Here is a 72,089-nt window from a genome sequence, read left to right on the forward strand (position 1 = left end):
TATAACTGTAATTTCATTTTTCTGGGTTTTTCTTTATGCTTATAATAAAATTTTTCTAAGATTCAGTAGTCAGCCATTTAAACTTACAATCTTCAAATAACATTTAGGAGAAATATTCATTAATTTATTTTCTGGAATACAAAGTTAGAGTTGTTTAATATGTACATATTAACAAGTTTACAAAAATAGATTATGTGGTTTTAGGATATAATAGAAGAAGTATTTAGACTTACAAGTTGTTTTAATATCTTGGCCAAGAAAATATATAGAAACATTTTAAGAAAATATATCAAATCATTTTATTTGTTTCTACATACCAAATTAATGAGAAGTAGAACACATTTATCAAACTCTCTTGACAATGTGTAATACATTAAATGAATCGTTAAGATTTGGCTGTGAATATACTGTTTTTATAGTGCTCTTTCTTCTGAATAATAATGTAATTGCTATAAATATTGTTAGCCCTTTTCTACATAAGAAAAATACATCTAAAATTTGACTTCTATTTTTCCTTCCTTATTTTCTCTCATATTTAAATGTAATCAACCCTGATTAATTGGTAGAAATAATCTGTGAATTTTTGCATTTCACTGAAAGGTGATCACGGAATGGAAATTTGGGGTCCTATTTACCAAATCAGCCAGAAACACATCTGTGAACAGAGTCTGTTTTAAGCTCTCAATACACATTTTAATGGATGTTTACCCCAAATCCTGCCTTTTAGTTTTTAGGTGGACATTGCACTTTATACCTAGAAAGTTGTGTATTTGCCTCCTTAACTGGAAACACATTCCTGCTCTCACTCCTATGGATTGTGTTGTCTTCAGAACTATTCTGTCTCTTAAATCATTAATTCCTCCTGATATTTCTCTCCAGGCTTGCTTCTCTCTTCTACCCAAACATGGACTATGCAACTCTCTACTCATACTTGGATAAAAAGATTAACATGCCAAAGTTGACCTCAATGTCCCCTTCCAAGCTGACTGCTGCCACACTGATCCCCATTTCAATGAAAGGCATTATCAGGTATTCAGTTTTTCAGTCTCCAAACCTAAAAGTCATCCTTGTGTCTTTATTCTATCATACTTCACATCTATTCCATTTGTTAATTCTGTTAGTTGTACCCTTAAAAAATGTCCATAACCTAACATTCCTTTCTGCTGTCATGCTCACCCAAATTACCACATACTCTTGTTTGACCTTTACCCTACAAACACCTAAGTGGTCTTACCTTTTTCTACTCTTGCCATACAGTTAGCCTCTTCACATAGTAGCTGAGCAAATTGCGTCAATCCCCACATTGGAAAAATTTCCACTGAGTTCATACATTTGGAATAAAATCCAACCTTCTGGAATTGTCCTCAAGGTTCTACATATTTGGCCATCGTTTCTGTTTTATCTCTTACCTTTCTTTTTGCTAACTCTGCTGCAGCTACTCTGGCCTTCCTGCTGTTCTTTGAAATGTTCAAGCTTGGTCCACCCCAAGGAATTTCCATTTACATGTTCTCTCGGCTAGAATGTTATCTTAAAATTAGAGACTTCTTCCTAAATTTCATTCTTTTTTTTTTCTGTTTAAATATTCCCCTTTCTGGCTCATCTCATTTTCCAGCTCCAGTCATTACTTAACCCCTTACACAGACTTTCTTTTCTTGTAGCTCTTACCACTATCTGGAATTATACAATATTTAATTTCTATTGTCTGTCTTTTCTGTGAAGGCACTCAGAACATGTAACTCTAAAATATGCCCTTCTGACATACTATTTTGAGTCAAAGCCACTTGAGAAAATTCGGGTGCAAGATGGGCCCTCTGACCCACCTCTTTCTTCCTGAAAGCAGGAGATAATACTCCTCCCCTATATCACAAGGAAGGAGGACATTCTCACCATCAGAGATGGGGAATGAAGGCTGAGAAATCTGTACAAACCAACTGTGTGAAGTCAAGTCTTACTTCCTATTCAGTTCTCAACAATACATTGCCACTAACCCAAGTCTTTTGTCTAGTCAATTCTTCACCAATTTATTGTTTCTTTATCTAAGATATAAAAGCTTTCTGCTTGAGTCACTTCTTTAAGTATTTGTTCTCCTGTGAAGGTTCCATGTATATGTTAAAATTTACTAAAACTTGTGTGCTTTTCTCCTGTTTCTATTGTGTCAGTTTAATTCTTAGGCTCACCTGGGGACTCAGAGAGGTAGGAGAAGATTTTTCCTCCTTTACTTCTATTAGAATTTAGCTCTAACAGGTAGGGTCTCTGTCTTGTTGACTGTAGTTATGTTCATTGTCTACAAAAGCTTCAATAAATGCTGAATAAATGACAAAGACCATAAATTAAAATTCATATCTTTTAATCATTAGTTGATAATGATCCTTTTACTTATTCTGATTAAAGTACAATTTATTCTTCTACCACTGAGCCACTTAAACACCAGGAAAGCACCTATAGTACACAGCTCTAGTTTCTTCATGGTTTCTCTTTTAATTAACTGTGTTGATCTGTTTTTAGCTCACCCCTTTGCCTTATCTACTAACTAGCTTTCTTACGTGGGAGTGTTAACTTCTTTGAGCATCATCCATGGCAATAATTCTTAAACTAGCATGTATCAAAATCACCTGAGAGCTTATTAAAACAAAAATGGCAAGGCCTGAACTCTCTTCTAGTAGATCCTGGGATGTGCTTAGAAAATTTGTATTCCTAATTAGTCCTCAGGTATTGCTGATTTTGCCAATCTGGGACCACAATTTGAGAATCACATAGCTATAAGAATAGGTGATGGTCTTCTCCTTTTCTTGACATCCTTCCAGATGGACCTGGGAAAACTGGTGTGAAAGTTTTCTATAGAACAGGATAAGGAATGGAGTCTGAGGCTCTGCTACCTTGGGTATACTTGCTAGAAAAATAGGCAGCCATGAGAGGAAATGTCTTGAAGAGTTTTCTGGGCAGTATTCAAAATTAAAGTTTGACAAAATTAGGAAGAAGCGGGTATGATGAAAAAGGTAGAGAAAAGATAAAGATAGAAGAACAGGAAGGAGGAGTAAAAGGAAGTGGGAGGGGATTGAGAAAAATTGGGATCCTGACCTATGCAGAGATTCTGAAAATATAGAGAATACCTGAAATGCCTGAAAGAACTAGCTGAAACTAATTTGGAGAAGTTTGTGTTTACTATATTAAATTCAGATTTAGAATTGTACAGAGGCCTGAGAGAGGCAATAAAGAAACAAAGCAGAGATCCTCCCTCTCCTTCATATTTAGACTTTCATATGGTTGGCAAATTCCTAAAACCAAAATCTGTTATAAGGTGTCTAGGGTTGTCTTAATAAAGTATCATAGATTTGGTGCCTAAAACAACAGAAATTTGTTCTGTCACAGTTCTGTAGGCTAGAAGTACAAAATCAAGGTGTCAGCAAAGCCATACTTTCACTAAAGATTCTAGGGGAGGAACCTTTGCCTTTTCCTAGCTTTGAGTGGTGGCCTGCAGTCCTTGGTGTTTCCTGCCTGCAACAGATTGTTGTCTGTCTCTATGATCACATGGCATCCTCCTTGTGTCATCCATTTTTTTTTTCATGTTGTTTCTGCATCTTAAAATTGGTGTTTTCATGAAAGTTAAGTTTAAAAGCAAAAATATTTGGTAAAATATTTTAAATAGAAGAGGAATTGAGTCTTCCTTTCCTCTTGGTTGGGATTCCCCCAAATACCTCTCTTTGCAAATAATCATTTGTGGACCACTTGTTACTATCCTCATGTCTCACTTGTCATCTTTGTGTTCTTCACCCTTTTGTTAACCTGAAATTTGAGAGCTTCTAATTCTTTATCACAACTCTTCAGTCAAGTATAAAGTCTCAGTGAGCAAAAGTATTAAATTAGTGGATTTTTGTAGGAATGTATAAACTAATTACCTCCCAGGAATTAATAATAACCCAAAACTTATATAGATAGATAGATAACAATTTCTAGGTGTTTGTTATAAGTCTGAATGTCTTATACCTTAGGAAGCTGATTTAATTTTTTATCTTTTTGAAAAAAAATGAAATAATGCTCCCTACTCCAGCTTTACTATTGTAATTCCACTGTGTTTTCTTAATAGCTATATGGAAGGATTAGAAAATCAATTAGTTAATAAATGGAAAGAGCAAATATAATTCTACATCTGAGAGATGTTTTGGTATTCTTTAACCAGCCCTGAGTAGGTGGTTGTCTACTCCACCGCCTACCTTGTTTATCACTTTTATTTCTACCCTCCTTATGTAGTCTAATTCATATAAAATAAGGATATAATTTTTATTTTGCTAAAATATGACTTAATCTTCCAAATTCTGCATATAGATGTGTATATATGTGTGTAAAGAAAGGCATATCTGTCTATGAAAATTCCTGAGTTTAATGAAATTATTTATAATGGGCAAAAAGTCATTTTTAATATTAGACTTTTATCATTATGGCAATAAAATCAGTATAAGGTATTGTGAATGGCTCCTGGTTTCTACCAAATTTTACTGATTTTTTTTTTTTTTTTTTTTTTTTTTTTACTAAATGAAAATGCTTTAAATTTTGCTGAAGCTTTTCTAAGCAGGGCCATTTGAGTGCTACAGCATACCCCTCATATGTCAAAGCTTCTTTATAGCCATATATAGTAATAACAGGTTTATTGGAGAGTCTGAGCTTTATGGAGTACACACTTGAAAAGGATTTATTTTCTCTAATCAATGCCCCCAACTGTGCAATGTCAGTTTTCCTTCCCTGCTGGGTAGCAGATCTCTTAATGATGTCTTGGGCAGATTCCATAACATCTCTCTACTTTATTAAAAAGTCTAGTTTGTAACTGCAATCTCATATCCCCTCCACATCATAAGACAAGCCTGGTTTGGGGCCTAGGAACTTAAAAAGAAGTGTGATCTGCTCTCTCATTTCCTCACTATCACCAGGAGTCAAATGGAAGGTCATAGTATGTTTCTCTGGGGCCTATCCCTAACTTCTGTCAGAGGCTTTGATGTTTTCTAGCTGCTCTGGGAAGAGATATAGAGTAAAGGGACAAGAGTCTTTTTGTTTTATTTGGCTTGAAAGAACAATATTGTTTCTTTTCCTGTCAGCTGCCTTATTCTCCTAGACAATGCTGATAGGCCATCAAAGTCCTGGATGACACACCTCTAACTTAGAAGTCCTGTTGGGAATATCTGCACTGCAAATTTTCCTTATCTTTTATTAGATATATTCATTTAACACTTATATAACTCTTACCCTGTACTATAATATGTTCTGCATGGTTTATAAACATCCATTAATTATCCAAAAACCATTTGAAGTAGGTACTGCTACTATTTCAATAGTGAGTCTGAACCACAGTGAAACTGTGCAAATTGTGCAAGATTACATATCTGGTGATTAACTGACTTTGGATTTGAACCCAGGCAGTCTAACTCCAATACTCTTAACTAATATATTAGGCTGCCTTCATGTAGTTGTCTCTGGCTTGAGACAAATCTTATATAGAACATTGGTAATAATGGTTTGGATCCAAAAGATTTCCAGAGTAAAGATATAATTTTATAGGCTTTGGAGTCATCCATTTATATTTTTTTATTTTTGAATTATGAGAGTAGGTGAGATCTCTGAGGTGGAGGACTCAACTAGGGAAGACAATAGTATTTAACAAAAATGAAGGACACCAGGGAAGAAGATTTTAAGGGAACACAGAAATCAGAAGATTTAATGTCTACACATACAGAGACATGACACCCCCAGACAAACCAATACCAGGTGTCCATTCTAACCTCATTATCTTCCTTTATTTGAGGAAGAGGCTAAACATTTGCACGGGGAGGAGCAGGTTATGTTAGAATGTTGGAAAAAGACATCAGTTTGCATAAACCTCAGTAAAACAAAAGATGTAGAGTTAATAAAATGCACCTGCATAAAACATTGTCATTGCAGGGTGAGTCAGAGGAGACTTTCAGACTCAAGTATTTTCATCAATCATATACCTAGGAATAGTCTTAGAAATTCATTTTTCTTCACATGCTCAATGACATTTTACTGTTCTTTCTGTATTGCCATCCTGAGCAAGTAACTGTCTGTCTGGTCTAAGTCTGCATTGAACTCTGAAATCACTGGAGCCAAAGATGGAAGAGAGTTTCAAGTGGAAATGAACAGCTGCAAAATGTTCAGATATGTCCAGTAGATCAAGAATTGGGAAATTAGATTCCTCCTTAATTAGAAGGTCATTCTGGTTTTGCAAGAGAAAATTAGGGTCTTGCATTTCCCAGCTGCTTTGTATGCCATTGTTAAAATTTGACATTTCAATATTTGATTCATTTTTTGGATTTTTTCTAATGTATGATATGGCATACAGTTCCTAAATATATTTTTGTATTGATGGTTACCAAGTTTTCCCAAAATCTTGCATAGAATGGGCTTCTTTTCTCTAATTTGAGGTCCAAACATTTTCATAAAGTATTATGCATGTATGTGTTTATGTCTGTGTGTGTGTATATATATATACACACACAGTTTATATATACGTGTGTGTATATATAAATATATCTTTATATGTGATGTTTTCTTCTATTCCAGTGGTCTTGTATCCATTATGGAAGCTTTATAGCATATTTTAATAGTAACAGGCTAGTTACCCTCATTGCCCTTCCCATAAAAAATTTCCTTGCCTGTTTGTTTGTTTATTTTCCATATTGACCATTAGAATCTGTTTCATTCAAAACATTTTTTAAATTGACATCCCATTACATTATAAATTTTTTAGTCTTCTTCCTTTATGAATATTTTAAAGTTTCTCATCAAAGACCTTCGTTTTTCTCATTAAGCTTATTTGTATATTTTTCCTCTTATAAATAGGTTATTTTCTTCTATTATAATTTTATATCTTTTCTGCTGGTTGCTGTTGGTGTTGGTGAATTGAATGGCTGATTCTTTATGGATTTTGACCAACAAAATAATCCTTCTATGTGGTTTAAACTATTTTATTTGAAACCTAATCATGTATGTATATTAATATTTTATCCTGGACTCTGTTATTTTCATATACATAAATTTTTTGATCATCCTGGGTTTTACAGATATGTAATCATATCATCTAGAAATAGTAAGCCTTTTGTCCAAATTTTATGTCTTTAGTTTCTTTTTTGTATCAAACTATTTTGGCCAGTAACTTAAGTATTGTTTTAAATACTAATATGATAGAAGATACCTTTATCTTGTCTCACATTTTGCTAGGGAATATTTTTAGTGGTTCTGAGCTGAGATAAATATATTTTGTCAGGTTAAGAAAGTATCTATAAATTCTTATATGTTGAGTATATTTATAATTAATATCTATATTATGACATTTCTCCTTAGTCTTGTTGATATGATAAGTTATATTAATAGCTTATTTAATTTGAACAATCTTTATATTTGGAATAAAAATCTCTTGAAAATGATATATTACTTCTGCAAAGATCTGCCAAATTCTGTTTGCAAATATTTTATGACTGATATCTCATTGTAATTTATAAATGATTTGGATCTGTAGTAGTTTTATACGGTACTTGATAGCTTTGGGTAACTGTGTAATGCTGGCTTTGAAAAAAAATAGTATTTTCTTTTTTAATGTAAGGTCTAGGCGAGGTTACATAGCTTTGAAATGTTCTAGTAGTTAAGGACTTTGTTTTCCATGTAAAAGCACCTAGGCATACCACTTTTTTGGTGAGATTTCATTTTACCAACATTATTTCTTATGCGGGAATTGCCATGTTTAGGGTTTTATTGTAAATGTAGTTTCCATTTTTCTAAATGTTTTTTCATTTGATCCAAGTTTTATTTTTTTAAAAAGACTCAGGGCTCAATCCCAGGACCCTGAGATCATGACCTGACCCCAAGGCAGATCCTTAACGGACTGAGCCCCCTTGGTACCCCTTGATCCAAGTTTTCTTTTTTTTTTTTTTTTTTTTTTCAAGATTTTATTTATTTATTCATGAGAGACCCAGGCAGAGAGAGACGCAGGCTCCATGCAGGGAGCCTGACGTGGGACTCGATCCTGGGACTCCAGGATTACATCCTGGGCGGAGGGCAGCGCTAAACCACTAAACCACCCAGGCTGCCCCCAAGTTGTTTTTTTTTTTTAATAAAGAATTTTTTTTTAAATTTTCTTACTTCTTTTTATTCCATGTTTTAAAATTGTATGTATTCTATATTCTCTCATTCATAACTAGGTTGGCTAGTAGTTTGTTCACAATATGGTTCTTTTAAAACTAGCTTTTAGTTTTTATGTTTTCAGGTGTATAATTTCTTCTTTAATCATTAGTAATTATTCCCTATTTTTCCCCATGGCTTAATTAGTGCTTTGTTTTTTTTTTTAACATTTTCAATTGAACAATTTGTTTTAATTCCTTTTTTTATGGACATAAAATTTATAGCTTTGATTTTTTTAATACAGCTTTAGTTATATTCTATAGGTTTAAATATAGAATGTCCTTATTTAAACATCTTCTAGATTTTATAACATTTTAGTTTGATTTGCTTCTTTACTAGAAAATTGTTTAAGGAAGAATTTATTAATTTTATTTGGTAGGATATTTTGGTTTTCTAATTTTGATATTAAAAATTTCTAGTTTTCAGTTTCTTTAATCAGATGATAATATCTGGACAATATATTTTGAGATTTTGTGGGTTTTGTGGGTTTCTTGTAGTGGATTTTCTGGTCATGTTTGTTATTTTATGAGAATGTAAGGAGTATCTTTTTACATGTAGAGTTAAAGATATTTCAATGAGACCTAGCACATTTGTTGTTTCTTTCCTGTGTTTAGTTTTGATTATTATTTTCATCAGTATTATTTACCCACTGACTTTCTGTGCTAACAAAATGGATTGTTTCTTCACACTAGAGGTCTTCTAATGTTCTTTACTTCTATAGTTTTCTAATACTTGTTATTCTTAGTGTATAAATATTCCAAACTACTATAACTTCAAGTTTTTGACATAAATTCAACTTTTTTCTCTAAATTTATTGAGGAATATCTGACAAATATAACTATATATTTAAGGTACAATGTGATGATATGATACAGGTATATATTATGAAATGATTACCAGGATCAGAGTAATTAACACATCTATTATCTCATATAGTAAACTTTTTTTTTCTGTGATGTGAACACTTAAGATCTTCTCAGCAATGTTCAGGTATACTGTATTAACTGTAGTCACCATGCTGTACTTTAGATCCCAGAATTTATTCCTCCTATATTTGAAAATGTGTACCATTGAACCATGTCTCTCTATTTTTCCCTCCAACCACCATCCTATTCTATGTTTCTATGATCTTGGCTTTTTAATTTTTTTTTTTTTTAGATTTAACATATAAGTGAAATCATACAGTATTTGTCTTTTTCTGTGTGGCTTTTTTCACTTAGCATAATGCCCATGGGGTTGCAAGTGGCAGGATTTCCTTTTTTTTAATGACTGGATAATATTTCATTGTATAAATGCCCTAATATCTTTATCCATTTCTCTGAAGGACATTTAAGTTTGTTTCCATTTCTTGACTATTGTGAATAACGTTGCAATGAACATGGGAATGGAGATATTTCTGAAATAGTTTTTTAATTTCCTTTGAATATGTTCACAGGAGTGGGATTGCTGGATACTAAGATAGTTTTAATTTTTTGAGGAAATTTCATGCTGTTTTTCATAATGGCTGTACCAATTAACATCACCACCAATCACATATAAAGATTCCTTTCATCCATATTCTTGGTTGTCTTCTCTTGACTTTTTAAGAATAGACATCTTAACAGGTTTGTATTGGCATCAAATTGTTTTCATTTGGATTTCCCTGATATTAATGATATTGAGAACCTTTTCATATTCCTGTTGGCCGTCTGTATGTTTCCTTTGGAAAAATATCTATTTGGGTCCTTTGCCCAACTCTTTAATTGTGTTATTTGCTTTCTTGCTATTGAATTATATAAGTTCTTTATGAAATTTGGATTTTAACCACCAAGTCAGATATGACTTGCAAATATTTTTCCTATTCCATATATTGCCTTTTCATTTTATTAATAGTTTCTTTCACTGTGCAGAAGCTCCTGAGTTTGATATACTCACTTATTTTAGCTTTTGTTGCCCTTGCTTTTGTCTTATTCAAAAAATTATTTGTAAGACCAATGTCAAGCATCATTTTTTCTATGATTTCTTTTAAGAATTTTATGGTTTTAAGTCTTATGTTCAAGTTGCCCATCTATCTTGAGTTAATTTTTGCCCGTGCTGTAAGAGTCCAGTTTTATTCTTCTACTTCTGAATAACCAAATTTCCCAACACAATCTATTGAGAGACTATTATTTACCCATTGTGCATTCTCAGTAACCTTGTCAAAAATTAGTTCACTGTATATATGTGTTTATTTCTGTGAGTTTATTTTGTGCCTCTTGTCTATGTGCCTGTTTTTTTTTTTTTTTTTTTTTTTTTAATTTTTCTATTTATTATTTATGATAGTCACACAGAGAGAGAGAGAGAGGCAGAGACACAGGCAGAGGGAGAAGCAGGCTCCATGCACCGGGAGCCCGACGTGGGATTCGATCCCGGATCTCCAGGATCGCGCCCTGGGCCAAAGGCAGGCGCCAAACCGCTGCGCCACCCAGGGATCCCTATGTGCCTGTTTTTATGCCAGTACCATAGTGTTTTGATTTCTATACTTCATAATATAGAAGTGTGATGCCTCCAGCTTTGTTCTTTTTTTCTTAAAATTGCTTTGGTTATTCAGTCTTTTTTTAGTTCCTTATAAATTTTAGGGTAGTTTTTTCCATTTCTGTGAAAACTAAAACTGGAAGTTTGATAGGGATTGCATTAAGTATGTAGATTACTTTGGATAGTATAGATGTCTTCACAGAATTCTTCTAATCCAGAACCACAGTATATCTTTTATTTGTGTCTTCTTTAATTTCATTCAGTGTCTTATAGTCTTCAGTATACAGGTTTTTCATCTCCTTGGTTAATTTATTCCTAAATATTTTATTGGCTTCGATGTAATTGTAAATGAGATAGCTTTTTAATTTCTCTTTTAGGTGGTTGTTAGTGTATAGAAATGCAACTTATTTTTATACGTTGATTTTGAATGCTGTAACTTTACTGAATTCATTTATTCTAACAGTTTTCTGAGGGCATGTTTAATAATTTCTATATATGATATGTCATTTGCACACAAAGATAATTTTATTCTTTCCTTCTGATTTGGATGCTTTTGTTTTGCTTGCCAATTGCTGAAACTATATTTTCAATACTACTTTGAAGTGCTGAGAGAGAGCATCCATGACTTGTTACTGTTCTCAGATTGAAAGTGATGTTAGCTATGGACTTGTTCTATACGGTCTTTATTATATTGAGGTACATTCCTCTCATACTTAATTTGTTGAAAGTTTTTATGATGAAAGATTTTAAATTTTGTTTATTAAAATGACTATGTGAATTTCACTCTTCATTTTGTTATTGTGTATTACAGATGATTTGTGTGTGTTGAACCATCCTTGTATCCCAGAGATATAACTCACTTAGTCATGGTGTCTGACCTTTTTAAGGTGCTCCTGAATTCAATTTACTAGTATTTTGTTAATGATTTTTTTATATCCATATACATCAGAGATACTAGGCCGTAATGTTCTTTTCTTTTAGTGTAATTATCTGTCTTCAGTATTAGTGTAATGTTTTCCTTGTAAATTAGTTTAGAAGTCTCCCTTCCTCTTTTATTTCCTGAAACATTTGAGATGGATTGGTATTAATTCTCCTTATGTTTCAAAAAATTCATCAGTGAAGCCATCTGATTTTCAACTTTTATTTTGGAGAGGGTTTTGATTACTAATTCATCCTCTTTACTTAAAATTGGTCTGTTAAAACAAAACATTTTTTTTTTTATGATTCATTAAATCAGATTGTATGTTTCTAGGAATTTGTGTTTCTTCTAGGTTGTCCCATATGTTGTCATATAATTGTTTTTTATTTATTTATGAGAGTGAGAGAGGGGCAGAAACACAGGCAGAGGGAGAAGCAGGCTCCATTCAGGGAGCCCCATACAGGACTCAGTCCTGGGTCTCCAGGATCAGGTCCTGGGCCAAAGGCGGCGCTAAACTGCTGAGCCACCCAGGTTGCCCCAATATGTTGTCATATAATTGTTGATAGTAGTCTTTTAAAATCTTTGTATTTCCTAATAGCAATGGTTTCTATATCATATTTTTATGATATTGTAATGCCTCCTTTTTCTAGTTTTATTTGTCTTCTCTTTTTCTTGGTAAGTATAGGTAACCATTTGCCAATTTTATCCTTTCAAAATATCAACTCTGTTTAATTGATCTTTTTTATTGCTTTTAATCTCCAATTTATTTCCACTCTAGTCTTTATTTCCTTCCTTCTACTAACTGTGGAGTTAGTTTGTTCCTTTTTTTCTAATTCCTTGAGGTAATTAAGTTACCTGTTTATTGCTATGAACTTTCCTCTAAGAACTACTTTTACTGCATCCCATAAACTTGATTTTTTGTTTTATCATTTTCATTTGTCTTAAGGTTTTTTTCTTTTGCTCTCCTCTTTAATCCGTCTATTGTTCAGTAGCACATTTAATTGCTATGTATTTATTTGTAAGTTTTCCAACTTTCTTCTTATAATTGACTCCTAGTATCATATGTTGAAAAAAATGCTTCTTATGATTTCAGTTTTCTTACATTTGTTAAAACTTGTTTTGTGGCCTAACATATGATCTACACTGGAGAATGTGCCATATGCACTTGAAAAAGAATGTGTATTATTATTTTTTATTAAGTTTTAAATTTTAATTTCAGTAGATAGTGACTCAACAATTCTCTAGATCGTTACTCAATGATCGTGATAAGTGTACTCTTAATTCTTTTCACCTGTTTAACCCATCCCCTGCACACACACACCTCCCCTCTGATATGCTTTATTTTAAAAGAGTACCCTCAGTTAAAGTTACACACAGAAGAATTCCCTGGTTAAATCACATAAAAAGATACAATAAATACTACAAATTTAATAAGACTGAAATCATACTAAGTATACTTTTCTGACTACAATTGTGCAAAACTAAAGATCAACAATAAAACAAATCTGGAAAATCTACAATGTAAATATTAAATATTTAATGCACAAATATCATACAACACACTATTGCATAAGTAGTGGGCCAAATAAGAAATCAAATGGCAAATCAAAATATGTTTCAAAACAAAATAAAAAGAGAATGTTGTTTTTTGGTGGAATGCTCTATAAATGTCTCAGTCCATCCGGTCTAATGTGTGGTCAAGCTTCAATGTTTCCATGTTATTTTCCTGTCTGGATGATCTATCCATTGATTAAATAGAAATATTGAAGTTCCCGGCTATTTTTGTTACTCAAGTCTATTTCTCCACTTACTTTCCATATTAGGTTCTTCTGTGTTGGAGGCGTAAATATTTATAAATATTAAATACTCTTGTTGGATGGACACCTTTATCATTATATAATTTCCTTATTTGTCTCTTATTATAGTACTTGTCTTTATGTCTAATTTGTCTGATATAATTACTCCAGTTTTCCTTTGGTTTCCATTTGCAATGAACACATTTTTCAATTCTTTCACTTTCAGTCTTTGTGTGCTTACATCTGAAGTGAAACTCTTGTAGGCAGGAAATATTTGGTGTTTTTTAATCCTTTCAGCCATCCTATTTTTTTTAATTGGGTATGATAAATACGGACTTACTGCAATTATATTTATTGTTTTCCAGTTGTTTTATAATATCTTTCTTCCTTTTTTTCTTGTATTCTTCTAATTTGTTGATTTTCTTAGTTGGTAAACTTAGATTTTTGTATGTTTTGTGTACTTACTATATATTTTTGCTTTGTGGTTACCATGAGAACTACACAGACCATCTTAGAGTTATAACAGTGTATTTTAAGCTGTTAATAATTTATATTTAAATGCATTCTAACGATAAATTTTTATTCTCCCATTTAGGTTTTATATCAATTTACATTTTGCTTGTGTATCCATTAATAACTTGTGGTTACAGTTACTTTTACTATCTTTGTCTTTAAACCTTTATATTGATTTGTAAGTGATTGACCTATCCCCAGGCTGTCATTAGACCATTCTAAATTAACTATGTATTTGGCTTTATCAGTGAGGTTTATACTTTTATGTTTCCCTGCTACTGATTAGTGCTGATTTCAGTTTCAGAAGTCTCTTTATCATTTCCTGTAATGTTAGTCTAATGGTGATGAACTCCGTTAGCTTCTCCTTATTTGCTTATTTTACCCCTTTATTGTGATTGACAACTTTTTCCAGTAGTTTGGCTTTTTTTTTTTTTCCTTTCAGCACTTTGAGTATATTGTGCCACTCTCTTCTGAACTAAAAACTTCTGCTAAAGAAAATCTGTCAAGTTGTTTTTCTCTTGCTGATTTTAAGATTCTCTGTTTGTGCTCAACATTTGACATTTAATTAAAATGTATCTTGGTCTTTGTATTTATCTTATTTGAAATACTATGGGCTTCCTGGACCTGATACCTGTTTTTCTTCTGCAGGTTAGGAAAGTGTTTAGCAATTATTTCTTCAAATAAGCTTTATGACCCTTTTCCTCTCCTCCTCCTTGGATCCCTATAATGTAATTATTGGTCCATCTGATGTTGTGATCTCCTTTAAGTTCTTTAAGCTATCTTCACTCATTTTCATTCTTTTTTCTTCTTCAATTTTTTTCTTTTTGAATTGGATTATTCCACTGCCCTGTCTTCAAGTTCACTGATCATTTCTACTCTTAAAACCCTCGTTGAATTTCTCAGTTATTATATCCCTCATCTCTGTGATTTCTGTTGGATACTTCCTTGTATTTTCTCTTTGTTGAAATTCTCATTTTGTTTATGCATTGTTCTCCTGATCTTGGTGAGCATTTTTATAACCATTATTTTGAACTATTTTTTTCAGGGAATTATTTACCTTCATTTTCATTTCATCAGTGTTTTGTTGTTGTTGTTTTCATCCTAGGGTTTTATCTAATTTTTTCATTTGGAATATAACTGTTTCTTCATTTTCATTGACTCTCTGTACATTAAACATTCACCTTTCTTGGTCTTAAATTTGTAGCCCTCTATAGATTAACCTTATTGTTGAATTCTGTCCTTGCTCTTGGCTTTCTCTCAAGTCTTTGATTTTCCAAGCAACTTTTTTACTCTTGGTGGTTTCCATAGTTCAGTGTGTGCCAAAATATCTCAATGCAGCAAGGGTGAGCATCTCAGCATCTAAATGCAGGCTGATTGTAATTTAGCAGCAGCTTTTGAAGGATGCAAATATACCTCTTTCAGGGGAAGACTGGGAGATTAGCATTCTTTCTGCTCCATCAGGCTGAGCTCTGGGGGAGGCATGGAGGGAGCCAGTTAAGAACTGTTTCTTGGTTTGCTACTGTCTCACCGAACACAAACATGAGTCCTGTTGGCCACTGGGCACAAAAACTGGATGACAGACATGTGAACAAACTCCTTTCACACATGGAGATACATGCAATCTGAGGTGGGGCAGAGGGAGAGAACAAAATTGGTAAAAGCTGTCCCTCCCAGTTTCTGGGGGAAGACTATAGTCAGTGCCTAGATACGTGTTAAATGAGAAGCCTGTTCCTGAGTCTGAAGCTTTTAAGATTTGCAAATAGGCTTCTTCCATGAAAAATCTTAAGAGTTTCATTGTGCTGTTTCTGTGCTTTACACTAAAATGATAGCCAATTAAGAACGGTTTCTCTATTTGATACACTCCTGTGGGATCCATGAATACATCCCCCCTGGCCACTAGAGCCAGGTGATCAAGCAAGACATCCTCTGGTGGTCCTAGTAAAAGCCAGGATACCACGATGTGCATATGATCCTTTCTAGGAATAATGGCCATCTGGAGAGAGTGGCAGAGTCAAAGTATAAAGTGTGCATGTTGGCCTCCACTCTCTCTGCAAGATGTGTTTTATTTTTTAATGTGTTTTAAATTATAAGCATGTTCCTCAGGTTGCAGCTTTTAAGATCAGCAAAGAGGTTTCCTTCAAGGAAAGAGTGGGTATTTGCTGCCTCTCATTGAACCCTGGGGAAAAGCCAAGATGATTCCTTATGAGCTTTTTAAAAGTCTCTCTCTTCCTTTCCCTCCCCTTCTCACCGCCCACTTCCAGGCCCTCCCCTTCCTTCCTTTCTTTTTTTCCTTTAATTCCAATATAATTAACATAGAGTATTAAATTAGTTCCAGGTGTACAATATAGTTTTTCATCAATTCTATACATTACTCAGCGCTCATTATGATAAATGTACGCTTAATCCACTTCACCTTTATTACCCATTTCTCTAATCACCTCTACTCTGTCACCCATCAGTTTGGTCTCCATATTTGAGAGTCTGGTTTTTGTCTATTTTTTCCCCCTCATTGTTCATTTATTTCCCAAATTTCATATATGAGTGAAATCATATGGTATTTCTCTTCCTCTGATTTATTTCACTTAATGTTATATGCTCTTGATCCATCCATTTTGCTGAAAATGGCAATATTTTTTTTACAACTACATAATATTCCATTATTCCATATATATATAGTGTGTGTGTATATAGCTTTTTATTTTGATGTAGTCACAATTGTTCATTTCTGCTTTTGTTTCCCTTGCTTTGGGGAACCTGTCTAGAGAAATGTTGCTATGGCCATACATACATACATACATACATACATACATATCATTTATTTAGTCACTCATCAGTCAGTGAATATTTGGTCTGCTTCCATAATTTGGCTATTGTAAATAATGCTGCTATAAACTTGGGGGTGCATGTATCCCTTTGGCTTAGTACTTTGGCATTCTTTGGGTAAATACTCAATAGTACAAGTGGTGGATTATAGGATAGTTCCATTAACTTTGAGGAAACGCCATACGGCTTTCCACAGTGTTTGCACCAGTTTGATTCTCACAAAACATGCAAGAGGGTTCCTTTTCCTCCACATCCTCACCAAAACCTGTTGTTTTTTGTGTTTTTTATTTTAGCCATTTTGAAAGGTGTGAGGTGTGATATGCCATTGTGATTCTGATTTGTGATTTTGAGGATTAGTGATGATGAGTATCTTTTCATGTATCTATTGGCCATCTGGATGTCTTTTTTGGATAAATATCTATTCCAGTCTTCTCATTTTTAAATTGGATTGTTTTAGGGGTGTTGAGTTTTGTAAGTTTCTTTATATATTTTGGACATTAACCCTTAATCATATATGTTATTTGCAAACACCTTCTTCTATTCAGTAGGTTGCTTTTTAGACTTGTTTATTGTTTCCTTTGCTATGCAGAAGCTTTTTATTTTGATGTAGTCACAATAGTTCATTTCTGCTTTTGTTTCCCTTGCTTTAGGGAACCTGCCTAGAAAAATGTTGCTATGGCCAAGGTCAGAAAAATTACTGCCTCTGCTACTTATAGGACTGTTATGGTTTCAGGTCTCACATTTAGGATTTATTTTTGTGTATGGTGTAAGTAAGTGGTCTAGTCTCATTCTTTTGCATGAAAATGTCCAGTTTTCCTAACACCATTTGTTGAACAGACTATTTTTTCTCTGTTGGATATTCTTTGCTGTTTTGTTGATGATTAATTAGCCATAGAACTGTGGGTTTATTTATGGATTTTCTATTCTGTTAATCTATTTTTGTGCCAGTGCCTTACTGTTTTGATTACTACAAATTTGTAATATGAATTGAGGTCCAGAATCATGATGCCTCCAGCTTTGCTCTTCTTTTCAAAGATTGGTTTGTCTATTTGAGTTTGTTTTTGTGGTTCTATACAAATTTTAGCATTGTTTGTTCTGGTTCTGTTAAAATTGGTGTTGTTATTGTGATAGGGATTGCATTAAATCTGTAGATTCCTTTGGGTAGTATAGACATTTTGGCAATGTTTGTCCTTCTAATCCATGAGCATGGAATATCTTTCCATTTCTTTCTATTGTCTTCAATTTCTTTCATCAATGCTTTATAATTTTCAGAGTGCAGATCTTTTACCTCCACGGGTAAGTTTATTCTTAGGTATTTTATTATTTTTGGTGCAATTAGAAATGGAGTGGTCTTCTCTTTCTACTGTTTCATTATTAGGATATAGAAATGCAACAGATTTCTATGTATTTTGTATTCTGTGAATGTCCTAAATTCATTTATCAATTCTAGTAGTTTTTTGGTGAGGTCTTTAGGGTCTTTTTTTAATAGATAGTATCACATCATCTGCCGAGAGTGAAAATTTTATTTCTTAGCAACTTGGGAGACTTTTATTCATTTAAATTTTCTTCTTGCTGTGGCTAGAATTCCATACTATGTTAAGTAAAAGTGGTAAGAGTGGACATCCTGGTCTTGTTCCTAACCATAGGAGAAAAGTTCTCAGTATATTTTCATGACTGATATGATGTTAGCTGTGGATTTTTCATATATAACCTCTATTATGTTGAGGAACATTCCCTCTAAACCTTCTTTGTTGAGGGTTTTTATCATGTGTGGATTTGTAGAATATTTTTTCTTCATCTATGAAATAATCATACGGATCTTATCCTTTCTTTTGTTGATGTGGCATATTAATTTGTGAGTATTGAACCACCCTGCACCCCAGGAATAAATTCCACTTAGTTGTGATGAACAATTTTTTAATATATTGTTGGATTTGGTTTGCTTATATTTTGTTGAGTATTTTTGCATCTATGTTCATCAGAGATATTGACTGGTAGTTCTTTTTTGCAGTATGTTTATTTTTGATATCAGAGTAATGCTGGTCTCATAGAATGAATTTGGAAGTTTTTGTTTCTTTTCTATATTTTGGAATGGCTGGAGAATAGGTATTAACTCTTTAAATGTTTGGTAGATTTCACCTGTGAATACATCTAGTCCTGGATTTCTATTTGTTGGGAGTGTTCTGATTACTGATTCAATATCATTACTGATAATTGGTCTGTTCACTTTCTTTAGTTCTTGTTAATTCAGTTTTGGGAAATTACATGTTTCTAGGAATTTATCCATTTCTTCTAGGTTGTCCACTTTTATTAGCATGTGATTTTTACAATATTCTCTTACAACACTCTATTTCTATGGTGTCAGTTATTTCTTCTCTGTCATTTCTGATTTTGATTCCCCCCTTTTTTTTTTGATAGGTCTGACTAAAGTTTCCAATTTTATTGATCTTTTTGAAGAACCACCTTCTTGTTTCACTTATTTGTTCTAAAGTGTTTTTAGCCTAGATTTCATGTATTTCTGCTCTGGTCTTTATTATTTCCTTCCTCCTACTGGTTTTGGGTTTTGTTTGTTCATTTTCTAGCTCCCTTAGGTGTAAAGTTTGATTGTTCATTTGAGATTTTTCTTTCTTTTTGAGGTAAGCCTCTGTTGCTATAAAGTTCCCCCTTAACACAACCTTTCCTGCATCCCAAAGATTTTGGACAATTGCGTTTTAATTTTCATGTGTCTTCATATATTTTTTTTATTTCTTCTTTGAGTCCTTGATTGACCCATTCGTTGTCTACTAGCATGCTATTTTACCTCCATGCAATTGTCTTCTTTTCAGATTTTTTCTTGGGTTGATTTCTAATTTCATATTGCTATTGGGAAAGATACATGATATGACTTCAATCTTTTTGAATTTGATGAGACTTGTTTTGTGGCCTAACATGTGATCCACTTTGGAGATTTTGAAAAGAATGTATATTTTTCCTTTTTAGGATAAATGTTCTGCATAGATCCATCTGGTCCAATATGTCATTCAAAGCTACAGTTTTGTCATTGATTTTCTGGATAATCTATCTATTGATGGAAGTGGGGTGTTAAAGTCTCCTACTCTTACTATATTACTCTCAATTACTTTATGTTTGTTAACAGGTGCTTTATGTATTTGGGTATTCCCATGTTGAGTAATGAATATTTACAATTGCTATATGTTCTTGGTGGATTTTTTACTTTGGGATTATGTAGGGTATGTAGGTCTCTTGTTACAGTCTTTGTTTTAAAGTCTCTTTTGTCTGATACAAGTATCTTTACCCTGGCTTTCTTTTCACTTCCATTTACATGATAAATGCTTTTCTTTTTTTTTTTTTAATTTTTTATTGGTGTTCAATTTACTAACATACAGAATAACCCCCAGTGCCCGTCACCCATTCACTCCCACCCCCCGCCCTCCTCCCCTTCCACCACCCCTAGTTCGTTTCCCAGAGTTAGCAGTCTTTACGTTCTGTCTCCCTTTCTGATATTTCCCACACATTTCTTCTCCCTTCCCTTATATTCCCTTTCACTATTATTTATATTCCCCAAATGAATGAGAACATATAATGTTTGTCCTTCTCCGACTGACTCACTTCACTCAGCATAATACCCTCCAGTTCCATCCACGTTGAAGCAAATGGTGGGTATTTGTCATTTCTAATAGCTGAGGAATATTCCATTGTATACATAAACCACATCTTCTTTATCCATTCATCTTTCGTTGGACACCGAGGCTCCTTCCACAGTTTGGCTATCGTGGCCATTGCTGCTATAAACATCGGGGTGCAGGTGTCCCGGTGTTTCACTGCATCTGTATCTTTGGGGTAAATCCCCAATAGTGCAATTGCTGGGTCGTAGGGCAGGTCTATTTTTAACTCTTTTCCATCCCTTCACTTTTAATCTTCATGTATCGTTAGGTCTGCAATAAGTCTCTTGTACATGGTATATAGGTGGGTCTTACTTTTTAAATCCATTCTGTCACCCTGTCTTTTGATTGGAGTGTTTAGTGTATTTACATTCAAAGTAATTATTGATATATATGTATTTACAGATATTTTCTTATTTTTTATGGTTGTTTTTATACTCCTCTGTTTCTTCTCTTGCTTTTTCTCTCATGGTTTGCTCACTTTCTTTAGGATATACTGAAATTCCTTTCTGTTTATTTTTTTCATATGTATTGTCAGTTTTTGTTTTGTGGTTACCATTATGTTTATATACAGTATTCTTATGCATATAGCAGTCCATGTTAAGTCGGTGGTTGCTTAAGTTTGAACCTACTCTTCACATCTTTGTCATCCATGTTTCAGGTATATGGTGTCATACTCTAGATCTTTTTATTTTATGCATCCCTGGACTGATTTTTATAGATATATTTAATTTTACTACTTTTGTGCTTCCTCCTTTTCTTCCTCCTTTCCACTCAAAGTCTCTTTAACATTCCTTGTACAGCTGGTTTAGTAATCATGAATTCCTTCAACTATCATTTGGGAAAGTCTATCTGTCCTATTCTGTGTGATAGCCTTGTTGGATACTGTTCTTAGCTGTTTTTTTCCCCTTCCCTTTCTGCAGTTTGAGTATATCATGCCACTCACTCTGGCCTGCCAAGTTTCTGCTGAAAAATCATCTGGTAGCTTTACAGGATTCCCCCTGTATGTAACTGTTCTTTTATTTTTCTCTTGCTGCTTTTAAAATTTTCTCTTTATTGCAACTTTTTTGGCATTTTAACTAGTATGTGTATTGTTGTGGACCAGTCTGGGATAATTTTGTGGGGTTCTCTCTCTGCCTCCTGGATGTGGATTTCTGTTTTCTTCCCCAGATTCAGGAAATTTTCAGCTATTTATTCAAATAAATTTTCTGCCTCCTTTCTTCTTTCTACTCTTTCTGGGATCCATATAATGCAAATGTTACCACATATAATGGTGTCACTAAATTCCCAAAGTCTATTTTCATTTTTATCATTTTTTTCTCACTCCTGTTCAACTCAATTGCGTCACCTTGTCTTTCAGAACCTTGATCCTTTCTTCTGCTTTCTCTAGTATATTATTTATTCCATCTAATGTACTTTTAATTTCAGTTATTAACTTCTTCATCTCTCGTTCTTATTTATGTTTTCTATCTCTTTGTCGAGGGTCTCACTGAGGTCTTCCATTTTTTTCTCGAGTATAGTGAGTATCTTTATGACCATTGCTTTTATTTTTTTTTATTTTATTTATTTTATTTATTTTTATTTTTATTTTTTATTTTTTTTATTTTTTTTATTTTTAATGACCATTGCTTTTAAATACTCTAGCAGGCATATTGCTTATCTCTGTTTTATTTAGCTCTCTTGATAGGATTTTGCCATGTTCTTTCATTTGGGGTATATTCTCCTGTCTCCTTGCTTTGTCTAATGCTTTGAGGCTGAGTTACATTTGCCTTCAGTCCAGTCCTATGCAGTGACTCTTTGCCTGTTTTGGGTAGGGTTCAGTCCCTGTGTTGTTAGTAGACCAGAATGGGATCTCATTGGGCTTGAAGTGAGTCAGATGAGGTACTTGCCAGAGATGCAGTTGCACCAAAATGTAGGGCACTTTTCCTGTGTTGTTCCCTGAAAAGCTTTCATTGGTGGGAGAGGCCTCCTATTAGACCAGATATCTGCTTCCAGCCCACTGCTTGGGTCATAGTTGGTTCATGCGTGGTTATCTTTTCCCTTCCCTAGGTCAGGAGTCACTTTAGAGTGCCAGACTCACCCTGTCATGGTTGCTTGAACACTGCCAGACTTGTGGCACTGCTTGGATGGACTCTGGCCAAGGAGTATTTGTAGGGGCACTTCCACAGGAAAAATCAGGGACACCCAGTGTTAGAAAGGTTGTTCAGGTCTGCTTTAGGAGGGGACCTGGAGCTGCTTTAGGAAACTTTTGTAGGGCTGGAGGGGATGAATTTGCAACAGAGTAAGGGGGCAAGATGAGTGGTGCCAGTGAGGCCCACTTTGGAAGGTGACCTGTAACCACTCAAACTAACCCCACTGGATTGGAAGGAACAAATTAGCATAAGTGTGCAGGATTGGGTTCTGCTGTTATCAAACTAAGTAAAGAGTGTTGGCATTGAACTGGTTTTTGCAGGTGTCCGTATATCTTGGCCACTGGACAGGGATGGGAAATAACACTAGCCAGATCCTTTGTTCCTGGAGAAGTCTCTCAGCAATCTCTTCCAGCACATGCTCTGAGATTAGTTAACAAATATCCCTCCTGTATACCTCAGTTATTTTTCAAACTACTGCTTGTATGCTTTACTTCTGAGGGCTGTTTATTATGTTGTCTCTTTAAGGGTGGGGACTCAGTTTCCTCTTGTCCTCTTGGCTCTCCCAGACTAAGCTTGCTAGTTTCTAAAGTTCCAGGTGTTAAGCCCAGCTGAATATAAGAACTCACAAAATTAGGTCTGGTTTTCAAGCCAAACATTATGAGGGTTTGTTTTCCTTGTTGGGTTCCCCATGCCTGGTGTCCTGGTGTGAAGGTCTGTTTCTCTCCACCCTCTGCATCCATGGAATTCCTCCTTCATAAGGACAGTCCCTTAAGTTCCTTTAGCTCCTGACAGCATCTCAGCCCTTCCTACTCCCCTGATCTAGCCTCTTTTGTACATTTAGGGTGTCTGTTCCACCCGTCTTTGGGTAGTTTTCTGGGTTATTTACAGTGATGTGAGTGCTATGTAAATGTATCCATGGGATGAGGTGAGCTTAGGATTCTCCAACTCCACCATCTCCCTAAAAAGTGTTTCTTAGTTCACTGTAATATTATGGTTTCATGGACACAATCCACATCAGCTTTCAGAGTTAGATGTTTTGAGGTTCATCTCTCAAGTGGGAGCCTTAAAAACTGGAGAACCAGATGGTGGGATCCAAATCTTTTATTGCTCAAGAAGAAGTTGGGAGTTATATATTTCCTCCTGAGTATGTGTGTCAGCCTCTTCTAACCATTTCAATATGGGTTTCTCGTATTCATTTGATGTATAGCAGAGGCTCAGCTAGTTTGGATTTCTTTCAGAGGTAATTGTTCCATATGTAGTGACAGATTCAGTGTGTTTGGAGGAGGTGATTTAAGGAGCCTCCAATATTGCCACGTTGAAGTGGAACCCACTTATCTTCCTTCTCATTTTCTCTTCTTTGACTGGATAATATCAAAAGAACTATCTTCAGTTTTGGAGATTCTTTCCTTTGCCTCATAAAGCCTGCTGTTGAAGTTCTGTATTATGTTTTTAATTTCATTTATTGTATTCTTCATATCCAGAATTTTTTAAATGATTTGTTTATTAAACTTCTAATCTTGTTCATGCATTGTTTTCCTGTTTATTGAGTTGTCTTTATTATCTTGAATTTCACTGAATTTCCTTAAAATAATTATTTTGAATTCTTCTTTCAGGCAATTACTGGGTTGCCTTTTTTTTTTTTTTTTTGGTGTTTAGTTACTAAAAATTGTTTTGCTTGGTAGTATCATATTTCCCTGTTTTCATTTCATGTTTCTAATAGTTTTGCATTTATGTCTGTACATTTGAGGATGTGTTACTTCTTGTCTTTTCAGACTGTCTTCAGACCTACCTAAAGGTGGCTGTGAGGGCGCCAGTCATGTGAAGTGCAGCATCTTGATTCCTAGAAGGACAGTTGGTAAGTCTGTGTATTGTTACTTGAGGTAACATCAGCAAGATGTTAAGATCACAGATCTTCTGTGGTCAAGAATGTGAAAGTCCTGTGGGTAGCACTGCTGGCTACTACTATTGAAGGTCCTCAGAAGTGAAGGCTTCTGGTATCTTGTTCTCCATTTTTCCTTTGGGAGAAAGTCTGGCCAATGGAATTACTTTTGGGACCTAAAGATATGGCATCCTTGCACTCACATTAGCAGTAGAAACAGGATCCAATTAGACACACACAGAGAATACCAAAGCTTCTCAGTTTTGGAGCACAGATCCACTACTGCCAGTATCTGAAGTGTGAGAGTGTACAGATCTCCTGTGGAACTAGGTTCTGTCTATGGGGCTCAATGCAGTGACTGAGGCCCTGGGGACAAAAAGAACAGAAATATTAGGTCTGAGATGACAGGGTGCAGCAGTGGCACACCCTGGGGATAGTGAGTTAAAGTCTGAACTCTTGCCCCAGGAGACAGGGCACAGAGAAGGAGCAATGCAGCCTGGTGATGGTGGAAGGAAGCCTTGACTTAGGACCAAGCGTGGGATGTAGAGCAGTGGAAGTTTAGGCTGGTAACAACCTATGAAAGTGAAAATTTGGGATTTGGGGTTGAGTGCAGAATAGCAACATCAGCAGCTGTCATCTCATGGATAGTTACCTGATAGTGGAGTGGAGCACAGTAGCAACTAGGGCACCTGGGAGCAGGTCTCATGTAGCCACAGCTCCATCCAGGGAAGAGACATACCAACAAAGACTCTGTAGCACTGTCAGCTGGGTTCATTGTTGATAAAAACTGTGGGGTTCCTCAGTAGCAAAGGTTTCAAGTGCCCATGGCCCTGAGGCTTGCTGGGGATTCTACTGGTCTCCTTCTCCCCATAAGGTAAAAATCCCTCTGAGAGGATCCTTCTTAGAATTGAGCTGCTCTGGCCTAGGGAATGGATGACACATGTAAAATGTTTCCTATGCTTCTTTATGTGGCCATTTTCAGGTTTGAGATTAAAAAAATTACTGTTGATGCTTTTAGTCCAAAGGTTTTCAGAGCTATTTTCATCAGTTTTTGGTTGGTTGTTTATTGTATTTATGGGGAAGACAAGTGTTGGGACCTCCTAGCCCTCCATCTGCTCAAAATTGACTCTATTTTATAGATTCCTGACCCCTTCTTTGTTTTAAATAGCATTATAATATATTGCACTTATTTTTTTTTAATCTCTGAGCCACTTAGTTTGATAGATATTTTACAGAATTGGATTTTGCTTTTTTAAATCTCCAAAGGGAAATCTTTCTCTCATCTCTCTCCCCTACCTCTCCCCAATTTTAAAGAGTTCAGTTGAGTTCATTTACAGTTTTATTTGTATTAGTTCTGAAATACTTTTACAAATATACATTTTCTCTATTTTAAGATTTTTATGACATAGAAATATTAAATTTTTTTTCAAAGGTTAGAAAAAAGATTGGTAGCCAAGAGAAAGACATTCTTTCCTTTATCTGGTGAGTATTTACTGAATATAAATTATGTGCTCAGTACTCTTTACTGAACAAATGTGGAAAAATCCTTTTGTGGAGGAGCTCACATTTTCTTAGTAGGGCTAATATTAAACCTAGTGAATAAATAAACTATGTAGTTAGCTTGTGGATAATATATGGTATGAAATACAAATAGATTATAGTAAGAGAAAATCTTGAAGATTTTTTGAATGAATGAGTTAGGGTTTCAGTTTTAAATAGGAGGGTCCAGGTAGACTTCATTGAAAAGATGACATTTGCACAAAAATGTGAATGGGATGAGAAGTTAGCTGTATAGCCATTAAGGGAAGGGCATTCCAAGCAGAGGGATTCCAGTATTGCCAATGATTCTTCTGAAGAAGGCAAGTGAAGATGGGTAAAAATATAGATGGAACTTTGAGGTGGAATGTGCATGCCCAGTTTTATTAGAAGAATGGAATATGAACATATCCTTTGAGGATGAGTTGAAGACATATGCAGGTTGGCAAAATATGGGAGAGTCATTGTGGGAAAAGCAAAGAGTACAAACTAGAGAGGAGTAAGAGTTGTGTTCAGGAACCACTAGGCTGACAAGAGAATGGATGTTATTCATTTTCAGTAGAGTCATTCAGGGAAAATAGGCAATTTTCTGTGAAACGCTGTTTGGACTAGATGTGGTTGTTGTTTGTTCATACTATATGCCAGCCTTTTCTAGGCTGCTTTATATATTTCAATACTATTGCAAAAATTATTAATTTTAAGTATGAGGTTTTTTGGACTCAAACAGAATAAACTATACAATGTTAAAATGTAGCCAACATCCAAGCTATCATTAGAAGATGGGATTGCTTTGGAGAAGGAATAAACAACAACAACAAAAATACATACTGGTTAATCTTTAGGTGATGGTTTTATTTTATAAGGTAAAAACTCAAAAGAGCCATTCTGATGAAAAGTGATAATTTATACCCAATAGGCACAAAGGCAAGTGTGCCAACAGGTACTGGACCTGGAAATAGGGGACAGGCAAGGAGCAGAAGCAAGTCATTTCTTTCTCAGTTGTTTTTATCATTAGGGTTTCAGATTTTATAATGGTTAACAATATATACTTTGTGAAATGAAATGTTTAGACATCTTTCAGTCACTTATTTTTGTATTGTAGTATGAAAAAAAAACAGTTGTTACAAAGTGTGTTTATGTGTAATTCCTCCTTTTTCATTCACTCTTTGCTAATATATTATTTTCACTAAGGCACAGCATTAATGTGAAAATCCAAGATACTTTATTTGTGGATTTTTTTAGGGTTGATATTATACTTGCAGATGAAAATGCTTTCAAAATTATTTATTTCAAACATTATCTTTGTGCGTTTTCTCATGCATACAATTTCTCATGTTGTAAATGCCATTACAGATACCTTGCAGTGGCTATAAAGCATTTTGAATGGCATCTTAAAAGTAATACCAAATATAAGTGATATAATTGAATAAAATTTAATATTGTGGGAGTTTAGTATTTTGTAGTGGGAATGTGATAATATTCTAATCATTCACTCTTGTTGAAAGCAATTCTGATTGAGATAACAAATCATGTATCATTTGGTCTGTAATATTAATGACTCATCCTTGAATTTTTATATCATTATCAATAACCACACATACTATTTATGTGGTACAGTGATGTTTCAGTTTTCACAGCTAGGTTTTTAATTTTTTATGTCGATATAGTGGCATATTTTATAGAGATGCTTCAACAACTATCTAGACATATTGTAGGCTGATAAATAGAAATTATCTTAAATTCATTTGCAATGAAATTGAATAGCTGACCCGAGGGCTTAGGTTAAGAGAGGCAAGTGAATGTATTGTACAACATCATTTTTTATTTCTTTTGGGTTTGATTTTTCTCTGTGATTTGTAATGAAATAGATTAATGGGCCCAATTCTATTACTGATTAAATGGATTTGACTGGGACCTTTAACAGAAAAGGCACAATAGCAGTCAGCTTCAGATCAAAAGCTTTAAAATAAAAATGAAGGACTATTTCAGGGAGAAAAAGAACTAGGCAGTAATATAGAGGGAGACTTATTTAAATTCAAATGGATCATTTGATTAAATGCAAGGATCACACTGCTACATGTTGTTAATAAGCTGGCATATACAAACTAGGTACTATTAAATTATGAAAATACTTCATGTGCAGACCAATTTTTTCCATTTTTCAAATATGTTTTGAATAGTTACTATGTACCAAGCATTATTAACTTTTGTTACAAATTGAATTGTGTCCTCCCCATAAAAGTTATGTTGAAGTCCAAACTTAACTTACCCGTGGAGTATGGCCTTATTTGAAAATAGGGTATTTGCAGATAATGCCAAGTTAAGATGAGATCAGTAGGGTAGCCTCTGATTCAAAATGACTGTTGTCCTTGTAAGAAGAGAAAAATTTGAATATGGATTCAAACAAAGGAGAAAATGGCCCATGTAAAGACAGAAAAGACCAGAAGAAAACCATGTGACAACAGAGGCAGAGGTTATAGTAATGCAGCTGTGAATCCAGCAAGTCTAAGGATGGGTGGCCATCACCAGAAGTTAGGAAAGGAAGGAGTTCTCCCTTAAACATTTCAGGGAAAGTATGGCCCTACTGACCCCTTGATTTTGGAATTCTTGTTTTCAGAACTATGAGAAAATAAACTTCTGTACTTTTAAGCCATCCATTTTGTGGTACTTAGGCATAGCAGCCCTAAAAATACAGAATTATGCATTCTAATATTAAAATATAGGCTATATATTTTAATAGGCTCTGGAAAAAGCTAAATGATGTGATCAATTTGTGAAATAAACTGTTACAATGTCTCATTCAGATATAATTATATATACATACAAGCATCACTAAAGTAAGACATTTTACTAGTGACGCAAGACTCAATCACAATAAAGACATTTAAGGAACTTAAAAAGGGAAGACATATACCTCTACCCCCAAAAAAGTCTATAAAATAATTTTTCCAGTCCATGACACTGGTATAGATATGATGCCCTAATAATTTCTGGTGAAGAAGAGACTTCATTTGATTGGAAATACTTCAGGGAAGAGGCATGAGATTAGGATAGTTTGGATTTGATAGTTTGAAATACAAATTTAGAGGGAAGGTCTTGAATAGGTAACCATGTGGACAGAACCACAGAAATGAAAAGCACATGAGAGTGGGATATTCAACACCCATGCTCTTGTCTATGCTAAAATTCTTCAGTAGTGGCAGTTGTGATATTGAAACCGTATATTTCTACTTCTTTCTAATGCACTCAGCCTCTGAAGCAACTGGGAGGGGTTTCTACAAACTTCATCCTCTGGACAGACAAGGTAAGAGTTAAAAGGGAAAAAAACAAGGAGTCAAATACTTCACCTTGAATGTCTGTAAACTTATAAACTTTCACTTTCAAGAAACTCATACTTGAGACAAAAGTGTATTTGTTTTCCTTTCCCTTCTGCAAAGCTTTCATTCAAATATGAAGAGCCAGACCCTGTTAGAATTTAAGCCAAGCATTGGTATTTTAGCATAGGAAACCGAGGTTTAGACTGATTATCATATGGGAAGAGAGATCACAAAGGAATGTAGCTAGACATTAAAAAAATATGGTTCTTTAGGAAGTGCCCATCTCCAGTGTTTTGGATTAAGCCCAAAGATTGGTGGAGATAAAGTAAACCCCTAGAAATGAAAAGACTAATCACTTGGCTTCCCACAGTATAATATAAAAAGTGCCAAGCCTTATGGGAAAACCCACTATCCAAAATGGTAGCTGGGAGATTCTTAGTCAGATGGGTATGAGGTCAACCATACAAAGTCATGAATTCCCAGGGTAGTGTGGGAAGATAACCAATGTTCCTGAGTATCCTGTCCCCACCAAAGGTTCAGAATTGATGAGAGCATCAAAGTACTAGAAAAAGAATGAGAGTTGGGACAAAGAGGATGCACTGTTTAATTCTGACAGTTAAAACCTGATATGGGGACATGCACTGGATCAGTAAAAGCAATGAAAATAGTGAGGGCCAGATGGAGGTGAACTACATTTTGATGCAGACTAGTCAGAAAGTGGCATGAGGAGCAGATGTCCCCCTTCTAATACTGAGATATTATAACTCCACCTTAGGATTTAGATAACTCAGAGAGAAATTAAGGAGAACCATGTCTGTGTATATTTGTGTGTGCCTGATGATGGTATATGTGTGGGACGTAGGATTCTAAGAGTCTTGTTGTAAAACAGAAGTAATTTTTAAGATTTTATTTATATATTCATGAAAGACACATAGAAAGGCAGAGATGTAGGCAGAGGGAGAAGCAAGCTCCAGGCAGGGAGCCTGATGTAGGACTCGATCCTGAGACCGTGGATCACGCCCTGAGCCAGGGGCAGGTGCTCAACCACTGAACCACCCAGGTGTCCCCAGAAGTACTTTATTTACCATGAATTAGTAGAGTTGAGCATTTTTTATCTCCATAGAATTGGGATCTTAAGAACAATAAACGCAGTTACAAACAAAGTTCTATTTTACACACCCAATTTTGTGGACTGTTTTCACTCTATAGTTGATATCTATTGAAAGAAATTGAGACATGGGAGTGCCATAAATGATAATTTACCCTATGTCCTGATGAAGAGTCACATTTATGAAATACTGTGATTAGGCCATTTAATATTAATCTTTTATACTCTTAAAAGATTTTTTACTGAAGCATAGTTGATACACAATGGTGCATTAGTTTCAGGTGTAGAACATCGTGATTCAACAAGTCTATAGGTTGTGCTCACCACAAGTGAGCAGAAGTACCACAAACTGGATGGCTTTACTTTTTATCCTCATGACTTATTCGTTCCATAACTATAAGTCAGCATCTCCCCTCTGGCAACTAAGAGTTTGTCCTCTGTACTAATGGATCCGTTTCTGCTTTTTGTTTTTCAGATCCTACTTGTAAGTAAAATCAATGGTTTTTGTCTTTCTCTGACTTCCATTAGCATGATACCTTCTGTATCAATTCATTTCTCATATGGCAAGATCTCATCTTTTTATGGCTAGTGTTCCATTGTGTGTGTGTGTATACACCACCTTTTCTTATTCATCTATCAATGGACATATGGGTTGTTTTCAGATCTTGGCTATTGTAAATAATGTTCAATAAACATAGAGGTCATATATCTTTTTAAATGAGTGTTCTCATTTTCTTCTTCTTTTTTTTTTTTAATTTATGATAGTCACACGCAGAGAGAGAGAGGCAGAGACACAGGCAGAGGGAGAAGCAGGCTCCATGCACCGGGAGCCCGACGTGGGATTGGATCCCGGGTCTCCAGGATCGCGCCCTGGGCCAAAGGCAGGCGCCAAACCAGTGCGCCACCCAGGGATCCCTGTTCTCATTTTCTTTTACAAATACCCAGTAGTGGAATTACTGAATTGCATAGTATTTCTATTTTTATTTATTTCTATTTTTAATTTTCCACAGTGGCTGTGCCAATTTCCACTCTCACCAATAGTGCACAACTATTCCTTGACTCCACCATCCTCACCCACTTGTTATTTCTTGTCCTTTTGACACTAGCCATTCTGACAGGTATGAGGTGATATCTCATTGTGGTTTTGATTTTGATTTCCCTGATGATTAGTGACACTGAACATCCTCTCATGCATCTGTTGGCCATCTGAAGTCTTCTCTGGAAAAAATGTATATTCAGATCCTCTGCCCATTTTTTAATTGGAATTTTTTCTTAGTACTGAGTTGGATAACTTCTTTCTATATTTTGGATATTAACACTTTGTTGGATATATCATTTGTAAATATCTTTTCCCATTCAGTAGATTGCCTTTTCTGTGTGATCTGGTTTCCTTTGCTGTGCAAAAGCTTCTTAGAGGAGTTCCAATTGTTTATTTTTGCTTTTGTTTCCCTTGCCTCAGGAGATCTGTCCACAAATAAGTTGCTAAGGCCAATGTCTAAGACTACTACCTCTGTTTTTGTTAGGACTTTAATGGTTTCAGGACTCACATTTATGCCTTTAATCCATTTTCAACTTATTTTTTTGTTTGGTATGAGAAAGTAGTCCAGTTTTTTTTTCTTTTGCAGGTAGCTGTCAGGTTTGCCAGCACTATTGAAAAGACTATCTTTTCCTCATTGTATAATTCTTGTCTCCTGCGTTATAGATTAATTGACCATATGAGTCTATTTCTGGGCCCTTTATCATGTTTCATTAATCTATGTGTTTATTTTTATGCTACTACCATACTGATTTTATTACTGTGGCTTTATAGTTTAAGATTTTGTATTTATTTACTCATGAGACACACACACACACAGAGGCAGAGACACAGGGAGAAGCAGGCTCCATGCAGGGAACCTGACATTGGACTCAATGCTGGGACCCCAGGATCCCACTGTGGGCTGAAGGCAGAGCTAAACCACTGAGCCACCTGGGCTGCCCTGTAGTTTATCTTGAAAGGCATTGTGATACCTTCAGGTTTGTTCTTTCTCAAGATTGCTTTGGTCAGCCATAAGGTTTTGATGATTCTGTCAAAATCCTTGAGTTTGACTTAGACATAATGAACCTGCTTAATGTGAATAGTCATGTGATTAGCTCAAACTAAATCTATTAGTACTAATTACAAAGATGGCCAAAATATAACAGTCCCTAAACTATTTCCTATCAGCTCTATCTTTTGAGCTATAGGCCCAGTTATGTGTCCATAGCATGTTTAGAATATTTTCCAAAATAAATCAATCCTTGAGTAAAGTTTAAAATATGATAAAATACTGTAGGTGTTCCTCAGGAGAAAAATAAAAGCTACAATGTTGTATGTTTTCATTACATATAAAATAATTTAAGAGACTGATATTTTGAAAAATGGAATCAGAATAGGTTTTCTCACTTTATACATATACTTATGGTAAAATATGAATATTTTATATTTTACAGCAAAATTATATTGATATCTATGATGTTACTTTAAACTCTTCTGTTTCTGCTTGTTACACAACTCTTATTTTATATGAAGGAAATTCTGAAATGACTTTTGTGCCTTTTTTTAAGAATATGAAACATTTGGTGGGATCCCTGGGTGGCGCAGCGGTTTGGCGCCTGCCTTTGGCCCAGGGCGCGATCCTGGAGACCCGGGATCGAATCCCACGTCGGGCTCCCGGTGCATGGAGCCTGCTTCTCCCTCTGCCTATGTCTCTGCCTCTCTCTCTTTCTCTCTCTGTGACTATCATAAATAAATAAAAATTAAAAAAAAAAAGAATATGAAACATTTGGTGGTAAGAATACAAAACAATTTGAAAAGTACCCATAAGAGATTATAGGTCCAGCTTGCTCTGCTCAGCACATCTAAAACATTGATTTGAATGTTCTTTTTGAAATTTTGTATCTAGTCTTCATAACTTTTTGCTCAAGTTATGCATTAATGAATAATATTTACATAGTCTTAGATCAGATCTATTAGAATAATGAAGTTTGCAAACTCCTACGAAGTTATTTTTTTTAAAACATGCATTTTGCTGCCTTAGGTAAATAACTTTGATTTTCAAGTATTAATACTTAAATAAGTATGTTCAAAAACTGGGAGAAGAGTAATTTAGCAGACATACCTTATGCCTAGAAATGTACTCATATTCAAAACTCTCTATTCCTTGTTTTTAAAAATTGTCTGATCTTTATTCATCAGCTAGAGTGAGGGGCCATAGCAGGCATAGTTCAAGGCAGCAGCGTGAGTCAAATTTCAAAAAATAAGGTCAGTACTAGTGAAGTAACGTTTAATGTCAGATCTCAAAGGTGTGTATAGGACAGTCAATAATACATGAAGCAAAAGATAGGGAGTTGATTAGAAATTTCAAAAGCTCAAAGGAAAAGGGAAAACAGACCATTTTATTTTGAAGCAAGTATCCATGTCCACCAGGTGATAGAAGAAAGAAGAAATACTTAGTAATTTTCAAAAGGCTATATATATAGCCTTCGATTCTATACCAATAAGGGATGATTATTTTTAAGTGTTCATGTTACTATTTTGGATTTTCTTTTGGCTTCTGTTTTCTTAAAAATTTTGATTCTGCATTTTCCTTTGCAAAGTTGTCTAGAAAGAAAGACAAAAGGGTGTAATATACAAAGTGGGAAGTATTCAGTGCATTTCACAGCAGTAAGTTATAGTCTGTTGGCCAGATTATTCTGTGCCCAGCTGTTTGAAACAGAGTCAGAAAGTTAACTCTTGTTCACTAATCCGTTTGTTTTGTTTGGGAAAAGCAAAATCTAAGTTGTTCAATTATAACATTTTTAAGAATCAGATTATTGGAGACAATTAGAAAATACGCTGTGAACTCCTAAACCCACTTCAGATTATATAAAATAAGGACACCAATGTATTTTTTATTCCACTTATTCTTTGTTCAGTAAATCCTCTGCTATTTTTAGCGACCACAGTGTGTCACAAATTATGTATTTGGGGCTATTCATAGTATGTTTATTTAACACCTAAGTATTTCTTGCAAACACAGCTAGAAAATTTAATAGAATCTCTTTTAAAAATGAAAACTGGACTTTTTATTGAAAACATTACTAATTTAAAGGACTAGCTAATGCTTTATGATTATTTATCCTGTTAATAAAAGTAAATTTTTGGTTAAGATATATTCAAATGCCCATAAAATATAATTTATATCTCTTCAAGGAATGTTCATTGCTAGTATTTGCAATAAAGTTAATTTCTTTAGCAAACAGTAAAAAAAAAGGGGGGGGGTATAAGTGCATAACAACACAGAGAGATACTTTTCATTACTTTTGTAACACACAGGAAGATGTTTTTCTCAATGCTCAAACTGCTCCTGGTATCATAGAGGTATCATAGATCCCAAATGCGACATGTTGAAATTTATTCTTTAGTATATCTATTTATTTAATTATTTAGTTTTTATTGAGCAATTATAAGCATTGGAGAAATGATAACATATTGATGCTATAAGAACAAATGACAGAAGGTCTTTGGTTCCAAAGAATTTAGAGTATAGTGGAGTGGGTTATCATGATCCTTGTGTTAATAGCTAATACTATTAAGGGCTTTACATGCATTAGCTTATTCTTTACAACAATTCAAGGTAGTGACCCTTTTACATGTGATCTTCACTGTACAGAGGGTGAAAAGTGAGTCACAGAAACAAAGTGATTAGCTTAAAGGCACACAGCTAATCAATATCAGAGCCAATATTTGGAACCAGGTCATTTAGCTCCAGTGCCTGGGCTTTAACCCACTACATAAGAAAAAATACACAGGATGCTGTCGGAGTGTAGAGAAAATCCTCATCCATCAGATTCAAGAAAATCTTTAGTTTTGATGAAGGAATAGAATTCCCCAAACAGTGGGGACTCTCTGTGTTTATTTAGAAGTGTTCGTTCATGTGGAAAAAAGGAAGGAAATAGAGCTAGGATTTTAGAGCAAGCATCAGGACCCAATAGATCTTGGATAATAATCTGAGAAATCTGAACTTTATAGGGCAGTAAGCAAGGCAACAATATAATAATTACATTTTGGAAAGTTCATCTTGGCAACCATGAGGTAAATGAAGGGGCCAGTTGAAGTAAATCATGAAAAATTGGTAAAAAATGCAAACATAAAAATTGACAGTGGAAGAAAAAGACAAAGAATGTCCATTTTTATTAAATGACATTTAAAATAGTAAACATTTTTGTGTGCTAGGCATTTTACTTGTCACTTTCTATGTGTAACCTCCCTAATTCCCAAGCAGTTCTATGAGAGATTTTATTAGTGATGTTTTATATTGAGGCAATCAGGGCTTAGAGAAGTTAAATCACTTGCTCAAGGTTTACAGCTAGTCGGTGGCAGATTTGGGATTCAACTCCATGGCTTACATTCTTTCTAGTCTACGATGCTGGTTGCCATCAGTCTTTAAGAACAAAACTGCAGATCTCAAGCCAAAGTGGTAGTACAATGGTAAATTAGAAGTTTGAATTTATATTAACACTCAGGCCTCTAATATTGCTGTGAATTTTGCATCATTTCACCAAAATGTGAAAAAAGGAAATTCAAATAATTTTATCAAAAGGATTTCTAATTGCTCCATTCACCTGCTATCTCTTACTCAAACTCTGAGTTGGCATCAGGCATCTCATCTGGTGGTATAAGATCAGCGAACATCTTCCTGTTCTTAAGTCCAAAGAATGCTTTTAATGCTCTTCTTAGCCTGCTTCTCAGTAACATCCATCTGTTTTCCAAGTTCTTGCTTTGACACATTCTCACCATTTGAATTTCTGACAACAGTATCTTTGACTTTTTCTTATCCCACTGTATCTTTGTCAAGCTCATCACGGTGGGCCATTAAATATTAGAATTGGTTAAGCTTAATGACAGCATCTCTTGTATTCTAATCTCATACTTTCTTTCATTTATAGGATTTCAATTGGTACCTATTTAGATATAACATGCACTTACCTAGGTCCCTTCTTTAATATACCTTCTTGACAATCTTAAAAGCACCTCAAATATAGGAATCAGGCAAACAAAATTATATTACTCTTCCATTATACTTTTTATCCCACTGTATCTTTGTCAAGCTCATCACGGTGGGCCATTAAATATTAGAATTGGTTAAGGTTAATGACAGCATCTCTTGTATTCTAATCTCATACTTTCAAATCAGTGGCAGAAAAATATGATAACTATATCTTCCCTCTTATATTTGGGGAAGGATATGTTTTTGTCCAACAGATTTGGAAAAGACCAACTTGGGCAACTGAGGAGGAAAAAGACACACACACAAATGAAGTAATGAAAAGGAGAATTCCAATCCTATTCAATTTCAAATGAAACATTTTAAGTCTGTTGGACTAGATATGTAATTTGTTACAATTATATTTAGACTAGATTTAGTGAAGGGAGGTCTTCCTAAGTAATGGTTCTTTGGTGCCCTACCTTGTGAGTTTGAATTGCCTAGCTAACTTCACAGAAATGTCCTAAACTTGCTTTCCCTCTCTATTAATTTAAATTTTATGTGGTTTCTATAAGAAAAATTGTTTTCCTTTGGCTTGCCAAAAATTTTAGAAACAATAAACTCAACCAGACATCTTCCTCAAAACTCAGACAGAAACCAAATAAACTTTGATTTTTTTTTTTTAGGAGTGTAAAAGAAGATATAAGTATGTGTAACTTCCAGCACCATATAGAAAGATTAAAATATGTTTCAAACTTCAACTCTGTTTTAATAATTTATGTTTTCTAAATAGCATGGTTAATTTTCACAGAACACTTAGTTTGCTTCCCATTTAAAATTACAATATAGGTCATACTCAGATGAGACTCATGGCTCCTATCAGATAAGTACATTTGAATTGTTATCAAATTCCAACAGTTTTAACTTTGCAAGTCTCCTGACTGCTATGCCAACAGGGTTTCCTTCAAACTATGGAGAATGTAACTTGGATTAGGAGGGAACATGCAAGTCTTGGGACACTAAGGTGAAACAGAATACATCTTGCTGGTGATATCTGCTTACTTTTTGAAAATAAAATTGTATGCTAATAGAAATATAGACATGTATAAAATAAAATGAAAGTCACATGCACTTTTAAGATTAAACATCAATTTGAAAATATTTGGTACTTGTAGGTCCTGGGTTTACCTTTTTACTCTCCTTTGAGGTCTCAATGTTTTGATGGAAAAGTTTAAGAAACCACCAATAGGCAATATCCCAGGTGTCCTTAACATTTAGCACATAATTTGTTTAAATATTTTTAATAGAACACAAAAAGTATAAATATGGCTGTGGTAATTCACACACACTTTCTGAATTCATGACTCCTTCCTGATTCAACTACAAGGCATCTCTTCTTGTTAATGCACAGATCCACATTCTAATGTTTTAACACTTATTTAAATTCAACTTGCCAACATGCAGTATTAACACCCAATGCTCATTACACTGTAAAAGAGCAATCTGGCACAGTAAAGAACATAGGTTGAGATCAGAGAGATCTGACTCCAAATCTTCATTCCATTACTTCACATCCTGGATAGTTACTTAACTTCTAGGCCTCTTCCTTTGTCCATTAAATGCAGACAGACTTACTATATTTTATACTGTGATAAGAGAGACAGAATATGTACATTGTAAAGGAAATAGCTGTTGCTACACATGAGATGGGCCATCATCCTAAATATGTGTGTTCTCTCTTCTGAGTGAACTAAAATTCTATTGATAATAATTGTACCTTATTTATAAATTGTGTTCAACACAATCTTTGAATTAGTCTCTGGTTATGCCATTTCCTTTGTTCCGTCTTAAAGATTTGACTTGATATGATCTTCATGAAAAGAAAAGCCATGCCTTAATTGTTTTTTTTATTTTATTATTTTTTTAATTTATTTTTTATTGGTGTTCAATTTACTAACATACAGAATAACCCCCAGTGCCCGTCACCCATTCACTCCCACCCCCCGCCCTCCTCCCCTTCCACCACCCCTAGTTCGTTTCCCAGAGTTAGCAGTCTTTACGTTCTGTCTCCCTTTCTGATATTTCCCACACATTTCTTCTCCCTTCCCTTATATTCCCTTTCACTTTTATATTCCCCAAAGGAATGAGAACATATAATGTTTGTCCTTCTCCGACTGACTTACTTCACTCAGCATAATACCCTCCAGTTCCATCCACGTTGAAGCAAATGGTGGGTATTTGTCATTTCTAATAGCTGAGTAATATTCCATTGTATACATAAACCACATCTTCTTTATCCATTCCTCTTTCGTTGGACACCAGGGCTCCTTCCACAGTTTGGCTATCGTGGCCATTGCTGCTATAAACATCGGGGTACAGGTGTCCCGGCGTTTCATTGCATTTGTATCTTTGGGGTAAATCCCCAACAGTGCAATTGCTGGGTCGTAGGGCAGGTCTATTTTTAACTCTTTGAGGAACCTCCACACAGTTTTCCAGAGTGGCTGCACCAGTTCACATTCCCACCAACAGTGTAAGAGGGTTCCCTTTTCTCCGCATCCTCTCCAACATTTGTTGTTTCCTGCCTTGTTAATTTGCCCCATTCTCGCTGGTGTGAGGTGGTATCTCATTGTGGTTTTGATTTGTATTTCCCTGATGGCAAGTGATGCAGAGCGTTTTCTCATATGCATGTTGGCCATGTCTATGTCTTCCTCTGTGAGATTTCTGTTCATGTCTTTTGCCCATTTCATGATTGGATTGTTTGTTTCTTTGGTGTTGAGTTTAATAAGTTCTTTATAGATCTTGGAAACTAGCCCTTTATCTGATAGGTCATTTGCAAATATCTTCTGCCATTCTGTAGGTTGTCTTTGAGTTTTGTTGACTGTATCCTTTGCTGTGCAAAAGCTTCTTATCTTGATGAAGTCCCAATAGTTCATTTTTGCTTTTGTTTCTTTTGCCTTCGTGGATGTATCTTGCAAGAAGTTACTATGGCCGAGTTCAAAAAGGGTGTTGCCTGTGTTCTTCTCTAGGATTTTGATGGAATCTTGTCTCACATTTAGATCTTTCATCCATTTTGAGTTTATCTTTGTGTATGGTGAAAGAGAGTGGTCTAGTTTCATTCTTCTGCATGTGGATGTCCAATTTTCCCAGCACCATTTATTGAAGAGACTGTCTTTCTTCCAATGGATAGTCTTTCCTCCTTTATCGAATATTAGTTGACCATAAAGTTCAGGGTCCACTTCTGGATTCTCTATTCTGTTCCACTGATCTATGTGTCTGTTTTTGTGCCAGTACCACACTGTCTTGATGAGCACAGCTTTGTAGTACAACCTGAAATCTGGCATTGTGATGCCCCCAGCTATGGTTTTCTTTTTTAAAATTCCCCTGGCTATTCGGGGTCTTTTCTAATTCCACACAAATCTTAAAATAATTTGTTCTAACTCTCTGAAGAAAGTCCATGGTATTTTGATAGGGATTGCATTAAACGTGTATACTGCCCTGGGTAACATTGACATTTTCACAATGTTAATTCTGCCAATCCATGAGCATGGAATATTTTTCCATCTCTTTGTGTCTTCCTCAATTTCTTTCAGAAGTGTTCTATAGTTTTGAGGGTATAGATCCTTTACATCTTTGGTGAGGTTTATTCCTAGGTATCTTATGCTTTTGGGTGCAATTGTAAATGGGATTGACTCCTTAATTTCTCTTTCTTCATTCTCATTGTTAGTGTATAGAAATGCCACTGATTTCTGGGCATTGATTTTGTATCCTGCCACGCTACCGAATTGCTGTATGAGTTCTAGCAATCTTGGGGTGGAGACTTTTGGGTTTTCTATGTAGAGTATCATGTCATCGGCGAAGAGGGAGAATTTGACTTCTTCTTTGCCAATTTGAATGCCTTTAATGTCTTTTTCTTGTCTGATTGCTGAGGCTAGGACTTCCAGTACTATGTTGAACAGCAGTGGTGAGAGTGGACATCCCTGTCTTGTTCCTGATCTTAGGGGAAAGGCTCCCAGTGCTTCCCCATTGAGAATGATATTTGCTGTGGGCTTTTCATAGATGGCTTTTAAGATGTTGAGGAATGTTCCCTCTATCCCTACACTCTGAAGAGTTTTGATCAGAAATGGATGCTGTATTTTGTCAAATGCTTTCTCTGCATCTAATGAGAGGATCATATGGTTCTTGGTTTTTCTCTTGCTGATATGATGAATCACATTGATTGTTTTATGGGTGTTGAACCAGCCTTGTGTCCCAGGGATAAATCCTACTTGGTCAGTGAATAATTTTCTTAATGTACTGTTGGATCCTATTGGCCAGTATCTTGTTGAGAATTTTTGCATCCATGTTCATCAGGGATATTGGTCTGTAATTCTCCTTTTTGGTGGGGTCTTTGTCTGGTTTTGGAATTAAGGTGATGCTGGCCTCATAGAACGAATTTGGAAGTACTCCATCTCTTTCTGTCTTTCCAAACAGCTTTAGGAGAATAGGTATGGTTTCTTCTTTAAATGTTTGATAGAATTCCCCTGGGAAGCCATCTGGCCCTGGACTCTTGTGTCTTGGGAGGTTTTTGATGACTGCTTCAATTTCCTCCCTGGTTATTGGCCTGTTAAGGTTTTCTATTTCTTCCTGTTCCAGTTTTGGTAGTTTGTGGCTTTCCAGGAATGCGTCCATTTCTCCTAGATTGCCTAATTTATTGGCGTATAGCTGTTCATAATATGTTTTTAAAATCGTTTGTATTTCTTTGGTGTTGGTAGTGATCTCTTCTTTCTCATTCATGATTTTGTTAATTTGAGTCTTCTCTCTCTTCTTTTTAATAAGGCTGGCTAATGGTTTATCTATCTTATTAATTCTTTCAAAGAACCAACTCCTGGTTCTGTTGATCTGTTCCACACTTCTTCTGGTCTCGATTTCGTTGAGTTCTGCTCGAATCTTTATTAACTCTCTTCTTCTCTTGGGTGTAGGATCTATTTGCTGTTTTTTCTCTAGCTCCTTTATGTGTAAGGTTAGCTTTTGTATTTGAGTTCTTTCCAGTTTTTGAATGGATACTTGTATTGCGATGTATTTCCCCCTTAGGACTGCTTTTGCTGCATCCCAAAGATTTTGGATGGTTGTATCTTCATTCTCATTAGTTTCCATGAATCTTTTTAATTCTTCCTTAATTTCCTGGTTGACCCTTTCATCTTTTAGCAGGATGGTCCTTAACCTCCACGTGTTTGAGGTCCTTCCAAACTTCTTGTTGTGATTTAGTTCTAATTTCAAGGCATTATGGTCTGAGACTATGCAGGGGACGATCCCAATCTTTTGGTGTCGGTTCAGACCCGATTTGTGACCCAACATGTGGTCTATTCTGGAGAAAGTTCCATGTGCACTTGAGAAGAATGTGTATTCAGTTGAGTTTGGATGTAAAGTTTTGTAGATATCTGTGAAATCCATCTGGTCCATGGATCTTGTTTCTTTGGAGATGTTGTGCTTAGAAGACCTATCGAGGGTAGAAAGAGCTAGATTGAAGTCACCAAGTATAAGTGTATTATTATCTAAGTATTTCTTCACTTTGGTTAATAATTGATTTATATATTTGGCAGTTCCCACATTCGGGGCATATATATTGAGTATTGTTAAGTCCTCTTGTTGAATAGATCCTTTAAGTATGATATAGTGTCCCTCTTCATCTCTCACTACAGTCTTTGGGGTAAATTTTAGTTTATCTGATATAAGGATGGCTACCCCTGCTTTCTTTTGAGGACCATTCGAATGGTAAATGGTTCTCCAACCTTTTATTTTCAGGCTGTAGGTGTCCTTCTGTCTAAAATGAGTCTCTTGTAGACAGCAAATAGATGGGTCCTGCTTTTTTATCCAGTCTGAAACCCTGCGCCTTTTGATGGGGTCATTAAGCCCGTTCACATTCAGAGTTACTATTGAGAGATATGAATTTAGTGTCATCATGATAACTATTCAGTCCTTGTTTTTGTGGAATGTTCCACTGAACTTCTTCTTAAAGGGGAATTTTAAGAGTCCCCCTTAAAATTTCTTGCAGAGCTGGTTTGGAGGTCACATATTCTTTTAGTTGCTGCCTGTCTTGGAAGCTCTTTATCTCTCCTTCCATTTTGAATGAGAGCCTTGCTGGATAAAGTATTCTTGGTTGCATGTTCTTCTCATTGAGGACCCTGAATATATCCTGCCAGCCCTTTCTGGCCTGCCAGGTCTCTGTGGAGAGGTCTGCTGTTACCCTAATACTCCTCCCCATAAAAGTCAGGGATTTCTTGTCTCTTGCTGCTTTAAGGATCTTCTGTTTATCTTTGGAATTTGCAAGCTTCACTATTAAATGTCGAGGTGTTGAACGGTTTTTATTGATTTTAGGGGGGGCTCTCTCGATTTCCTGGATCTGAATGCCTGTTTCCCTTCCCAGATTAGGAAAGTTTTCAGCTAGAATTTGTTCAAATACATATTCTGGCCCTCTGTCCCTTTCGGCGCCCTCGGGAACACCAATTAAACGTAGGTTTTTCTTCCTCAGGCTGTCGTTTATTTCCCTTAATCTATCTTCATGGTCTTTTAATTGTTTGTCTCTTTTTTCCTCAGTTTCCCTCTTTGCTATCAACTTGTCTTCTATGTCACTCACTCGTTCTTCCACCTCGTTTTCCCTCGTCGTTAGGACTTCTAGTTTGGATTGCATCTCATTCAATTGATTTTTAATTTCTGCCTGATTAGCTCTAAATTCTGCAGTCATGAAGTCTCTTGAGTCCTTTATGCTTTTTTCTAGAGCCACCAGTAGCTGTATAATAGTGCTTCTGAATTGGCTTTCTGACATTGAATTGTAATCCAGATTTTGTAACTGTGTGGGAGAGAGGACTGTTTCTGATTCTTTCTTTTGAGGTGAGGTTTTCCTTCTAGTCATTTTGCTCAGTGCAGAGTGGCCAAAAGCAAGTTGTATTGGGAAAAGGAGAAAAAGAGAGGAGAGAAAGAAGGAAAGAAAAGAGAAAGAGAAAAAAAAAGGAAGAAAAAAAAAACGGAAAAAAAAAAGGAAGAAAGAAAAAGAAAGGAGAAAAAAGGGGGTTGGGGGAAGGAAACAAATCAAAAAGAAAAAAAAAAAAAAAAAAAAGGAACCACGGGGGAGTAGCTTCTGATTCTGTGTACTTTAAGTCCCTTGGCTTCCCCTGGAAGTTGTCAGTCAGTCTAGCTGGTCTTCTGGAGGAGGGGCCTGCTGTGCTGATTTTCAGGTGTTAGCAGTTGGGGGAGCTGCTGTGCCCCTGCCTGGTGCAGGGCTCAGTGGGGGTTGTTTACCCCGTGAGGCCGCAGGAGGAACAGCCCCAGTGGCGGGGCCAGCTCTGGAAACCTGGATTCAGCCCCGGGAGGAACTCCAGAGCTCTCTGTCTGCAGGGCCTGGAGGCTCCGGGGCGGGGCCGCTGATCTGCTCAGGTGGGGCAGGAGCGTCCTCGCTGTCCTGGGCCCTCCCGGCCTCTGCCTGTCCCGGGGGAGGCCGGATCCTGGGCTGTGTCCCGGCGCCCTGTGCTCCCGGTCTGCGCTGTTGGATTCGCGCTCCCGACCCGCAGCCCCCTCCGCGGAGCCGCCCCCGAGCCCCCCCGAGCTGCTCCCCCCCCGCAGCCCCCTCCGCGGAGCCGCCCCCGAGCCCCCCCGAGCTGCTCCCCCCCGCAGCCCCCTCCACGGAGCCGCCCCCGAGCCCCCCCGAGCTGCTCCCCGCCGCGGAGCCGCCCCCGAGCCCCCCGAGCTGCTCCCGCCCCGCAGCCCCCTCCGCGGAGCCGCCCCCGAGCCCCCCCGAGCTGCTCCCGCCCCGCAGCCCCCTCCGCGGAGCCCCCCGAGCCCCCCCGAGCTGCTCCCCCCCGCAGCCCCCTCCGCGGAGCCGCCCCCGAGCCCCCCGAGCTGCTCCGGGTCCCGCCGGGCGCTGCAGCCCTTAGGGAGCTCGGCGCACTCTCCCGGGGCGCAGGTCCTGGTAGTGTCCCCGGGAGCCCGAGGGCATCCCCGTCCTCCTGGGTCCTGCTCCACCTCCCTGCGAGCCCCTTTCCCCCGGGAAGGTCGGTGCAGCTCCTGCTCCTCCGGGACGGGGCTCTCCTGTCCTGGGGACACTCGCCCCGGCCTCAGCCCGGCTCCTCGCGGGGCCCCTCCCCCTTGGAGGCCTTTGTTTCTTTACTTCTTTTTCCCCGTCTTCCTACCTTGATAGATGCGCGAACTCTTCTCACTGTAGCATTCCAGCTGGTCTCTCTTTAATTCTCAGGCCGAATTCATAGATTTTCAGGATAATTTGAAGGTTTTCTAGGTCATTTGGTGGAGACAGGTGATTTGGGGACCCTACTCTTCCGCCATCCTGCCCCTCCCCCCTTAATTGTTTTTCTGTAGCATTCTGCTAGGGCCATCCTGAGTATCTGACCAATACTTGTTGAATCTCCCTTTTAAACAGCCCCATGTCCAATTTTCCCTTTTGGGTTAGTGAGCGTTTTGTAGCAAATCAGTAACCAAAATGGGGAAATTAAAGGTGGAGCTATTTGAAGAAAGATTCAACAAGTATTCATTGAATAATCCAGGATGACTAAAATAGTATGCTAGGTGCAAAAACACATAAAGACAACCAAAGGATAAATTATTCCTCATTCTCATCTTATTCAAAATCCAATCCCACTTCAAGCTGTAATTGGTTTCTCACATCTTTTCCAGTTCCATTTGCTCTCGCCTTCCTCTAGCTGCTTACTCCCCAAGAATCACATTTGGTAATTATTTTTATTTTACCTCCATACGCTTTTCCCATTACATGGTTTTGCATTTCACTCACATATCAATCTTTAGTAGCCTTCTGGAGCAAGACTTTATCTTCAGTTCTCTATTTTACTCATCACTTCTGAGTTTCTCTGGATATATATCTGCTCTACAGAGCCAACATTTCCTGTGGCTATTTTAAGATTGATGAGACTTGCACAAAGAGCCAGTCAACCCATAGAAGGCTCAAGTTCTCTGTATTCTTCAACAAATTTGTCATAAAGAAGAAAATATGTTGAATTTTATCATAGTTCCCTCAGTTGGTTCTGAAAAAGGGTATTTGTTATCCCCAACATGTGGTGCATTCAGTACAACATTTTTGAAAGAGAAGAGATAAAATGTGGAGATAAAATAACACCTGGAAATAAATGCTTTCTTTAGAACTACAGATAGTAAATTTATAAGAATGGATAGTTTGGATATTTTACATTTATGCTTTTTTTTCTACTTTCTAGATTTAGAGTTTGTTACAAAAGAATTTTTTTTTTTAAGGATAAATGAACAGCTAGATTGAGAAATACATAGGACAAGGCCTAGATAGCTCCTGAACACAAGAGTTTCTGTCCCTGTAGAATTTGGGTATGCCACCCTCCTGTCACATGAATAGGTTTTGTGGTAAAATACAATGAACACAAAATTTACCATCTTAACCTTTTAAAATGCATAGTTCAGTGGTATTAAATATATTTTCATTATGCAACCATAACCACCATTCATCTTGTAAAACTGAAACACTATACCATGAAGCAATAACTCTCCATTATCCTCTCCCACCAGGCTCTGGCAAGTAGCATTGTGCTTTGTCTTTAAATAGCTATATAAGTGGAATAAGAGAGCGTTTGCCTTTTAGTGACTTATTTCACTAAGCATAGTGTCCTTAAGGTTCATTCATGTTGTAGCATATTGCAAAATTTCCTTTTAAAGCTACATAATATTCTAAGTATATGCCAAGTTTTGCTTATCCATTCATCTGTCAATGGAAACTTGGGTTGCTTACATGTTTTAGCAGTTATGAATAATACTGCTGTGAACATGGCTGTGCAGTATCTCTGAGATCCTTTCAATTCTTTTGACCCAGAAGTGGAATTGATAGTTTATGATAATTCTATTATTAACTGTTTTTGAGGAACTACCATAGTGTTTTCCACAGTGGCTGTACTATTTTTCATTTCCATCAACAGTGCATGAGGTTCCCATTCTTCTACATCTTCAACACGTTTTTTTCTTTTTAATGTTAGTAGTTATCCTAATAGGTGTAACTCATTGTATTTTGCTGTTTTTAAGTGTTTCTCTGGTTTTATTGAGAAATTATTGATATATATTACAAGTTGAAGGCCTATAGAATGGTTTGATTTATAGATGTTGTGAAACAGTTACCACAATAGGCTCAGTTAACATCTGTCATCCCATACAAATTTTTAAAAATGTGGTTTAGATTTGCATTTCTTGAACGATTAGTGATATTGAGCATCTTAGAGGCTTATTGTTAATTTATATAACTTCTGTACAGAGATATGTCCAAGTCCTTTACATATTTTTGAAACGATTTTGTTGTTGAGTTTTAGGAGATCCCTACATATTCTACACATTAATCTCTTATCAGTATATGAATTGCAAACATTTTCTCCCATTCTGTGAGTTGCTTTTTTACTCTTCGCAATTTTGTGGTTTTTATGCAAATTTAAAATTTTTTTCATGAAGTTCAATTTGTCTGTGTTATATTCAAGAAATCATTGACAAATCCAATATTGTAAGGCTTTCTTTTTTTATTGTAAGGCTTTCATACTTGTTCTTCCTAGAGTTGTATGGTTGTTGGATAGTTTCTTAAATTTATGCCCTTGATCAATTTTGAGCTAATTCTTACATGGTATTACATAGGGTCCAACTTTATTCTTTTGCTATCCAATTTTTCCCAGCACCATTTGTTGGAAAGACGGTCATTTCTCCACTGAATAGTTTGAGTACTCTTGTAAAACATTATTTGACCATATATGTGAGAATTCATTTCTGGCCTCTCTTCTATCCCATTGCTCTATATACCTGTCTTTATGCCAATACCAGACTGTTTTGACTACTGTAGCATAGGGTTTGAAATAAGGAAGTGAGTCATCTGTTTTTTTCTTCTTTATCAAGATTATTTGACAATTTGAGTTCTCTTAAGATTTCTTATAGAATAACCAATCCTAAAATTCGTTATCTCTAAGAAATGTCATTGGGATGGCATATGTTTTGATTTATTTATATCTTATTCTTTCAGCAATGTTTTGTAATTATCATTTCCTAAGTCTTTGACTTCAAGATAGTTTCTATTTTCTTTTTGATATTGTTTTTATAATTTCATTTTTAGACTGTTCATATCTAGAAACGTTACTGATTTTTGCATTTTGACTTTGTAGCCTACTAGTCTTCTAAATTCATTTATTCTGATATTTAATTTTTAGGGCTTTCTACATATAAGATCATATAACTTGCAGGGATAAATTTATCTCTTCCTTTCCAATTTGAATGTCTTTTTTTTTTCTTGCCTAAATGCCCTAGCTAGAATTTCCAGCACTATGTTGAATAGAAGTGGTGAAAGTGGGCATTCTCACTTTATTCCTAATTTAATGGTGAAAGGAAAGTTTTTCTTCTAAGTATGGTGTTCACTGTGAGTTTTTCAGATGATTTTTATTATGTTGAGATAGTTTCCTTCTGTTCCTATTTATTGGGTATTTTTGTCATGAAAGGTATTGGATTGTCACTTTTTTTTTTTTTTTTTTTTTTTGCAGTAATACCTTTATTCCGCTGATGTAGCATATTATATGGTCAACTTTTGTATGTTAAAATATACTTGTATTCCAGGAATAAATCCCAATTATCGTGTTTAATATGCTGCAGAATTCTCCTTGCTGGTATCTTTGTTGAATCTTTTTGTATCTATGTTTATAAGGATATTGGTCTGTTGTGGGGTTTTTTGTTTTGTTTTGTTTTGTTTTTTTTGGTATCTTTGTCTGGCTTTGGCATTAGGGTAATTTTGGCCTCATAGATTAAGTTAGGAAGTGTTCATTTTGTTTTTTGGAAAAGTTTGGGAAGGATTGGTATCAGTTCTTTTTTTAAATGTTTGGTAGGGGGTACCTGGATAGTTAAGTGTGTGCCTTCAGTTCAGGTCATGATACCTGGGTCCTGGGATCAAGCTCTGTGTCAAGTTCCCTGCCCCGTGGGGAGTCTGCTTCTCTCTCTGCCTCTCTCTGTGTCTCTCATGAATAAATAAAATCTTAAAAAAATAAATAAATAAAATTAAAAAAAAAGAAAACATCATTGGTAGAATTCACTAGTGAAGCCATCAGATTCAGGGCTTTTCTTATTGGGGAGATTTTTGATTACTGATTCAATGTCCTTGCTAGTTATATGTTTATTCAGATATTCTATTTCTTTATGATTTAATCTTAACAGGATCTGTGTTTTATTGGCATATATTCATAATACTCAATCACTTTTATTTATTATGATTTTAATAATTTGAGTATTACATCTAGCTAAAGTGTTAATTTTGTTCATCTTTTCAAAGAAGTAATTTTTGGCTTCCCTGATTTTCTACATTTTTTCTACTCTTATCTCTGCTCTAATCTTTATTTCCTTCCATCTGCTAGTTTTTATTTTCTTTTGTTCTTTATCTAGTCTTTAAGTCATATGGTGAGGTTGTTAATTTGAGATATAGATATAAATTTCTCCATTAGCACTGCATTTGCTGTGTTTTTGTCTATATTTTCTAATTTCTCCTGTGAGAACTTTCTTGATCCATTGGCTTTTTAAAAAAATATTTAATTTCCACTATTTTGTGAATTTTCTAGTTCTCCTTCTGTTTTTTAAATTTCTAATTTCATCCCATTGTGATCAGAGAAGATATTTTGTATGATATATATACTTTTTAATATATCATGACAATCTGTGGCCTAATGTAGGGTCAATCCTGGAAAATGTTCTAGGCACAGTTGACAAAAATATGTATTCTGTTGTTGGATTGTTCTCAAAAAACACAATAAACCAAATAGATCTAACAGATTTTTAAAGTTCTTTCTTGCCTTTATCTGCTGTCTGGTTCTATTCATTATTTTGAGGGGGATATTTAAGTCTCCGATAACTCTTGTAGAACTGCTTATTTCTCCCTTCAATTCTGTCACTTTTTGTTTCATATACTTTAATGATCTTTCATTAGGTATGTAAATGTTTATAATTGTTACATCTTCTTGCTCTAGTGGAACTTTATAATAATATATAATATCTTTATCCTTGTAACCATTTTTTATTTAAAGTCTATTTCATGGCATCTTTTTCCTATCTTTTCACTTTTAACCTGTTTGTGTCAGCATATTGTTAGATCATGTTTTTTTTTTAATCCATTCTGCCAATCTCTGTCTTCTGATTGGACAGTTTAATCCATTTGCATTTAAAGAAATTACTGATTAAAAAAGAACTACTGTTGTATTGATTTTTTTGTATTAAAATGTTTAAATTCCTTTCTCATTTTTAATGTATGTATTTATAGCTATTTCCTTTGTGATTACCATGGAGATTACAATTAACATCCTAAAGTCATAACATTCAAATTTGAATTTGTATTAGTTTAACTTCCATAACATAAAAACTGCCCCTTTTACTTACAGATTTGTTTCCACTCTTGGTTGTTATTATCACAAAATTACATTTTTATACACTGTGTGCCCTGAATCAAACAATTTTCCTTTAAATGCTTAAGACTCTTAAATTATGTAAACATTAAGATTTGGAGTTACTAGATTTACATTAATATTTTCTTTAAATGTATTAATCTCAAATCATGTAGAAAAAAAGGTTATTACAAAGCTTGTTATAATACTGGCATTTATAATTTCCCATATATTCACACTTTATTGAAATCTTTATTTCCCTATACAACATTAAAGTCATTAACTAGTATCCTTTTACTTTACCTTTTAGGATTCCTTTGAACATTTCTGGCAGGGCAGGTCTGTGGTCACAGAAATGCCTGTCTTGTTTATCTGGGAATGCCTTCATTCTGCCCTTCTTTGTAAAGGACAGTTTTCCTGGATATAAAATTCTTGGTCGATCATTTCTTTAAGCGTTTTGTGTATACTGGCCCATTGTCTTGTGGATTCCACAGTTACTTATGAGAAATCTTTTTATCTCATTGAACACCCCTTTCTTTAAGCGTTTTTGTGTATACTGGCCCATTGTCTTGTGGACTCCACAGTTACTGATGAGAAATCTTTTTATCTCATTGAACACCCCTTGTGTAATTTTCTTTGGTCATTTCAAAAGACAGAATATTTTGAAAGTTTGATTATAATGTGTCTCAATGTGGGTCTCCTTGAGTTCATCTTATAGAAGTTCTTTGAGCTTCTTGGATGCTTATATTCATGTGCTTCATCACATTTTTGGAGTTTTCAGCTATTACTTATTCAAATATTCTCTCTGCCCCTCTCTTTGTCCGAGACCCTCAGGATGCACATGTGGTGTGCTTTGTGTTGTTTCATAGGTTTCTTATATTTTGTTCACCTTTCCTTTTTTCTTTGTTCCTCAGACTCAAAAATTTCCTTTATTCTATATCCAAGTTTGTTGATTCTTTACCTACTCAAATCTAGTTTTGAGTCATGCTAGTAAAAGTTTCATTCCTGTCATTTCACTTTTCACATCCAGATTTCTTTGTTCATTCATGGTTTTCTTGACCGTATCTTACTTTAGTTCTTTGAGCATCTTTAATACTGTTGTTTTAAAGACTTCGTGAAAAAGTAGTGGCAGATATGCTAGGAAGACAATTTTGTTGATTTTTTTCCATTTTATTCATCAATACATTTGTATATCTTTGTGTGCATTGTGATCTTATTTTATCATTTATTTCTCCCTCCTCTAGGGCCTTTGAATATAGTCATGTGGTAATACCAAATACCAGATTTTGCTTTTCTAGGGTGTTTTTGTTGGTTATACCTGTGCAATGGATCCAGGGACATAGAAATATAACATCTTAAAAAAAAGAAAAAAGAAATATAACATCTTTTCATGTTTTCTCTGAGCCTTTCTTAGGGTATACACAGTTACTTTCTAATTTTCCCTGTATATGAAGTTGTTTTTGAATGTTCTGTTCTTAACTGTCTGCCTCTTCAAAGTGGAAAAAAGCATAAAGTGATGACAGGAGAAAATCCCCTGGAAGTTGCTTCTGCCAGTGGAGGGTCTTGCAACTATGAGGAGTGGCATCTCCTCACAGAGGGACACACAATCATTAATCAGAGCAGAGATCACCAATCTTCAGAGGATGGGTACTTTTGCCCACACTGGCTCCTAAATGCTGTGTACAAGCTGCTCAGCTGCCCACCACATAGCTGAATAACTGATTCTGTGCTAAGAGATTAAATTGACCAAAATTAATCACAAGTTACCATCCAAGTCTTCCTTTGGAATTAGCAAGCTTTTGACAGATTTCAGAGTTCCAAAATTGTTATATAAAACACATTCTGCAAGCAAAGTATTGTTAAGGTTGGGAGACAGATTACTGGTGCTACAAATTCTGCCAACGTTTGGTATCAGGCTAATCCTGGCCGCATAAAGGGAGTTTGGAAGTGATCCCTCCTCTTCTACTTTTTGAAGACATACGGATATCTAACAAGTACATGAAGCCATGTTCAATAATACTGATTGATTAGGGAAATGCAAATCAAAACTATAGTGAGATGGGATCCCTGCATGGCTCAGTGGTTTGGTGCCTGCCTTCAACCCAGACATGATCCTGGAGTCCTGGGATCGAATCCCACATTGGGCTCCCTGCATGGAGCCTGTGTTTCTGCCTCCTTTTCTCTGTGTATGTCTCTCATAAATAAAATCTTAAAAAAAAAAAAAAAAAACACAGTGAGAGATCACCAGTCTGAATGGCTAGTATCAAAAAGACAAGAAATAACAAGTATTGGCAAGGATGTGGAGAAAAGGAAATACTTACACACTGTTGGTGGAAATGTAAATTGTTACAGTCATAATGGAAACAGTTGGAGGTTCCATAAAAAATTTAAAAATAGAACTAGATGATCTAGTAATTTCACTTCTTAGTGTTTTCATTTTCTTCAGATAGACACCAACTCAACAAGATATATGCAAATCCAGGTTTATTGCAGTATTATCTCCAAGCCAAGATATGGAAGCAATGATGGATGAATGTTTAAAGAAAATATGTTATAGTTACATATACACATGTATATGTACACACGTACACAAAATGGACTACATTCAGCCATGGAAAAGAAGGAAATCTTAATCATTTGTGACCATAAGGATGGACCTTGAGGGCATTAGGCTAAGTGAAATACTTAAAAGAAAGATCACTCATATGTGGAATCTAACAAACAAAAGCTCATAGGTACAGAAAACAGAATTTTGGTATTGGAGGATATAAAAGTCAGAGTGTAGACTTCCAGTTATAAAATGATTGTCATGGGGATATAACATGTAGCATGCTATGTAGTTAATATTAACTTTTAAAAGTTTTAATAAAAACTTTTCAATATTTGAAGGTTGCTAGGAGAATAGATCCTAAAAGTTCTTATCATGAGAAAAAACTTACAACTATGTTGGTAATGGTTGTTAACTGGACTTATTGTAACCATTTGCAATATAAATATCAAATCATTATTGTATACCTGAAATTAATACAATGTTTTATGTCAGTTATATCTTAATTTAAAAAGATAAAGCTGATTATTTTTAAGTTAGTGTTTTTCCATGGATGAGTTCTTGGTATAATACTTTAGCCAGGGGAAAAAAAAAGAACAAAACAAAACTTTAGCCAGGACAGTGTTTCAATGTAAGGGATAATCCTTTCTGACAACAAACTCACAGTATTCCTTTAGTCATTGGGACAATCAAAAAACCTTGCTACAGTTTTTAGGACCACTTCTTTTAACAAAAGAGGATGATTATGAGGACAATAAACAATAAACTTTTGTCCGGCAAATAGTAGAGAATACATATTGGAGGAATTGAAGAATATAAGAAAAAATAGATGAGCTTCATAGGGCACTTCATATTTTAAAGCCAGTGAATCCTATTTAAAAAAATAACAAAAGGTACATGCTTTAAAAATATATACCTAGATGTAATGTCTTTTAAAAAGAATGCTAGAAAGACATAGGCTTTAATGATTACTGGGTTAGAAAAGTCAATGGTAACTCAAGGAGATCCAACAATTAGAAAAAGGAGATCTCATGGGAAGCCTGGAATAACCCAGAGAACCAAGATTTATTTACTCTGTCCAGTCACACATAGAAGATTAACAAGAAAGACAACTAGGAAACCACTGTTTAAAGAATGGGACAACTATAGAATAAGATTATATACTATTTGGACAGTTTAAATACTGAAATAATTACTGAGTAAATTTCATGGTGATTCAGTTATTAAAATGCAGATGTTGCTTGTGCTCTGGGGAAAGTACTTAAATTTATGGAATTAAGAATCTAAGAGAAGTTAAAGGAGTATGATATAAAAACTAAAGGGAAAGAGGCAAGGCAACAACTAGTAGAAATAAATCCCAGCCTAGATATTGGAATAAGGGAATTTCCTCTAGATAGAATAACTCTGCCTAGTAGAGGTAAGGGTTTTTTGAACAGTAAGTGGTAGTTCATGGCCAGACCAGTTGTGACCAGTTCATGGCCAGAAATAAAGAAACTATGGATGATAAAAGAGCCCTTAAACTGAAGTGGCCTATCACCCAGTTTAATGGTATAAAGGGTAGTGACCTTTGTTGTTCTTTTTATTTCTGATCTGTTTACCCAGAGCAGATGGAATTTATCATGGAACTTTAATGCACATCTATAAGACCTGGGGAAATGCTGGAGAGCTGCCCTCACATTTTATATATGATGCACAGTGCTTGCTAATGCTTCAGTAGTTAACTGAAGATAGAACACTGATAACTCAGATTCAGTTTAACTTTCCTCAAAATGAATACTCTCAGCTAATGCATAACTCCTATTTTTTAAATCCTTTACTTTTGCCAATTCTATATGGCTAAATTTGGAGGCATATACTGAAATGCTAAGAATACTGGCATGTTTAAGTTTCTAAATAGGAGCAAGAATACAAATAAGAGAAATCCAAAAGATAAACACTCTTTCCAATGGGCAGAAGTAGAATAAATTTGATGAAATTCAGGAGCCTCAGGAAACTGAAGATAGCCATGAATGATTGGATGTGTCAAAACAGTATTTAGTGGGAGTAAATGACTGAGGTTATTCACATTATAAAGTTATGTATGTTGCCAATAGAATTATCTGTTATAAATGTAAATTACTCCACTCTCAGGAGAAATCTGAAGTTTTAGAACAGATAAACCTTGTTCAAGATAGAGTATGGGGCAGCTCAATGGCTCAGTAGGCTAAGCACCTGACTCTTGATTTTGGCTGAGATCATGATTTCAGTGTCATGAGATTGGGTCCCACATTGGTCTCTATATTCAACAGAGAGCATCTGCTTGAGTTTCTCCCTCTCCCTCAAATAAATCTTTGAGAGAGAGAGAAAGTCCTATGGTTCTGGAATTTTACTAGGACAGGGGTATCTACCTCATACTTAGAGGATGGGGGAACAAATAGAGTCAATGGGACTTTGTTATTGATACTAGAGCTTTTTTCTTTTTTTTTTTTTTTTAAGATTTTATTTATTTATTTATTTATGTATTCATTCATTCATTCATGAGAGAGAGAGGAGCAGAGACACAGGCAGAGGGAGAAACAGGCTCCATGCCAGGACCCTGATGCGGGACTCAATCCTAGGACTCCAGGATCATGCCCTGGGCCAAAGGCAGGCACCACCCAGGGATCCCTGAGTTTTATTTTCCATGGCTAAAGACATCCATACTTTCTAAAACTAAAAAATTTAAGAGGTTGTGAATTCTGGGACTATCCAGCTCAAAGAAGCCAATTTAAATCTGAATGTGAAAAAAAAAATAAATCTGAATGTGGAGCAATTAGGTTTGTGAGATCATCAGCCTAATAAGAGGAGTCTGAATTAAGAATTATCATAGATATAGGCAATTGACAAATTGATAGAAGTTGAATTATATCATACCCATTCTCTTGTGCATCCACAATTATTAAATCTCTGGGAAGTTATGAGAGATTTCAGATGAATACTGTCTGAAAAAAATGCTGAGTCAGGCCCAGTATAACACCCATATAGGTGGAACTCCTAAGAGGTCCTTCAATAAACCACAAACAGTATAGTATATCCTAAGAATTAATAATTAAAGAAGACATACAAAAAAAAAGAATGTTATGCTTTGCTTCTGTACTACATATTGACCCAATCTGTACAAAAGCTAGATGGAACAGTAGCGATTTATGGTCAATTTTAGGTAGGGTAATCATATATCTCAGTTTGCCTGGGACTATCTTGTCTTATTTGTATTGTTTTTATATGACTATAAATATAGTCATACTTTACTTTCAGAAGGGCCCCTCTCTGGAAAGTACATCATACTGTTATCACACACTTATAGAGGATGTAAAGCAAATATCAAACCCAATTGCTTCCACGGTCGGAGACTTTTATAAAGGAAATTTATAAAAATGTCAAAATTTTAGGATTGAGATTTAGAAAGTAAAATTTGGTATGTACCCCTGAAAGAGATATGGCAGTCCAAAATTACATTTTGGGGCAAGTTTTACAGTAGATATATTCATTATTCTTCAGATTTTCTTAGGCATGTCAGGAAATTTCAATATATGTCTTAGAAGACCATCAAAGGCCACATTAATTAGATTATTGCTTAGGCCAGCAGTGAACTTTCTGCCACTGTTTCTGTTTTAGGTTCTAGGAATTTAAATATGATACAGTTAAATAACTCTGCCTGAAAACTCAGGGTATATATGATACTAAGATTGGACAGTCCATTGTAGAAACATGGAAGGCAGCTTTCTTGGGCAAGTGTATATGCTTTTCAGAACCAAAATATCCCTCAGCTGAGATAGGGGTCCCAATGTCTATTTCTTTAGATGCAGAGGATGTTACAAAAAAAGGCCTTTGGAGAAGCCTTTGAGCTATCTTTCCTCACAGTTAACAAAACGGACATTCTGGCCTCTTTTTATATCTTTATCTGAGTTGGTTTTGAGTTTAGAAGAGGGAAATTTGTATATATACTATACCCCCTCAAATCTAACATTGGCCCATGTGTATTTTTTAAAATGCTGGTCTCTAGAGTACTTTTCATTGCACACACAGTGCCTAGTGCAGGATCTGTGATACAGTAATGGTTACCGGAATAATGCATTTATTTTACTACATTTTAATTAATTAACTTTAATCCTTGTAATAGATTTCTAGATACAAACTCTTTTAACAAAATGGCAAACTGTGGTTTCATAAGTCAAGTGACGTAGAATTAAATCTATGTCTGCGACCAGTTTTTATCCCTCTTCTCGATGCCAGGTTTCATCTCCAAAAAGAAAGCAAGCAAGATAATAATCTTGTTAAATAACCCAGCAATTACACTATAATTGGAGATAAACTAAATAGGTTGAGGGACATTTTGGAAAGTCTTTTTAAGTTTTCATTTTAATTCCATTTAGAATATACCACTTAGTTAATATATGGTGTTATATTAGTTTCAGGTGGTTTTTTTTTTTTTTTGGAAAGTCTTTAACACCAGATTAAGTCTGAAATTATGTTGATTAGTTATTTAGAGTCACTGGCAACACTGAGGTGAATCACATGATTATGTAACTTTGAAGGTGCTAGACTGAAGTTTACTGTTCTGCATACTGTTATGGTGCAAGAGATTATAAGAGCCTGAATTAGGTTGGTGACAATAGAAGTCTCACCAATGGTGAGAGGTTTAGGAAATTTTTAAATTAGGAAATATTAAAAATATTGTCAGTTTATTATTAATTTTAGTTTGGATTTACCTTCTGTCCTTGTTACCAAGAAGTCCATCCAAGTAATTACACAGTCCCAGATTACCCATAAAACATCGTAACGGATGCCAGTAAGTGATCCATTTACTCACTATAAATCTGTGAGTGGAAACATGGAGTAGTATCATTTCTCAAAGGCAAACTTAGTGCTCCCATTTCTAAAGTGGTGCCAAGATTATAGTTTAAAAGCAGTTTAAAATTAACACGAACCATTAATCTTCTTTCTCTTTAAGGCACCACTTTGATTTTGCTACTACTCTGCTGGAAAGCCATCCAAGGTCCCTATCATTTTCTAAAACCCATAATTGTTTATCATATATCCCTATTAATTATATTTCCTTTTACAAAGCCGAGAAAACTAAGGGGAAAAAAAGGAATCAACATATTTTATTGTATGCCCAACTTTTATCATCATATCTTTGCTATCAGGGATCCCATTTTTAGTCCTAGATCTGAAGTGGATCTACTCAGGTTTGAGTCTCTGTGACCTTGAACAAGTTCTAGGATTTCCTTGTGCCTTCATTTATTTTTTCATTCATTATTTTTTTTTAATTTGTAAAGATTAAATAGGTAACATATAGTGAGACATGATAATATCTGAGATATTAGGCATTCAAATATTACCTATTATCAATACTATTATTTTGAGTGATATTTTGACTGATCCAAGAAGTACTTTTTCTTGAAGTACAGAAACTACAATTTTCCTTTGAAGATTTTGCAATTTATTTAACTAAATTATTACTGATAACATATCTTTCTGTGTGAAGTGTCTGAAACAAGAGACAGACATGGGTAATTCATTTAGTTTTTGAACAGCTAAAGATATCAGATCTGTAAGCAACATGTCAGTGTGTCAGAGGGAATTCCATTCTAATAGCTATTTAAGATATGTGAAGGAGAGGATAATGCTCACTCTTCAAATTTTTATTCCTGTTGTCTGAGGAAGTATAAAGACATGTCCTAGCTGACATAAATTTACTCCTGTTGACTTGACAATTTTATATCAGAAATGGAATTCAGTAGCTCACTCTAATTTTCTTATTGATAACTAAAAACACTAAAGATATTCTATGAGTAGTTCCTAAAGTGTGTATGGTAACTAAACCAGTAGATAAATTAGGTAGTCTGATAATAAAAATCCTTAAGAATAATCTATTGAAGGTAACATATATCTTGAGCAGGAAAGACTGCTAACTGAACAAGGAGGTCTTTTATAAACTACCTTCTGGAATGTAACCTTCTCAAGTAAAAAAAAAAAAAAAAAAGAAAGTAAAAAAAAGCTTGTTTAGATTCTTTAACTATTAAGAACAAACTGATGGTTACCAGTGGGGAGGTGGGTAGGGGGATGAGTGGAATACACTTGTTATGAGAAGCACTGGGTGATGTATGATTTGTTGAATCATTATATAGTATAACTGAAACTAACAACACTGTATGTTGACTGTACTGGAATTAAAACTTTAAAAATACAGGGTTTTTAAAGAGCTTGCTGTTTCATATGTTAATTTTGATATTTTCATTCTTATTATACATTAGATCTGTTTAATGCCATCTAGTATGACCTAACTCATACTTTTTGTTAATTTTGTGCCATAGACCAAATTATGTTAGAGAGGTTAGGTGCTGTACAGTCATAAGAGACTTATACTTTAGTCAATAAATTTTACATAAACAAAAATCTTTGCATTCTGAAATTAGGTTGGCAAACAATGAATGTGAATATATTTGTTGCATTGGAAGGATATTTTTAAAAGAATAAATACTTTTGAAAACAGAGCATTTATTTATAGTAAGTTTGAAAATATAGAAAGATACTATCAGTCAACACCTAGATCCTCTCTCTTATACACTTTCAACTATAGAAAGGCAATAAAAATACAGTAGGCTGTTTGGCAATCACAAAAGTTTAAGAGACAACCAAAAGCAATAAGGTTCTTCTACATAAGGCCATTTTTTCAAGCCTGGAAGATGTGGCTATTTTTTCTAATGCATAGAAATTAACATAGACAGTCAAGAAAATTAAAGAAGCAGAGGAAAATGTTTCAGATGAAAAAAGATAAAACCTCAGAAAAATAACTTAATGAAATGAAGATAAGTGTTCTAAACAGTGGTCAACAGATGATCACTGAGCTTGAGAAAATAATGGAAGAATAAGTATAAACTTCAACAAAGAGAAAATTTTAAAGTATGAAATAGAAGCCACAGAGTTAAAGAATACAACTGAGCTGAAAAATACAGTAGAGAAGTTCAAGAGCAGACTGAATGAAACAGAAGAAAAAAAAAATCCATCAACTCAAAGACAGGGCAGGGGAACTCACCCAATAAGAGCAGCAAAAAGAAAAATGAAGGAAGAAGTGAAGATAGTATAAGGAATTTATGAGACAACATCAAGCACACCCCTATTTGCATTATAGGGGCCCAAGATGGAGGAAAGAGAAATCAGAATTAAAGTTTACTGGAAGAAATAATGGCTGAAAACTTCCTTAACCTGAGGAGGGAAATAGACATACAGATACAGGAAGCTTAGGGATTTGCAAATGAGATGAACCCAAAGACACTCATTATACTTAAAAACTAAGAGAGAAGCTTAATACATATTTTCTCTTGTTAATTTTGTAAACAAGGGAACCTCAATAAAACTGTCAGATTATTCAACAAAAACTCCTCAGGTTTGAAGGGATATTGAAATGCTGCAAAACAAAACAAAACAAAACAAAACCTCTGCCAAACAAAATATTCTAACCAGCAAAATTGTCCATCAGAATTAAAGGAGAGTTAAATAGTTGCCTAGAAAACAAAAGCTCAAATTGTTCTTCACCACTAGGCTGGCTTTGCAAGAGATGTTAAATGGACTTCTTTGAGTTGAAATGAAGGGACAGCACTTAGGAAAACATATGAAAGTATAAATCTCATTGGTAAAACAAAAAAAATACAAGGTAAAATTCAGAATAATCTATTGTAAACATGGTACATTAATCACTTATAAAGCTAGTATGAAGAATAAAAAACAAATTTAGTCAAATAATTATAGCTACATAGTTAAAATATATACAAGATAAAAATATGTAAATTATGACATTGAAAACTGAAACATGAGGGATGATTAAAAATGTAGAGCTTTAGCATATAATCAATCTCAATTTATTAGAAACAAAACAGACTGTTGTAAGTTTATGAAAACCTCATGGCAAGCACAAAGCAAAAACTTATAGTAGATGCATAAAGAAGTCTAAGCTTACAACTACTGAAAATTATCATCACAAAGGAAGAGAGCAGTAGCAGAAGAAAGGAACAAAGTAGCTACACAAAAGCCAGAAAACAATTAACAAAATGGCAGTAAGTCCATACCTTTCAGTAATTACTTTAAATGGATTAAAAAACAGACCCGTATGTATGCTTTCTAAAAGAGACTGACTTCAGATGTAAGGACACACACACAGAATGAAAGTGAAGGGATAAAAAAAAAAAAAAAAAAAAAAAAAAAAAAAAAAGAAAGTGAAGGGATAGAAAAATGATTTTCCATGTAAGTGGAAACCAAAAGAGAGCTGGAGTGGTTATAATAATATCAGACAAAATAAACTTTATGACAAAGACTGTAATAAAAGACATAGAAGACTATTATATAATAAGGGATCTAACAAGGAAATATTCATGAATATTTATGTACCAAACCCAGGAGCACCTAAACATATATATTATATACACACCAACAGATCTGAAGAGAGATAAACCACAATACACTTATAAAGGACTTCAGTGTCCTCATTTAATCAATGGATAAAATATTCATATAGAAATTCAGTAAGTAAATATTGGCCTTAAATGACAGATCAGGTAGACATAATAGTCATATACAGAATGTTTTATTCAAAAGTAAGAGAATACTGGGATACCTGGGTGGCTCAGTGGTTGGGCGTCTGCCTTTGGCTCAGGGCTGATCCCAGAGTTCTGGGATTGAGTCCCACATCGGGCTTCCTGCATGGAGCCTGCTTCTCCCTCTGCCTCTGTCTCTCATGAATAAATAAATCTTAAAACCACAAAGACATTACGAAAAAAGAAAGCTATAGGCAAATATCTCTAATGAACATACACAAAAATCCTCAATAAAATATTAGCAAACTTGGTTTAGCAATACATCAAAAGGATCATACACCACGACAAAGTAGGATTATTCCAGATTCGATGTCTACAAATCAGTGTGGTGTACCATATTAACAAAGAATGAAAATTATGATCTTCTTAATAGATGTAGAAAAAACATTTGACAAAATTTGGCATCCATTTATGATAAAAAACTCTCAACAAGGTAGATATATAGAGAATATGTGTCTCAATATTAAAATCCATAAATGATAAGCCTACAGCTAACCTCATACTTGGTGAAAAACTAAAAGCATTTTCTCTAAGAATAGGAACAAGACAAGTAACCCTGCTTACTTCTATTTTTATGCCACTTTTATTCAATATAGTATTGGAAGTCTTAGCCAGAGCAATTACTCATGGAAAAGAAATAAATGTAATCCAAATTGGAAAGGATGTAGTAAAACTGTCACTTATTGGCAGATGGCATATATAGAAAACCATGAGACTCCATAAAAACAAAAACAACCCAACTTCTTAGAAATAATAAACCAAATTCAGTAGTTACAGGATACAAAGTCAATGTAAAAATAGTTCATTAAGAGTGTATAGAAATGCAATAGCTATCAGAAATAGAATTTTTTAAAAATCCCATTTACATAGCATCAAAAAAGAAAATATCTAGGACTAGTTAATGTATAATTTAATCAAAAATGTAAACCAAAGAAACTGAAAACTATAAGACATTGATGAAAGAAAGTAAGAAGATACTAATAAAGGGAGGTTTCTCTATTATAAAATTCCACTTTCCACCTTTGTTCTTAAGTAATGCGTAAGGAGATATATACTTTGATTTTGTGCAATTATCCTTTTCATTTAATTTTCACCCTCCTGTTTTAAGATCTACTGCTCATTTTTCTAACAATATTGGTTTTCTTTTATTTTTTCTTTTGTTTTTTAAATTTGGCATTCAGCTTCAATGAAAAAGAAAAATAGACCAATGCTTGCATGTAAATCACTATGGATTTATGCAATATTGTTTCTTGAAGGAGTTAAAATCCATTGTTTTCATTATTTAGATGGTCATACATTGACCCTTAAAGCTCAAGATGATGATTCCTGTGTCCTTTTCACATGTCTCATAATTCTTAGAGCATTTTTCTTTCTAGCATAACAAAATGCTCCAGGCTCATGTACCTTCCCTTCCTCAGCTTAAAATCAGTCTTTTCTCTAAGGAGCCTTGGTTCCTTTTGGTGACTGTGGTATTCAGGAACCATATTTGACTTCTAGTTGTTTGCATTGTTCTTTGTGTGTAATTGCTTATAGACCTTCTCAACACACTGAGCAAGAAAAAAACCAAACACCCCCTTCCATAGGCATGGTATCTCATTATGGAGGCCATGCTGAGACCTTCCCCCCAGTTACTGCTCTAGAAATTAGGAAAAGGTGGAGTTGTTAGAATGGCAAGCATGATCTCTCAAGATGCCTTAATTTGAGGACTTTGCATAGGATTCTTGGTTTTGGACTAATCAGTTTCTTTTTTTGTTTTTTTAAGATTTATTTATTTATTTATGATAGAGAGAGAGAGAGAGAGAGAAGCAGAGACACAGGCAGAGGGAAAAGCAGACTCCATGCAGGGAGCCCGACGTGGGACTCGATCCCGGGACTCCAGGATCCCGTGCTGGGCCAAAGGCAGGTGCCAAACCGCTGAGCCACCCAGGGATCCCCTGGACTAATCAGTTTCTATATTACAATAGGCTAAAGGGAAAATAGCTGTGGTTCATAAAGATATGAAGAGTTTAAAATGAATTATTTTTCCTCTGGTGTAAAGGCTCTACAAGAAATTTTCTTCAAGTATTTAGAATCAGAATTTCAGTTGTTACAAATTACAGAAATGACCCTGAAAATGGTCTTATTTTACATATAATTTTATTTACTAGGGCACAAAAGTTTTGTCTATGGTCTTGGATTATGAATGGCATACTCCAAAGGAGAATATTTCACATGGTTAAAAGGTATTTGTTTAGTATATATTTTTGTCATAACAACCATCGTATATTTTATACTGGATGACTGCAGGACTATTCAGAGATACATTTCTTTATATTCTTCACACAGAGGGCAAACATATCATTTCTGCCCCATAACATTAAGCATTTGACTCTGAAGTTTCATATCTCTAATTCTGTGGGAATTTGATGTCTATATAACACACTATCTGGTTTTTAAAGGAAAATGCAGTTGGCAAGTGTATTGCCAGTCCACAGCTATATAGATAGGAATATTGTGACTGGGGTAAAGTTTTATTTGGGGGTCATTTTGATCTCCTACATGTTTGCTGCTTTCAGTCTGCACTCATTTTAATGTCATCAGGCAATTTTCTGCCTCCTTTCCAGAAAAATTGATGGCAATGTATTTGTAGTGAAACCGCAGAAACCAATTTTATTTTTCACACTCACAAATTCTCTTTCCACAGTTACTTTATAAAGCTTTGTTTTTCCTGTTTATCTAGAATTCTCTGACACCACACTTCACTGAATCCTTTAGTGTTCTCCAAGGGCCATGAGAATATCTGGGAAATATAACTAGTCTGTAAAGTAGCACAAATTTGGCTCTATACCCATTCGAATAAAGATCTCTAACAGCAAAGTTCATTGGCTCAGAGATATCAGACTGGTATTGTATATTTTTAGAATAAAGTCTAAGTATATATTTAGAGACAGTTTAAATAATTGTGGTGTGATTTAATGTTTATATAACTTAGATCCTGAAAAAAAATTTAGTTCCAAGGATAACAATTTGATCATTCACATATAGAGGGGTATAATGATGTTTGTTTTAGGGTCACTGTGTTTAATGAGTTCAAGCTTGTAAAAATTCTGTATTTGACCCACTCTATGTAGGGATAGAACAACTTCACCTAAACTTTTAATGTTAGAGATACAAGCTAACAGCACAGAATGATAAATGAGATATTTCTTGTTCCATCTTAACAGGAGTGATGCCCTAGCTGAATTACAGAGGTGTTCTAAAGATAGCAACAATTATAGACATGATTAAAAGAAGTTATTGGAAAATATGAAAGTATTTTGTGTACTGCATTACTGAAGAAATGCCATTACACAAGTTTTGACAGTAATATATATATATTAAGCATTTGACTTAATTGAATATATATATATATTACTATTTGTTAGGAGGCTATACAATAGGTGCTACCACACTCAACTATTAAACGCGCCATCCCCTTTCTCAACCTGATCATTCTTTGCTGGTTGCAGAGAAAAGGAGATATAAAAATATAGATCATCTTCTTGCTTACTATTTCAAATTCCTTAAACCATAGATCTTGCTTAAGATAGAAAAGGGAATATGTCTGTTTGTATATGTGTCTAAATTGAGACATGCTCTTTTACCATAAAATCCTTCAGTTTGCATGTCTTAAAAACAAAAACATTACATAATGATTGCATAATTATCAAAATCAGGATATTTAACATCAGTACATTATCTAATCCAGACTGCAAGTCAAAAATTTTTACCAATTGTGCAAATAAAATAGAATTTTTCTTTCCTTCATATCTTCACCATTTATAGATGTATGTAAAAGTATACCCTATGTGCATACATATGGGAAATATATATATAATATAGGTCAGCAATCTTGTGAAATACCCCTCAATATGGATTTATCTCATGTTTACTCATAATTAGTTTCAACTATTACATTTTAGGCAGAAACATGACAGAAGGAATGTCATGTTCTATTCAAAGCATTATAAAAGGCACATCTTGTCAGTTTATTGTAACACTGATATTAATTTGATCATGTAGCTAAATGTCATCCACAAAGTTTATCTATTGTAAAATCAGTATATTTACTTTCATAATTAATAACTTGTGGGGAAACACTTTGAAGCTAAGTAGATATTATGTTTCTTATCACACTTATGCTCTCCATTTTATTGATGATTTTCCAATTTTATCATATCTTCTATAATTATTAGCTGACATTGCACTGCAAAACATAGCCCTTCCTATCTGCTATGCTCCATGGATTTCTATTTTATGGAATTTTAGTTTCTTATCATTACTATTTATTTTTCATGTTCAGAATATCCTAGATTGTCCAGTTTGAGTGTCTTCATTTTTGTTAAACATTTTTTTCATTCATGGTGTAACAAGATATTCCAGAAAAGGTTCACTTTTCCTATATTTAGACTCAGCTTTTTTTTTTTTTTCCCAACAAATTGAATTTTCTTTCTTTAAAGATAAGACACCTAAAGCTGACAGGATCTAGAATTATCTCAGTTTACAAAGTGGCTTTATACTATCATTAAGATTGAATGTTATGGATTTCCACACACAACTTGAAGTTTTTTTTAAATACCCTTCTTAAATAGAGGTCTAGTTCAACTCTAGTTTAAAAAAAAAAAACAGGACATATTAAGGTCATCAGTTCAACCTTATGACTATCTAACAAGCTCCAACAAAATCTCATTCAGTTTCTCATTAATATATCACTGGGCACACAGTAAAAGATCAAAAATTGTAGCACAAAAGCCCAGACTGACAGATTAACTTAATGAGAGACTCTGGAAGGAATGGACATAAATTATAAAGCAGATTGAATTTATTAACAATTAAATCTTCTTATGCTTCAATACAAGATGAACCTTGGGTTTGCTTCATGAAATAGAGTGTAATAGATGTTGCCAATTTATTATCAAATCTTCACTCCCTTTCTATAAGAGAATTAATTGATAGACTTTCCTATTTGACTTTATAGTAGATAGCGCTCACTAGAATGGCCAGTAGGTATAATTTCCCATCCCATTTATTTTGAATTTGACTGTGTAACTTGCTTTGGCCAAAAGATTGTGGACAGATGTGACTGCACCATTTCTAGGCAAAGGTTTTAAGTATACTGTTCCCATTTGCTCCTCTTATACCACCAAATGCCATGAGGAGGGCATGCCATAGGCGTAAGAACAAGGGAGATACTTGGAACAGGCCTGAAACAGAGCTACTCAGATGACCAACAGACCATGATGCCACAAAATAAATGCTACTTTAAATCGCTGAGACTTTGAGGTGGTTCATTTCATAGCAAAAGCAGGTTAATGCACAGGGATTACCTGGAAATAATGCACAATGCTCAGAACCAATCTCTGACATAGGGATGCAAAGTATTCCCTCCTATCCCTCAACTTCTGTTTGAAGAGGTGTATTCTTTATTTTCAGCTCATATTGCCATAGTTGCTGCATATAGGGAGAAAATTCAAGTTAAATAGAGAGACTTCTTCATTTGAATGGGTAATTGTGAAATGGTACAATAGACTGTTGAGTAGTTCAGAATATTTTACAAATTCAAGTACCAGATGAACATAACCTTAGTTAAGCGCTGTCCCATGAAGACTTTGCTAGCAGAGTGTGCTAGTAATAGTAGTTTGTCATACACTAGATCTGTCTATAAGAGTAGAAAATAATAAGTCAGGACTAAAATGCCACCTGAGTAAAAATAAAGCTGATGAAATCTTTTTAAAGATAAAAAAATTATATGGGTTGGGAACATCAATGTATATTCCAGCTCTAGATCTGAAAAAAGATCACCACATACATGAAGAGAGATTGAAATCAAGAAAAATGTCTTTATTCTTTCTGTTGGCATGCAGAGATTCTTGACTGATGGTGAATAACAAGCAATTGGTTCCCAATTTTTGAAATTATAAAGGTTTTTATTTTTGAAAATATTAACATTTTTATTTTAGATTATCATTTTCTTGATGGAATTAAAAATATTTGATGCTTTTAGATGCCTATAACCTTTTATATGTATGATTCTGTATAATAGTAATTGTATCCTTAAAGCCCTTTCATCTATTGAAAAAGTTTATTTCCTCAGATTATATTGCAGAAATTGGATTCTTAAATTTAGCTACACCATATGACTTCAAAAGGTTTGTTCATCTCCCATGTAATATACTATTTCCCTCTCAAATATTGATAAATTGCATATACTGGTTCCACTAATTTTGTATACTCCCATAAACAATGCTGTTTGTCAGGCTTTGGCTGACACTGAATATTTTAACTGTTTAAGCTTTAGGAATTTAATAACATTACAGTTATCAAGGAACCTTTTCTGAAACTCATGGGAAAGAGAAGCTCTCTTTTATACTGTGGAATTGGGAGGCTTTAAGCCTGTAGAGGTCAGCACCCCATGGGGAACAAAGTAAAGCTAACACAGAAGAAAAAAAAAAGGGGGGAGACACACACACATTTGGTCATTCTAATGGCATCACCTGAATTCTAGTATTTTGTATTACTTCAAGCAGGATCCCAGATTATTTTATTTATATGCCAGCGAATTCCTTTTTCTTAAGATAGTTTGAGTTGGAATTCTGTAATATGCAACAGAATGAGGCATCCTAATATATAGGTAAATGGTTATTATTATATATAATTTGAATACTTTATTGTAATTGCAACTTGTGTAACAGCATTGTCAATTATACTAAATATGCTCAATTATACACTTGCAATCTGAGTTTTTATCTCAGCCATTTAAAAGCTCTCCAGTGTACTTGAGTTTGCCTTCTGTTTTTAAATTTAACTTTGATACCCACAGAGAGATTTTTTTTTAAAGATTTTGTTTTGTTGTCAACTATACATATAATGCATGAATGTCTTAGTAATGAAGTATATGTGAATTTTACTTTGTTACTTCTGTTTTACATGCAGAAAAATAAATTATAAATAGTCTCTAAAGAGAGCAAAAATAGATGTTCTACTTCCTTAAATAGCAAGCTTATTTTTTCATTCATCACTAAATTCCTTTTTTGTGGTAAACAATCCTATTCTATCATTTATTTTAGGAAAATAGTGTATTCCATCTGAAGCAATTTACTTTTTTAAAAACACTGGCAACTCAAGAAAAATCTTAGATAAAACATTGCAGTTGTGAGATGCAATGCCTTTTATTTAGCTATTTTTTAAACAAAGAATTATGATTGATGTTTCAGAGCTCATTAATTAATTTGACCTCAGATATACTTGCACTTCTCAATTATTAAAAATTATACTCTACTTTTGTATATAATACTTTTAAATAAAATGCCAATATAAACGTGTTTCCACCCTGGAGTCTTTGTCTATAATTATCCATTAAAAAAGGAAGAACTCATACTTGTAACTAACTGGGCTGAAGGAAAACACAGTTTAGCCACAGCAGCAGGGTGCACACAGCCATATGAGATAGCTCTGGAATGCCTAGTTCTGATGAACAGGGCACATAGTGTCACTGGGCACAATGGGACCTCTTCTACTCAAGGCCACTACTTTTAGGACCAAGAGACACAGGGGACTGGCCTCATACATATAAAGAAACATAAAGACTTAGATAAAAGGAGGAGACAGAAAACGAATCCCAAATGAAAGAGCAAGATATAAAATAACAAACTAAATGAAATAGAGATAAGCAATATGCCTGATAAAGAATTCAAAGCAATGGTCACAAAGATATTCACTGGACTTGAAAAAAGAGTGGATACTTTCAGTGAATTTCAATAAAGAAAATATGAAAAAGAACCAATCAGAAATGAAAAATTCAAGAACTAAATTAAAAAAAATACATTAAAGGAAATCAGATTAGTGGATGCAGATTAGATCAGCAATCTGGAATACAGAGTAAGGGAATGCAACCAAGTTGAAGAGCAAAAAGAAACAAAACAAAACAAAACAAAACAATGAGACTAGGTTAAGGGAACTCAGCAACACCATGAAGAAGAATAATATTTTCATTCCAATAGTGAAAGGGAATAAAGGGGAAAGGAGAGAAAATGAGTGGGAAATATCGGTGAGGGTGACAGAACATGAGAGACACCTAACTCTGGGAAACAAACAAGGGGTAGTGGAAAGGGAGGTGGGTGGAGGGTTGTGTTGACTGTGTGACAGGCACTGAGGAGGGCACTTGACAGGATGAGCACTGGGTGTTATGCTCTATGTTGACAAATTGAACTCCAATAAAAAAATATACAAAAAAAAAAATATGTTCAGTCCAACCATTCAAAAAGGAGAAGAGAGAAGGGGGCAGAAAACTTATTTGAGGAAATAATAGCTGAAAAATTCCACAATCTAAGGAAGATAACAGACATCCAGATCCAGGAAGAGGAGAAACCCCTTAGCAAGATGAACCCAAGAAAGCCTACACCAAGACAGATAATAGTTCCAATGGCAAAAAGTAATGATGAAGAGAGAATTTTAAAAGCAGCAAGAGAAAAGAAAACAGTTACATACATGGGAAAACCCATTCAGCTGATTTTTAGCAGAAACTTTGCAGGCCAGAAGGGAGTGTCATGATATATTCAAAGTACTAAACATATATATTAAAAGAAAACAAAAAACTGCAACCAAGAATACTCTATCTCACAACGTAATTATTCAGAATAGAAAGAGTTTCTTGGAAAAACAAAAGTTGAAAGTGTTCATCACCACTCAACTGGCCTTATGAGAAATGTTAATGGGGATTCTGAGTACAAAGAAAGGCCATAAAAGTAAGAAAATTATGAAAAGATATCAGATAAGTACAAATGTATAATAAAGGTAGTAGATTAATCACATATAAAGCCAGTATGGAGATTAAAACACAGAAGTAGGAAAATCACATATCTATAAAAACTAGTTAAGACATACACAAAACAAATATAAACTATGACATCCTATACATAAAATGTGGAGTGGTGGGGAGAGTAAAAAGTTAGTACTTTTACTTTATTTTTTATTTTTTTAAGTTATTGCTTTTAGAACGTGTTCAAACTTAAGCAACCATTAACTTAATCTAGACTTCTCTACGCATGATATATGTAGCTAATGATAACTAAAATTAGAAACCTATAATAGATACATAAAAAGAGAGCGAGAATAAGGAAACCAAGCATAAGACTAAAGAATGCTGTCAAACCACAGTAAAAAAGACCAAATGGAGGAGAAAGGAATAGAAAAGTACTACACAAATGGAAAACAAGTAACAAAATGGCAATAAATACATACTTATCAATAAATTACTTTAAATGTACCAAATGCTCCAATAAAAAAATAGGGGTGGCTAAAGGTATTAAAAAACAAGACTCATCTATATGCTGACTATAAAAGATTCATTTCAGACCTAAAGATACATGCAAACTGGAAGTGAAGGGCTAGAAAAAAACACACATGCAAATGGAAGTGGAAGAAAGCTAAGGTACCAATACAAATAGCAAACCAGATAGACTTTAAAATAAAGACTGTAAAAAGAGACAAAGAAGGGCACTACATAATGAAAAGGAATGATCCAGTAAGTAGATAAAACAATTACAAATATCTATGCACCCAACATAGAAACATCCAAATATCTAAAACAATTGTTAACAGACACAGGAAGCAAACGACAGGAATGTAAAAATAGCAGAGACTTTAAGACCCACTTACATCAATAGATAAAGACACAAAACAAAGAAACAGATGGTTTGAGCAACACATTAGACCAGATGGAGCCAACAGATATATCTCAAAACAGCAGAAAGCACTCTTTTCAAGTGGAAATGGAACGTTCCCCAGGATATATTACATTCTAGGCCACAAAACAAGACTCAAATTTAAGAAGTCTGAAATCATATTAAGTATCTTTTTTGACCAAAATAGTATAAAATTAAAAATCAGTTACAAGAAAGAATCTGGAAAATACACTTAGAAGCTCAACACATGCCCCTAAACATGTCTGTCAACCCAAAAAATCAATAAGGAAATTAAATTTTATATATATAAAATTATATATTATACACACACACATACACACACACAAAACAAAAAACAAAACCAGCACTCAAAATCTTTGGGATGGAGAAACTGGAGTTTTAAGAGGGAAGTTTATACCAATACAGGCCTACCTCAAAAAATAATAAAAATCTCAAATAACCTAACCTTTCACCTGAAAGAGCTAGAAAAAGAAGAATGAAGCTCAAAGCTAGTAGAAGGAAGGAAAGATTAGAGGAGAAGTAAATAGAGATGTGTAAAAAAATAAATAAATAAAAGACAATAGAAAAGAGCAAGGAAGCCAGTAGCTGATTCTTTGACAAAATTAATAAACCAGAGAAATCAAGGAAAAAAGAAGACTCAAATAAATGAAATCAGGAATGATGAGAAATAATAAACACCACAAAATACAAAGGATTATAAGAAAATACTATAATCATATGCCAAAAAGTTGAAACAAGAAATGGATACATTCCTAGAAATATACAATTTCCAAACTAAATAAGAGGACTTAGAAAATCTGAACAGATTATTAGTAATGAAATAAAATCAGTAATTCAAAAATCTCCAATGAACAAAAGCTCAGGAACAGATAATTTTACTATTGAATTCTACGAAACATTTAAAGAAGAGGTAATATATATTATTCTCAGACTATTTCCAATGAACAAAAGCTCAGGAACAGATAATTTTACTATTGAATTCTACCAAACATTTAAAGAAGAGGTAATATATATTATTCTCAAACTATTTCAGAAAATAGGAAGGCAAAATTGAAAATTCATTCTATGAGGCCAGCATTTCTCTAATACCAAAACCAAGAGACACTATAAACAAAAAACACTATAGGCAATCTCTCTAATGAATTTAGATGAAAAAAAGCCCAACAAAATATTAGCAAAAATAATTCAATAATACATTAAAAAAAATGATTCACCATGACCAAGTAGGACTTTTTCCAGGGATGAGAGGTAAATACTCACAAATTAGTGTGATGAATCACATTAACAGGAAGAAGGAAAAATATCTCAATAGATGCAGAAAAAGCATTTGACAAAATGCAATGTTGTTCATGATATTTAGAGGGAACATACCTCAATATAATAAAGGGCATGTATGAAAAATCCACAGGCAACATCATACTCAATGATGAAAATATAAGAACTTTTTCTCTAAAA

General features: G+C 34.7%; 1 long non-coding RNA gene across 1 annotated transcript; it reads left to right on the forward strand.

Moving 5' to 3' along the window:
- The first annotated feature begins 883 nt into the window (after positions 1-883).
- LOC140602176 (uncharacterized) lies at positions 884-29,293 on the forward strand. The gene is made up of 4 exons (XR_012005149.1): positions 884-1,029; positions 24,292-24,374; positions 25,831-25,880; positions 29,185-29,293. It is a non-coding gene; the product is annotated as an uncharacterized lncRNA (long non-coding RNA).
- Positions 29,294-72,089: the final 42,796 nt, after the last annotated feature.

This window comes from Canis lupus, chromosome 13, assembly GCF_048164855.1.
Source record: "Canis lupus baileyi chromosome 13, mCanLup2.hap1, whole genome shotgun sequence".
NCBI lineage: Eukaryota > Metazoa > Chordata > Mammalia > Carnivora > Canidae > Canis > Canis lupus.